General features: G+C 44.4%; 2 protein-coding genes across 2 annotated transcripts; one reads left to right on the top strand and one right to left on the bottom strand.

Moving 5' to 3' along the window:
- Positions 1-11,070: 11,070 nt before the first annotated feature.
- LOC110526466 (C-type lectin domain family 18 member A) lies at positions 11,071-35,379 on the bottom strand. The gene is made up of 12 exons (XM_036980851.2): positions 35,136-35,379; positions 34,209-34,300; positions 24,435-24,665; positions 24,075-24,172; positions 23,788-23,909; positions 20,179-20,286; positions 19,927-20,019; positions 18,282-18,388; positions 18,072-18,201; positions 17,833-17,929; positions 17,187-17,278; positions 11,071-11,604 (listed from the first exon to the last, which is right to left on the bottom strand). Exons 1-12 carry the CDS (start codon positions 35,260-35,262, stop codon positions 11,567-11,569), a joined length of 1,335 nt encoding a protein of 444 aa, XP_036836746.1. The 5' UTR covers positions 35,263-35,379; the 3' UTR covers positions 11,071-11,566.
- Positions 35,380-42,359: 6,980 nt separating this feature from the next.
- On the top strand, positions 42,360-55,433 carry LOC110526465 (fibulin-7). Its single transcript, XM_036980852.2, has 8 exons — positions 42,360-42,641; positions 45,909-46,068; positions 46,620-46,790; positions 47,551-47,676; positions 53,325-53,507; positions 53,626-53,763; positions 54,244-54,379; positions 54,466-55,433. Exons 1-8 carry the CDS (start codon positions 42,576-42,578, stop codon positions 54,827-54,829), a joined length of 1,344 nt encoding a protein of 447 aa, XP_036836747.1. The 5' UTR covers positions 42,360-42,575; the 3' UTR covers positions 54,830-55,433.
- Positions 55,434-60,948: the final 5,515 nt, after the last annotated feature.

Here is a 60,948-nt window from a genome sequence, read left to right as displayed (position 1 = left end):
ACATTCAAATAGCCATTTTGTCCAGTGTGTTTGTCTTTCTCAGACTGAATGGAATCTCCTTCACTGCCTCTAATCTGACCTAATCCCACCTCAATAATCCTGTTGGTCTTCATTGATTTGGGCTAAATAAACTGTGAAGTCACTGTGTGTGTGTGTGTGTGTTTGTATCTGTGTGCTTGCACGGGTGTATATTTGTGTCTTTTCCTACCACTCTATTCCCCTCACGTCGAGACACCCAGTTTAAAATGTGGTCTTTCCAGCACTGAGGGGAAATCTATATGGCACGACGCTAAATACAATAGAGACGACTAGCTCCACACAATAGAAAGCTGAACAAATGCCCCAGAAAAGAAAAGCTCTATCCTCATACCAATGGACCTTTTGATTAAGACTACAGTGTTTAGCTACTCTATCAACACATGGATACTCTGTGGTATGAGAGAGAGAGAGAGAGAGAGAGAGAAAATATGTTGTTCCTCCCTGCAGGGAGTAGAGTAAGAGAGCTGTGTAAAGTCATGCCACTCCTCCTGTCCAACCGCCTGCACAAACAAACAACAACAAACTCTGTCAGTCTTCTTTCACAATCAACTCATGAAGAGGATCAAAGACAAATAAATGTTTCAAAATATTTATCTGTCATCAGCTCCATTCTTGTCTGCTCCTCTCACTCACGGGTCAGAGTAGGTGGGTGGGTGGTATCCCTTTACACAGGGTTACACCCTTTCATCCTCTCTTTCCCTCCTCATCCTCACCCCTCTTCTTCCCTTTCTTCCCACTTCGACTAACGATACCCCCCCCCCCTCCCCCCGTCGCACTGCATCGCCCTTTGAAGTTAATGAGACAAACTATCAGCCGTACCCATTTTAATTAGAAAACGGACAGAATGATTACATTTTTAATTGAAGCTGTCATTTTCAATTAAGATATGAGGTCCTTGAGAATCCCTGTCATCTCTCCCTCCGTTATTTATTCATTTATTGGCACACTCCCTCACTTTTCTACTCCTCTGCCAGATCCCCTGCTCCCCTCTACCTCTCCTCTTCCCAGAGCTAAAGACCCGTCTCATCAGTTGACCAGGTGCACCTCTCCACTGTAGAGGACCATCCTCTCTCTCCTCTATGCCCTTTTCCACCCTTCCTCTCTCTCTCTCCAGTCCAACTCCTCTCTCCTCTATGCCCTTTTCCACCCTTCCTCTCTCTCTCTCCAGTCCAAACTCCTCCCTCCTCTTATCGCTTCTCTTTTCCCCTCCCATCTCATCTGTTTCTGCCTCACGCTCCACTCCATGTTTTTGCTTCCTCCCTCACTCCTCTATCTCACTCCTTCTTTCCTTGCTTCTCCCCGTCTCCTTGTTTCTCCACATCCCACTTTCACTCTACTCTCCTCGTCTATCCCTGTATTCCTCCCACTTTCCAACACTCCTCATCTCTTCATCCTCCCCTCTCCTCCCTCCCTCTCCAATAAATGTTTCTAATCAGAGGGCTGAAGAGATGCATTAGCCTCTCTGGCGTGTCTGAGATGAGCCCTGTCTCTCCCTGCCTCGCCATCTTTTCTTTCCACACACACACAAACAGCATTCCAAGTTAGACCACATTTAACAGAAGAATGCTTGCAACTGATTTTATTTTGATCTGATCGGAGGCTGACGATGATTTCGTATCCTCCTTGAGGCCATTAAGTGTTGAAAAATCAAATGCAAAGGAAGACTTTATTGGGATGAGGTAAACAGCAGATCAAATCCATTATCTTCACAGTAGAGGCTCATGGACATTCTGAAATGTTCTCAATGTCCATAAAGACACTGGGACTAAACGTTGGAAAAACAAAAAGTCATGATAGATGCTCATTAAAATAAATAGATTTTATACTTTGCTTAGGAGAATTATGAGTTGCAACGAGCCTAGTCTGTCTATCATGGCTTAATATCATCAGGTGGAACTAATGCATCTAAAGCAAACCAATCGACTCTATTTCCCATGTCCCACTCCAGTGCAAGTGAGCTGAACACGACCCTCTTATAAAGAGTGTGGTTAGAGGTCCCATCCAGGTTAGCTGTTGTAGATTCTGAGGACGGGGGACGCCATTTTGAGATGAAACCTGCAGCCGTGATGGAGAACATGTAAACAGAGGGAGAGTAAGTCAAATGGTTAATAACAAGACAAAGTGGTCACTGACTGAAAACGTACGGTTCCTCCTCCCTCCCCGTTATCATCCGACCTCTTCCTGTTCCTGCCCCCTCACCGTTATCATCCGACCTCTTCCTGTTCCTCCCCGTTATCATCCGACCTCTTCCTGTTCCTGCCCCCTCACCGTTATCATCCGACCTCTTCCTGTTCCTCCCCGTTATCATCCGACCTCTTCCTGTTCCTCCCCGTTATCATCCGACCTCTTCCTGTTCCTGCCCCCTCACTGTTATCATCCGACCTCTTCCTGTTCCTCCCCGTTATCATCCAACCTATTCCTGTTCCTCCCCCCTCCCCGTTATCATCCGACCTCTTCCTGTTCCTCCCCCCTCCCCGTTATCATCCGACCTCTTCCTGTTCCTCCTCCCTCCCCGTTATCATCCGACCTCTTCCTGTTCCTCCCCCCTCCCTGTTATCATCCGACCTCTTCCTGTTCCTCCCCCCTCCCCGTTATCATCCGACCTCTTCCTGTTCCTCCCCCCTCACCGTTATCATCCGACCTCTTCCTGTTCCTCCCCGTTATCATCCGACCTCTTCCTGTTCCTCCCCCCTCCCCGTTATCATCCGACCTCTTCCTGTTCCTCCCCCCTCCCCGTTATCATCCGACCTATTCCTGTTCCTCCCCCCTCCCCGTTATCATCCGACCTCTTCCTGTTCCTCCCCCCTCCCCGTTATCATCCGACCTCTTCCTGTTCCTCCTCCCCGTTATCATCCGACCTCTTCCTGTTCCTCCTCCCTCCCCGTTATCATCCGACCTCTTCCTGTTCCTCCTCCCTCACCGTTATCATCCGACCTCTTCCTGTTCCTCCCCCCTCCCCGTTATCATCCGACCTCTTCCTGTTCCTCCCCCCTCCCCGTTATCATCCGACCTATTCCTGTTCCTCCCCCCTCCCCGTTATCATCCGACCTCTTCCTGTTCCTCCCCCCTCCCCGTTATCATCCGACCTCTTCCTGTTCCTCCTCCCTCCCCGTTATCATCCGACCTCTTCCTGTTCCTCCCCCCTCCCCGTTATCATCCGACCTCTTCCTGTTCCTCCTCCATCCCCCGTTATCATCCGACCTCTTCCTGTTCCTCCTCCCTCCCCGTTATCATCCGACCTCTTCCTGTTCCTCCCCCCTCCCCGTTATCATCTGACCTCTTCCTGTTCCTCCCCCCTCACCGTTATCATCCGACCTATTCCTGTTCCTCCCCCCCTCCCCGTTATTATCCGACCTCTTCCTGTTCCTCCCCCCTCACCGTTATCATCCGACCTCTTCCTGTTCCTCCCCCCTCCCCGTTATCATCCGACCTCTTCCTGTTCCTCCCCCCTCACCGTTATCATCCGACCTCTTCCTGTTCCTCCCCGTTATCATCCGACCTCTTCCTGTTCCTCCCCCCTCCCCGTTATCATCCGACCTCTTCCTGTTCCTCCCCCCTCCCCGTTATCATCCGACCTATTCCTGTTCCTCCCCCCTCCCCGTTATCATCCGACCTCTTCCTGTTCCTCCTCCCTCCCCGTTATCATCCGACCTCTTCCTGTTCCTCCCCCCTCCCCGTTATCATCCGACCTCTTCCTGTTCCTCCTCCCTCCCCGTTATCATCCGACCTCTTCCTGTTCCTCCTCCCTCACCGTTATCATCCGACCTCTTCCTGTTCCTCCCCCCTCCCCGTTATCATCCGACCTCTTTCTGTTCCTCCCCCCTCCTATTGCCAGACATACACTAGCTGGAGTGGGCAGTTATTTTCTCTCCATCTGGTGGTGAGGAGGCTCTCAAGAGCAGCCAGGGCCATTCTGTCCTCACAGCACAATGCTGCTTTCTCATTAACTCTTATCAAAGTTCATCTGGCATCCAAATGCAATGTGCCGGGCGCTCGGTCTGCTATAAAGAGAGGAGTAGACAAAGACAGAGGGAAGAGAGAATAGAGAGAACATGTTCCCATAATGTAGATAAAGGGCTAAAAGATATTGGTTTAATGATGAGGGGAACTGTAGCGTATTCACAAGCTCCTGTTTTGAATAGATTCAGTTATTGGTTTGGGCTAAAATTAGTTACTGTTCCTATTAAGCAGTGGGCCCTGATAATTTTCTCTCCCCATAACCATATAATTGGCTTTGTGTGTATGGATTTGGAGGGCTGGGAAATAAATTAGAAATCATTAGTACCTTGGAGAGAAATAAAGATGCAACCTTATCAACCTATCCTATACAGTGGGGCAAAAAAGTATTTAGTCAGCCACCAATTGTGCAAGTTCTCCCACTTAAAAAGATGAGGCCTGTAATTTTCATCATAGGTACACTTCAACTATGACAGACAAAATTAGAAAAAAACAACAGATAATCACATTGTAGGATTTTTTTATGAATTTATTTGCAAATTATGGTGGAAAATAAGTATTTGGTCAATAACAAAAGTTTATCTCAATACTTTGTTATATACCCTTTGTTGGCAATGACAGAGGTCAAACGTTTTCTGTAATTCTTCACAAGGAGAACTTGCACAATTGGTGGCTGACTAAATACTTTTTTGCCCCACTGTAGAGTGTTTCTCTGAGCAGTGGCATGTTATTTACTCTTCAACTAGTTCTCCCAAACACATTGAGGTTATACAGAGGACAAGGGGTTCACATCTGGGTGACCGTCGGGGGCAACACTGGGGCGGCAGGTAGCCTTATGGTTAGAGCGTTGGACCAGTAACCGAAAGGTTGTTAGATCAAATCCCTGAGCTAACAAGGTAAAAATGTAATTCTGCCCCTGAACGGCATTTTAAATAAGAATTTGTTCTTAACTGACCTGCCTAGTTAAATAAACAGTCTCTGATGCTGGCCCTTAATTGGGCAATCAGGGCCATTGATTGGTTGGAGAATCCACTCACCTGCTGTCTCAGGTCTTAATCAGTTAGTAAAAGGTAGGGATGAAAACCAGAACACACTGCATCCCCCAATAACTGGAGGGACATAGGTTTATGCTAACTCTATAGGCCTTGTCTGCTAATGTCTATATCCCCTACCATCAACCTCCCCATAAGAGTCGTAATCAGACATCCCTCTCTCACCCCCTCGTTGCAGGTGGGCATTGGAGCCCTCATTACCATTGGAATGTAAAATGCTTTAATTGACTACTGATTGCAGCCTTCAGTAGCCCTGCTGCTTTGACATACTTATACACCCAGAGAGAGAGAGGGGGGAGAGAGAGAGGGGGGAGAGAGAGAGAGGAAAGAGAGAGAGAGGAAAGAGAGAGAGAGGAAAGAGAGAGAGAGGAAAGAGAGAGAGAGGAAAGAGAGAGAGAGGAAAGAGAGAGAGGGGAAAGAGAGAGAGAGGGGAAAGAGAGAGAGAGGGGAAGAGAGAGAGAGAGGGGAAAGAGAGAGAGAGGGGAAAGAGAGATAGAGAGAGAGGAGAGAGAGAGGAAAGAGAGAGGGGAAAGAGAGGAAAGAGAGAGGAGAAAGAGAGAGAAGAGAGAGAGGGGAAAGAGGAGAGAGAGGAAAGAGAGAGGGGAAAGAGAGGAGAGAGAGAGGAGAGAGAGAGAGGAAAGAGAGAGAGAGAGAGAGGGGAGAGAGGAAAGAGAGAGACGAGAGAGGAAAGAGAGAGAGAGAGAGGGGAGAGAGGAAAGAGAGAGACGAGAGAGGAGAAAGAGAGACGAGAGAGAGGAGAGAGAGGAGAGAGAGGAAAGAGAGAGAGGAAAGAGAGAGGGGAAAGAGAGAGGGGAAAGAGAGAGGAGAGAGACGAGAAAGAGAGAGGAGAGAGAGGAGAAAGAGAGAGAAAAGAGAGAGAGAGGAGAAAGAGAGAGAGAGAGGGAAGAGAGGGGAAAGAGAGAGGAGAGAGAAAGAGGGGAAAGAGAGAGGAGAGAGAAAGGGGAAAGAGAGAGGAGAGAGGAGAAAGAGAGAGAGAGGAAAGAAAGAGAGAGAGGAAAGAGAGAGAGAGAGGAAAGAGAGAGAGAGAGGAAAGAGAGAGAGAGAGGAAAGAGAGAGAGAGGAAAGAGAGAGGAAAGAGAGGATAGAGAGGAAAAAAGAGAGGAGAGAGAGATAGGAGAGAGGGGAAAGAGAGAGGAGAGCGAGAGAGATGAAAGAGAGAGAGAGGAAAGAGAGAGGGGGAAAGAGAGAGAGAGAGAGGAGAGAGAGGAGAGAGAGAGGGGAAAGAGAGGAGGGAGAGAGGGGAAAGAGAGAGGGGAGAGGAGAGGGAGAGGGGAAAGAGAGAGAGGGGAGAGAGAGAGAGGAGAGAGAGGGGAAAGAGAGGAGAGAGAGGAGAAAGAGAGAGGAGAGAGGGGAGAGAGAGAGGAAAGAGAGAGAGAGGAGAAAGAGAGAGAGAGAGGAGAAAGAGAGAGGAAAGAGAGAGAGGGGAAAGAGCGAGAGAGGAGAGAGAGGAAAGAGAGAGAGGAAAGAGAGAGGGGAAAGAGAGGAGAAAGAGAGAGGAGAAAGAGAGAGGAGAAAGAGAGATGAAAGAGAGAGAGAAAAGAGAGAGAGGAGAGAGAGAGGGGAAAGAGAGAGAGGGGAAAGAGAGAGAGAGGAGAGAGAGAGGGGAGAGAGGGGAAAGAGAGAGGAGAGAGAGGAGAGAGAAAGAGGGGAAAGAGAGAGGAGAGAGAAATAGGGGAAAGAGAGGAGAGAGAAAGGGGAAAGAGAGAGAGAAAGAGAGAGGAGAGAAAGAGAGAGGAGAGAAAGAGAGAGGAGAGAAAGAGAGAGGAGAGAAAAGAGAGAGAGAGGAAAGAGAGAGAGAGGAAAGAGAGAGAGAGGAAAGGGAGAGGATAGAGAGGAAAAAAGAGAGGAGAGAGATAGGAGAGAGGGGAAAGAGAGGAAAGAGAGAGGAGAGAGAGAGGAGAGCGAGAGAGATGAAAGAGAGAGAGAGGAGAGCGAGAGAGATGAAAGAGAGAGAGAGAGGAGAGAGAGAGGAGAGAGAGGGGAAAGAGAGAGGAGAGAGAGAGGGGAAAGAGAGAGGAGAGAGAGAGGAGAGAGAGGGGAAAGAGAGGAGAAAGAGAGGGGAGAGAGAGAGGAGAGAGAGAGGAGAGAGGAGAAAGAGAGAGGAAAGAGAGAGAGGAGAGAGAGGAAAGAGAGAGGGGAAAGAGAGAGAGGAGAGAGAGGAGAAGAGAGAGGAGAGAGAGAGAGAGAGAGGAGAAAGAGAGATGAAAGAGAGAGAAAAGAGAGAGAGGAGAGAGAGAGGGAAAGAGAGATAGGAAAGAGAGAGAGGAGAGAGGGGGGGGAGGGGGAAAGAGAGAGAGAGAAAAGAAAGAGAGAGAGAGAGAGAGGGGAGAGAGGGGAAAGAGAGAGGAGAGAGAAAGGAGAAAAGAGAGGAGAGAGGAGAAAGAGAGAGGAGAGAGAGAGAGAGGAAAGAGAGAGAGAAAAGAGAGAGAGAGGAAAGAGAGAGAGAAAAGAGAGAGAGAGGAAAGAGAGAGAGGAAAGAGAGAGAGAGGAAAGAGAGAGAGAGGAAAGAGAGGATAGAGAGATAGGAGAGAGGGGAAAGAGAGAGGAGAGAGAGAGGAGAGCGAGAGAGATGGAAACGGTGGGAGAGAGAGGAAAGAGAAAGGAGAGAGAGGAAAGAGAGAGATGGAAAAGGTGGGGGAGAGAGAGAGGAAAGAGAGAGAGGAGAGAGAGGAAAGAGAGAGAGAGAGAGATGGAAAAGGTGGAGAGAGAGAGATGGATGGAAAAGGTGGGAGAGAGAGAAAGGGATGGAAAAGGTGGGAGAGAGAGAGAGAAAGGGATGTTAAAGGTGGGAGAGAAAGAGAAAGAGAGGGATGGAAAAGGTAGGAGAGAGAGAGAGGGATAGAAAAGATGGGAGAGAGAAGCGAGATTGAGGAACAGAGCGAGTGAATATAATAGAAAAAGTAATAGAAGGACAGAGAGAGAAACACCTCCAGAATAAATGAGCCATAGCGGAGGAGAGGAGAGGAAGGGTTGGGTCTGAAGGGGAGCTCAGTTATCTGTGAGCTCTGAGTAATTGGCTCTATTGTTGTGGCTGATTATCAGCCGCTGGTTTAACCAGACTAATCTGGAGCTCTCCTCCCCGCTGAAAGGCCCACATATCTCCTCCACATGCCGCCAGCTACACTACCACTACGCTGCTATTCAGGTACTTTATTCTTCTTCTGTGAAAGAGAGCAGTGAACGGCGTCACCATTTTTACCCCTGGCTTCCTCCATGGTGATTCACACGGCACTTCGTTGTGTAGATAAATATCTGTAGGAATCAGAGGATTCCCATAAACACCACAGGAGCGTTTAATCATGACGAATGGTGTCTGTGGGAGGTGATCCATGCAGCTCAGACGAACCCTCGCCTCATTATGAAGTCCGCTAGAGTTATGCATGTGTGTATCTGAAAGAATTCAGTTGGGGGGTGTTGTGTGTGTGTGTGTGTGTGCTTGTGTTTGACAATGAGAAAGAAGTGCCTCAGTCTGTCCCTCTTAACATGTGTGTATGCTCGAGTGTGTGTGTAACCCTGTATATGTGTGTGTGTGTGTAAGAGCTGTGGGTTTTGGGGATGCTGCTCTTCCCCTGCTCCCTCTTTAATTGGCTCCTGGCCCATTGGCCTTGCTTGAATGGAGAGTCATTTAGAGACTTTCCCTCTCACACACAACAGTAATTGTCATCCTCCTTCCGCTCGCTGCCCCAGGAGAAATTGCATTCCTGTTTCCTTACAATGGTGGGTCGGTGGCGGACTAGGGCAGTAATATCACTGTTATTACCATGACAATGGGAGCTAATTCCACTGGCACTGCCTCCATTCTGAGGTGAGCTACGGCGCCAGCTTATCAGAGGGCACCATGAGACCAGCGGGCTGCAGGCCGGCCAGCCACGCTAACACTGGCTCTAGGATAGGGCTCTGTCTCTCACATGGAGCATGGGTGCACAGTCACACACACACACACACACACACAAAGGTACTCTCATACACACACACACGTATAGAACATGGGCAAACACACACTTTCTGTAACATGCATGATACACACATACAGTAGTATATCCAGTGCACGCTATGGCTGGGCGATCACATTCATTTGGTTCATTCAAATGTACGTTTTTGTGCGATATTCCAAATGCCTGTATTACATTTTCGTTTTAATGAACGTTTATGTCCTCATGTTGTCTTTTTGGTCTCGTCTCATTCACTCGTTCTGTGCCGTGTCAGAGAGGAAGAGGCAGAGCGAGAGGCTTCACTCTCTCCAGAATCTGTCCAAAATAAACTCTATGCGTTTCTACGGGCTTATTTTGGACCTAAGCTTGTCGCCGTCCTTCCCACCTTTGGGACAATGACTCCCATTGTTAGAGTGGAGACATCAGTATCTCATCATTATAACTCTGGCGGTGTGCACCTTCCAATTTACACACACACCAAGCCCCCCCCCCCCCCCCGGCCTCTCAAAACAACAAAGGTGACATTACTTCTTCAACACGCTATTTGAAGTTTGGTGGTCCAACAGAATCGGTCATATGGACACCGAAACACATTGAGATATTATTTTACTGTAATAGAGTAGAAGGTATTGATACTCTTTTTATGTCTCAACTTCTCTAAAACTGGAGTCTCAATGAACATTGATTCTGGAAATGTAATGCTCTGCACAGAATGACAGTGGACAGGCTGACGTGCTTTTCAAACAGTTGGAGACGGACAGAAGGATGTGTTCATAACAAATGAACGGTTTTGCCTTGTAAGCTAGCAAAAAACTTGAAATATAAAGATTAGTTTGAGACCTGTGTTCATTTTATATAACGCCTGCTACAATGTTAGTCATTATTAGTGAATGTACACTATGCACGGTTTTTAACAAAAACGTCTTTCTCATAGACAGACTTGAAAGCCAGATCAGTGATTATTGCAAAAAAAGCCAGTTAAACTATTTAGATAAAGTAATTATATATAGCCTAGTCAATTTCACAAGCCCTGAATTCATTCAATTATTGCTGACTGTTTGAAATGCAGTGTATTTGACCTTTAATTGTACAACAAAGCTTAGCTAGAAAAACCTTAAAATAATCTAGATACTGTATATCATGAATCGCCCATAAGTGAAAAGGCATTATCAGCCAGCCCTAGTGCACCCACACACTTTACATGCATACATGTCAATCAAGACTCAGTCGCAGCACACGCATTGTCATACAAACAGTTAGAAGCTCGAAAACCAGTTTCATCTGCATTATGGCAGGCATGTCTATCACATGAACACAGCATCTACATTTCTCACTGCATCTACAATCAATACCACGTTATCAGTTTGTTCAACGTAGAGCAGAACAACCCCGACTATGAACAACTGTAAGTCAAAATGCCTCCCTGTATTCTTTACTGTAAATTCATAGTGATTTGCTCAAGTCTGATTTCTGTGTGGTGAATATGGGTGATTGTACTTCCATTTTAAAAACAACTATTTCAGTAGTTTTGTCTTTTGTACCAATCAGCTGTTGAGTGGCAGCGTGGCAACGCAGTGGAGCTTGGCATTAACACCACTGATTAATGCAGGTATGGTAAACACACACACACACTGTTATTGCTCGTCTTCCTCCTCCACTGCCCACCTGTTAACCTGGTGACCTTCTCCCAGCTTTGTTCATTTGCATGATTCCACTGCAGCACTGCAGGTTGGTTTAATCCCTCTCTCTGCAGCCGACTCCTCCCCTCATCCTCCCACCCTCATCCCCCTCTCCCCTCCTAGTGCTGCCTGCCAGACAGCTGAACACACTGATCCCTGGTCCATAGGGATTGCTGGACACTGTCTGTGATGTCACCTCAGAGACGCTCCCAACGCACAGGAGTAAAACTGGCCTCTTCCCAAACTAGTGTAGAAAGACACACAGTGCCACGTTCACAAACTATTCCAAACAAACACTCACATACTAGAACACAAAAGCTTCACTAAAAACCATACACATTCACAGAGACCAATAGAATTACCCAGTCTGGAAAAATACCCCACAACACATTGTAGCAAACCGTTTTAATTCACTTACTGGATGATTGAGAAAGCAAAAATAGTGGTTGTCATGGTACTGTACATTCAGTGCATTGGGGAGAATTGTACAATCAAACTGACAATGAAGGGAGGCAGTTATGGCAAACATCACAAATGAATCATAATTTAGCTAAGTCTGAAAAAGAATATGCAATACAAAAAAACAGTACAGTACAAAACAGATTTGTGCTGCCATGGACCATCTACAGTTGAGCTCAAACTCTGTTGGTTTGGAAGTTCTCCCATTGTGTGCTTTTTTTCCTGCACTGGATAGACGGGCCCAGTCCTGACCAGCAACAGGGGATATGTGCAACAAGGGTTGGAGTGAAAAACACTGGATGAAATAAGACCAATAAGACCAGCTTCTGCTTGACACACTCCCAGACCGGGTCCAACGAACGGCCCAAACGACCCACCTCCCCAACCCCTCCAATGCTGTGCTCTCCACCCTCGAGTGCCGAGTTCATCACCGGCCAACTTCCCACAGGGCTATGTGCTCTGGACCTGTGGACGTACACACACACACACACACACACACACACACACACACACACACACACACACACACACACACACACACACACACACACACACACACACACACACACACACACACACAGAGGAGTAATAGAGACAGACAGAGTAGAGGGAATAAATGGTATGGAATATATCCCAAATCCCCAGTAATCGTAGCCTGGGCTCCATTCAGACGTGAGTGTGCAGAGAACATTAATATTCTACAACACAGCGGAGGAGGCTAATAATGGAGCACCTTTTCTCTATAGACACATACTGTACACACCCACACCACACATACTGTACACACCCACACCACACATACTGTACACACCCACACCACACATACTGTACACACCCACACACCACACATACTGTACACACCCACACCACACATACTGTACACACCCACACACCACACATACTGTACACACCCACACCACACATACTGTACACACCCACACCACACATACTGTACACACCCACACACCACACATACTGTACACACCCACACCACACATACTGTACACACCCACACCACACATACTGTACACACCCACACACCACACATACTGTACACACCCACACCACACATACTGTACACACCCACACCACACATACTGTACACACCCACACACCACACATACTGTACACACCCACACCACACATACTGTACACACCCACACACCACACATACTGTACACACCCACACCACACATACTGTACACACCCACACACCACACATACTGTACACACCCACACACCACACATACTGTACACACACCACACATACTGTACACACCCACACACCACACATACTGTACACACCCACACACCCCACATACTGTCCACACACCACACATACTGTACACACCCACACACCACATATACTGTACACACCCACACACCACACATACTGTACACACCCACACACCACACATACTGTACACACACCACACATACTGTACACACCCACACACCACACATACTGTACACACCCACACACCACACATACTGTCCACACACCACACATACTGTACACACCCACACACCACACATACTGTACACACCCACACACCACACATACTGTACACACCCACACACCACACATACTGTACACACACCACACATACTGTACACACCCACACACCACACATACTGTACACACACCACACATACTGTACACACACCACACATACTGTACACACCCACACACCACACATACTGTACACACACCACACATACTGTACACACCCACACACCACACATACTGTACACACACCACATACACTGTACACACCCACACACCACACATACTGTACACACCCACACACCACACATACTGTACACACACCACACATACTGTACACACCCACACACCACACATACTGTACACACCCACACCACACATACTGTACACACCCACACCACACATACTGTACACACCCACACACCACACATACTGTACACACCCACACCACACATACTGTACACACCCACACCACACATACTGTACACACCCACACACCACACATACTGTACACACCCACACCACACATACTGTACACACCCACACACCACACATACTGTACACACCCACACACCACACATACTGTACACACACCACACATACTGTACACACCCACACACCACACATACTGTACACACCCACACACCACACATACTGTCCACACACCACACATACTGTACACACCCACACACCACATATACTGTACACACCCACACACCACACATACTGTACACACCCACACACCACACATACTGTACACACCCACACACCACACATACTATACACACCCACACACCACACATACTGTCCACACACCACACATACTGTACACACCCACACACCACACATACTGTACACACCCACACACCACACATACTGTACACACCCACACACCACACATACTGTACACACACCACACATACTGTACACACCCACACACCACACATACTGTACACACCCACACACCACACATACTGTACACACACCACACATACTGTACACACCCACACACCACACATACTGTACACACACCACATATACTGTACACACCCACACACCACACATACTGTACACACCCACACACCACACATACTGTACACACACCACACATACTGTACACACACCACACATACTGTACACACACCCACACACCACACATACTGTACACACACCACATATACTGTACAAACCCAAACACCACACATACTGTACACACCCACACACCACACATACTGTACACACACCACACATGCTGTACACACCCACACACCACACATACTGTACACACACCACACATACTGTACACACCCACACACTCAACATACTGTACACACCCACACACCACACATACTGTACACACACCTCACATACTGTACACACCCACACACCACACATACTGTACACACACACCACACATACTGTACACACCCACACACCACACATACTGTACACACACCACATATACTGTACACACCCACACACTACACATACTGTACACACCCACACACCACACATACTGTACACACACCACACACCACACATAATGTACACACCCACACACCCACACATACTGTACACACCCACACACCACACATACTGTACACACACCACACATACTGTACACACCCACACACCACACATACTGTACACACACCACATATACTGTACACACCCAAACACCACACATACTGTACACACCCACACACCACACATACTGTACACACACCACACATACTGTACACACACCACACATACTGTACACACCCACACACCACACATACTGTACACACACCACATATACTGTACACACCCACACACCACACATACTGTACACACCCACACACCACACATACTGTACACACACCACACATACTGTACACACACCTCACATACTGTACACACCCACACACCACAAATACTGTACACACACACACCACACATACTGTACACACCCACACACCACACATACTGTACACACACCACATATACTGTACACACCCACACACTACACATACTGTACACACCCACACACCACACATACTGTACACACACCACACACCACACATAATGTACACACCCACACACCCACACATACTGTACACACCCACACACCACACATACTGTACACACCCACACATACTGTACACACCCACACACCACACATACTGTACACACCCCACACATTGTACACACCCACACACCACACATATTGTACACACACCACACATACTGTACACACACCACACATACAGTACACACCCACACACCACACATACTGTACACACACCCACACATACTGTACACACCCACACACCACACATACTGTACACACACCACACATACTGTACACACACACACACACACACACACACACACACACACACCACACATACTGTACACACACCACACATACTGTACACACACCACCCATACAGTACACACCCACACACCACACATACTGTACACACACCCACACATACTGTACACACCCACACACCACACATACTGTACACACACCACACATACTGTCCACACCCACACACCACACATACTGTACACACCCACACATACTTCTACACCCACACACCACACATACTGTACACACCCCACGTGTACACACACACACCACACATACTGTACACACCACACATACTGTGCACCCACACACCACACATACTGTACACACCCACGTGCACCCACACATACTGTACACAACCACACACCACACACTGTACACACCCACGTGCACCCACACACCACACATACTATACACACCCACGTGCACCCACACACCACACATACTGTACACACACCCACACCACACACACTGTACACACCCACACACATACAGTACATACCCACGTGCACACAAACACCATACATACACGAGTGCAAACAAGCGTGCACACACGCACACAAAACTATTTTCTAGTAATCTCTCATTGGGCCTTGTTTTCATTTTGGGCAATGAGGGCCCAAAATGGAACCCCCAACAGTCAAGGGGTAGGAGGGGAGAATACAAACAGATGTGGCTCTAGCCTAAAACACAATTCCCATGGTGCAGAACACTGGAACAGCCACACTCCTACCTCTCTAAAAAATATATATATACTGTGTATATATATATATATATATATATATACATATACACACACACACACACACAGTGTATCTGGGTAATTGTGTGGACCCCTCAGGCTCCCTGTGCTTTCCACTTATAATTTTATTGCCAATTAACAGAACACATCAATGCAGCTTCACAATTATACCTTCAGGGGGGTACAATAGAGAGAGAGAGAGAGAGAGAGAGAGAGAGAGTGTGTGTGTGTGTGTGGGGGGGAGGGGGGGGGGGGGAGCTATTAATCACAGTCAAATCCATTCATTTCACTCTTTGTTGCTCCAATGAATCTTTTGTTTTAGAGTGCTTGTGTAGAGGGGATTGAGCTAAACATGATCCCAGCTAGTCCAGCTGTGTTCTCATGTGTTCTGTTTTCACCATCCTTATCACTCCACTATGAGCTCTGGTCCCACCCACCCACCCATCCACCCACCCACCCACCCCTCTCCAATCCTCTTTACTGACCCCTCTCTACACAAAGGCTTCTCTCTCTATAAGAAGAGAGAACCGATGGTTTTCCATCAATCGGCACCAGGAGATTCAGAGCTTTAAAACGGTGAGCTGTTAAAAACGTCCAGCAACACTGACTGGATTAGTACAACCCTGGATGATCAATATGAGATTGCAGCGCTCGCCACCTGCCTAGAACACACACAATTAACCAAAACCAAACAAACAATACCACCCTCCAATTCTGAATCAATCACACGGGTGAATTAAAGAGGGGAGAAATGTGTGTGTTTGTTTGGACACTTGGTTCCATTGTAGGCCTGACGTATATCGATCTCTAGAAGGCTCTTTATGAGGAGCCCTGAGTGCCATTGATTCCAGCTGAGTGTATCATTAAAACGTGTGGGCCGTGTCACACAGCCTCTCCCTAATAAACACAGACGGTAAACACAGCACCCAGATCAAGAGTTAGGGTTGTGATGGGTTTATGTTTTCTCTGCTCGGGTTTTATACTGAACACTCACTCCAGTATCCCTCAGCCAGAGAGACCAGGTAAAGATTTAGGCTCCTGATGTCTTTCCCTTGCATGCTGATCTAAGGTCAGTTTTGAGTTTTCTGCTGTGATGGTAAGGGTAGGATTTGGGGATGGTAAGCTGATCCAGATCTGTGTTGTATAGGTAACGTCTAACTATAGTGTTTGAACTTCTCTCTGTCTGTCAGGATTTTTTACGAGCTGCTGTCAGTCTCTCTCTTAATCTGTTGTCATGGTGATGTCAATGTCCAACAGGTGTTTTAAACCACCTGCAGGTTTAGAGAGTTTTAAGATATATCAGTGAATGCTACATCTAATGGTAATGAGTCTGGATGCAGTGAGGACAGATTCCCTTGATTAGAATATCTCAGCATCTCTGTGTGTTTCTCTCTACCTCTCTCTCCCTCCCTCTCTTTTCACTTCTCTTTGTGTTCTCTCACCGTACTGGCAGATGTATCGGTTGCGTGTTTTACAGCGCTGGTCGTTCCAGTTGAAGGCGCTGGAAGCCTGCAGCTCCACACAGTTCCCAAAGCTGCAGGGAGAGAGACACAAGGGAGAGGAGAGAGGGAGGAACAGTGAGATGGAGAGAGGGGACACAGAGACATCTGGTGGTCAGACAGAAAATAACAGTTCTGCTTTCAAACACAGTAGCCTTAATGTCCAGGTATCCACAAAGCATCTCAGATAAGGTGTGCTGATCTAGGATCTGTCCATATAATCACATTCAGTTTGATCTAAAAGGAAAAACTGATCCTAAATCAGCACTCCTACTCTGAGATGCTTTGTGGGTATGGGCCCGGGCTTCTCTCCTCCTGACACAGAGGGTGAGGTGATAATGTTAGGCTACGTGAGACTATACCTGTGTTCCACACAATATAGAATAACCATGATGGTATCAATATGTTCATTCCAGTAAAAAATATAGTGGAGTCGCATTTGCAGTGCCTCATTCCACCTGCTTACTGTAGATTCTGACTACAATAATATTATTTTATGATTATCCATTCAACAAGGTGACGTGATAATACAAAGTTATAATTGTTGTTACTATTATCATTAAGTTGTCAAAAGTTATGACTCTCTCACCCCTGGTTGTCAGGCTGTCCAAAGGCGAAGCTGTTGTATGTGGGGATTTCTCCTGAGTCCCAGCGGAAAGAGTCCTTTAGAGGTTTATATGTCAGGCCTGGACACAATACACACAACCTTACAGGGCGCTTATCCTTATCTCACCTTTAGATATCTGAATGCTGCTCACACAAACTCCCAAAGTCAGTCTGTCAAAGCTATTTGGCTGTACGTATAGAAGGACAGTAACAGTGACATACCGATCCAGAAGTTGCGTGTCTCAAAGTCAGGGTCTGTGACCTCGTTGCTGGTCTCCAGCTGGCTGAGGTAAAATGCGAGGATGTCCTGAACTTTCTGGTTGTGGATCTGGGCCAGAATCCCCCCTCGCTCCTGGGGTCCAAACACATACCACAATATGAGTTACACACACTCACACACTCACACTCTCTCACTCTTTCACTCTCTCTAACCTGACAGCGGGTCTTGGCTCCATAGTAGGTGTCGACCTCTGGAGACACCATGAAGCACTCTCCATCTATCCTCACGTCACAGCTGTGGAAGGGAAACTGCTGCTTCTCTACAGAAACATAAGCAACACACATTAGGCCTCAGTAAAGGAGACACCAGGCACTCACCATCCATCTTGGCTCAAACTCAATGTACAGACCGCAGTCCATTGTGGTCACAATAAACACTATGACCTTTTATCATTTTGACTTGCTCAACTCCTACGTCCTCTCTCCTCCGTCCTCACTCGCCTCCTTTTGAAAACATCAAAGTTAATCGAGGAGAGTCGGCAAGCAGAGGGAAGGTGGATGAAAATGCAATTGCTTGAAATGAGACGGTCTTTCTCCACTTGTGCGTCAATAGGCAAATGACGTTTACAGAGGTGGATCCCATAATAAATGTGTAAAGTGATCAAAACAAATGAAGTTAGTTGTGGAAGATATTTTATAGATAAAACAATAAGTAGCATATTGTTTTTAAAAGTGTGCATGTTCTCAGTCTCTGACAAAACAAGTCTGATTCAAAGGGAGGGGGTGTGACAGACTTCAAAACTCTTCCGCGGTAGGATACACAAGTATCGTCGATGAAAGGTGGCTATCGAGGAGGGGAGGACACTCTTCCTACTGACGAATTGACACACTGCTCGACCACTCCATCACTTATCGGTTTCCAGGTCAAGGAGGAGAGAGGATGGAGGAGAGAGGACGAAGAAGAGAGGATGGAGGACAATCTTTTGCCCAAACAAGAAAAACCCCTGAGATGCATATGGCTTGATAACACAGTAAACATTGGAATCCATACTGGCTCAAACTAGCAGATACAACTTTAATCTAATCAGGCTGAAGCTTAATAGAAAAATGGTGCATTGGCTTAGATACAATGATGACAGGAGTCTGGTTCATTCTGGTTAAAAGTAATGGTGAGACAGTGCCACATTAGCTACATAAACTTCTTCCCAGCAGGGTTGGGGTCAATTACTTTTAAATTCAAACAGTAAAGAATTGGAATTTCAATGTAACTCATGGATTGACTGGAATTTAAATGGAATTGACCACAACCCTGATTCCCACACACATACACACTCACCTGCACACTCAGCACCCCCATAAACAACATCACACTCAGCACCCCCATAAACAACATCACACTCAGCACCCCCATTAACAACATCACACTCAGCACCCCCATAACCAACATCACACTCAGCACCCACATAACCAATATCACACTCAGCACCCCCATTAACAACATCACACTCAGCACCCCCATAACCAACATCACACTCAGCACCCACATAACCAATATCACACTCAGCACCCCCATAACCAACATCACACTCAGCACCCCCATAACCAACATCACACTCAGCACCCCCATAAACAACATCACACTCAGCACCCCCATAACCAACATCACACTCAGCACCCCCATAAACAACATCACACTTAGCACCCCCATAACCAACATCACACTCACCTGCACACTCAGCACCCCCATAACCAACATCACACTCAGCACCCCCATAACCAACATCACACTCAGCACCCCCATAACCAACATCACACTCACCTGCACACTCAGCACCCCCATAACCAACATCACACTCACCTGCACACTCAGCACCCCCATAACCAACATCACACTTGCAGGAGCACTCCTCTTCCTTGTAGCGGCCGTGCACACACTTCACACTGCAGCGCACTGAAACACACACACAGTCACATACAGTATATCGACCATGATGCACCTACAGAGATACCTGAACACATACACTGCAGAGCATGGCTAGTCAGACACACAGAGATAATAATAACTGTAGTAGACTGTCAGACTGGTAAACACGAGCACATAGACTGGTACCCTGACAGAATCGTCCGGTGAACCTAGGTCCACAATGACACTGGCAGGAGGAGATGTTCAGACGACCATGCTGCCCACAGCTCATACGACATGGGTTCCTGGGGGTCTCTGGAACACAGATACATTTTCTAAATACCTTTGCTTAAAATCTTCATTTTTCCATGAATACATTTAGCCTCCAGTTGGTGCTTGTTATCTGACAAGGCCATAATTGCATGGTAAGTGGTTAAGTGTTGGCTATACTGTTAAACCGGATTCGGTGAAAACCCCTTCACATGACAATACTTTAAGTGAGGCAAAAAATACACTTAACGTCTTTGGCTCAAAATAGATAATGAGCTGTCATCTTCAATAGAGGTGATACGTCGCTTTTAGTGCACTAAAGAGATTCTAAGAAAAAAATCTGTAGAGAACAGAGTTGGTTGAAATAGATACTACTTTGAGTAAGGAACAGCTAATATGATTAAAATGCTAACATTTTTCCCTAATTTAAAGATATAAATTAGTCTATGACATAGGTTCACAAAATAAACAGCATAGTGGGTCAATTTCAGCAACAACTAACACGGAGCTTAAAAACTAAGGTGTCATTGTACGCTGATGATTCATGTTTTCTTTTAAAACTACAATTGGAGTCTCTCCACGGCCTCAGAGGATCTAGATACTTTTGCTATCCTCTCTGGATTAAAACCAAATGATGTATTACGTATTGGATCACTAAAAAATTCACATTTTACATTACCATGTAGTTTACCAATGAAATGGTCTGACGGAGATGTGGACATACTCGGTATACAAATCCCAAAAGAAAGAAATGATCTCACTCCAATAATTTTTATAGAAAGTTAGCAAAAATAGATAAGATCTTGCTACCATGGAAAGGAAAATACCTGTCTATTTGTGGAAAAATCTAAAATCATTAACTCCTTAGTTATATCACTGTTTACCTATTTTGCTTATGGTTTTGCCTACACCTAGTGACCTGCTTTTTAAATTATATGAACAAAAAGTATTCTATTTTATTTTGAACGGCAAGCCAGATAAAATTAAGAGGGCCAATTTATATAACGAATATGAATTTGGTGGGCAGAAATGATTAAATATTAAAGCATTAGACCTCTCACTAAAGGTATCAGTCATACAAAAGTTATACTTCAATCCAAACTGGTTCTCTAGTCAATTGGTACGAATGTCTCATCCTATATTCAGGAAGGGCCTTTTCCCTTTATTCAGATCACACCTGCTCACTTTCAGTTGTTTGAAAAGGAAATCATCTCCAGAATATCTTTATTTTTTAAACAAGCCTTAGAAAGTTGGTTGCAATTTCAGTTTAATCCACCTGAAAGGACGGAACAAATAGTACAACAAATATTGTGGTTGAATTCAAATATACTAATTGATTAAAAAACTGTATTTATCGAAAAAAAAAATTAAAAAGGTATAATTTTAGTGAATGATATAAATAGGACTGGTGGAGTTATGTCACAAATACAGCTAACACAGACATATGGAAATGTCTGCTCTACCCAAAATTACAACCAATTAATTGCAGCATTACCACAAAAATGGAAGAGGCAAGTAGAAGGGGAAACAAGTAAGGAACTTGTATGTCGGCCATGTATTAAAGAACATAAATGGTTAAAGAAAAGTGTGATAAATAAAAACATACCAATTTCATTTAAGGACCAAAAAACTGACAGCTGTGCCATATAAATTGCAAAATAGTTGGGAAGAGATTTTCATGTACCCATTCCATGGCATATGGTTTATGAATTGATACGCAAAACAACACCGGATTCAAAACTTCGAATTTTTCAATATAAATTACTATATCAAATTCTTGCAACTAATAGAATGTTATATATATGGGGGATACAATCTTCTCAGCTCTGCAGATTCTGCTGTGAGGAGGCAGAGTCATTAGATCATTTCTTTTGGTATTGTCCATAAGTAGCTGGTTTTTGGTCACAGGTCCAGGAATGGCTGAAGAATTGCAACATTTGCCTAGAACTAACACTACAGATAGCAATAATGGGTGATTTGAAAAGCCATAGTCAATCAATCAATAATATAATAATTATTTTGCAAAAAACTTTTTTTTTAAATTTACAATCTGTAGAATCTACGAATCTATGAGAATAGGAAGGTTCAATTATTTTGTGAAGCATCACAGCACAGTTGAAAAATATATGGCAAATATAAATCCGAAATGGATGATGTTGAGAGATAGATGGGAGGGGTTGAGTGGAGCTGAAGGGTGGGACTAATAACAAGACAAACAATGTAAAGCATACGGGATCTGTAAAATGTATATAGGTTCGGAACTTCTGTGAAATAGCATAGTTACAAATAGAAATCAAACTGGATGGACATCAGAAATAGAGGAAGGACTAAGAACAAACAAGAGAGAACTATTGTAAAGTAGACTGTGTCTGTAAAATGTGTATAAGATGTATAAATTGAAGGTAAAAGCAGAAGTGTTTATTAGTTTACTTCAATTGGGGGATCGGCGGAAGGGTTTGCGGGGAATAACAATAAAGGTATATTCTTTAAAAAAGTATGTATGTCTATATAGGTATGTGTATGTATATATGTGTATATGTATGCATGCGTGTATGGATATATATATTTACCAAAATAATATGGGGGATTGGAAATGATGCAGACAATTACATTGGAAGCAACATTCTTTCCGCAATGTTAAGCTGATCCTCCCTCAAAAAAAGAAAAAAAAAAAGAACACAGAACCCAAACAGGCTGCGCGTGTGCGCCATCGCGCATACATTTATTTTATCCCCCTACACCAAACGCGACCACGACATGCAGGTTAAAATATAAAAACAAACTCTGAACCAATGACATTAATTTGGGGACAGGTCGAAAAGCATTAAACATGTATGGCTATTTAGCTAGTTAGCTTGCACTTGCTAGCTAATTTGTCCTATTTAGCTAGCTTGCTGTTGCTAGCTAATTTGTCCTGGGATATAAACATTGAGTTGTTATTTGACCTGAAATGCACAAGGTCCTCTACTCTGACAATTAATCCACACATAAATCGGCCAACCGAATCGTTTCTAGTCATCTCTCCTCCCTCCAGGCTTTTTCATCTTTGAACTTATATGGTGATTGGCATCCACACTTTCATAGTATTACCACGACAACCAGCAAAACAGTTTGTCTTTCAATCACTCACGTGGGTATAACCAATGAGGAGATAGCACGTGGGTATCTGCTTCTATAAACCAATGAGGAAATGGGAGAGGCAGGACTTGCAGTGCGATCTGCGTCAGAAATAGAAAGGAGTTCCATTTTAGCCCTTGGCAACGCAGACGCTCGTTGGTGCGCGCGAGCAGTGTGGGTGCAATAATTGAATAACATGGATTTCAAAACGTATTTTGCAACGCTCGCGCACGCGATGTGTCCGGTCTGGTCAGCATGTAAGAGCGTTGAAGTGCGAGGCTAAACTTCACCACTGTAACAGTGTGAAGCAAACCCATGCACATGCGCAGATACTCTCACTCATCGCAATATCTGCGGTGCTGCTCGTGGCAACATAATATCACTGAGTCTACCTTTAATGAATGAGAGTGTTCTCTATAGGGGTCTCACCACACAGTCCTCCCACATGGTCCCACAGTCTGAAGCAGCCTGACATGGAAGAGGTGCAGAGAGAACAGGAGAAACCAGCCACATAGGGCACCACCAACCTCCCATTCACCTCCCAGTTACCCCTGCAGAGAGACATATCACACACACATGTATATGTGTACACACACACACACACACACACACACACACACACACACACTCACACACACACACACACACACACACAAAGGCTGAGTACTAAAACAGGAGGAGAAGTCTGACATCAGGTATATAAGTAGTGTTCTTACCCAGGGGAGTATGCACAGACAAACAGTTCCCAGAGAGCATCACCCCTCAGACACAACTGTCTGGCACAGCCCACATTACTGGAGGTGGCCCACACCAACTACAGCAGAGAGAGAGAGAGAGAGAGAGAGAGAGAGAGAGAGAGAGAGACAGACGGACAGACAGACACACAGACAGAGTTGGAGAGAAACAGAGTGGGAAAGGGAGTATATTGGCGACACAATGTATTGGCATGTGGGCAACACAAACTCAATCCCGCCAATTACTCAAATTGAATTGAGAGTTGAATTAAGACTTCTTGTTTTGACAAAGTTACTTAGGGTTGCTGCACAGTTGGCAGATCCAGTACTGTTAACCATTACCTGTGTGTAGTGTTGGCAGGTAGCATTCTCTCTGCATTGCCCACTCAGGTACATGTAATCCCGCCCTTCCTCGAACCATGAGTCAATGACCTCAGCAAATGAGCTGGTAACATGAGCTGAATGATGGGTGTTCCAGCCAATGTGGCGGAGCGGTTGGTCCTGAGGAGCGGGATTTGTGTGGCAGGACTTTGCCCTCTCCTGGGCAAGTTTGAACAGCTTCTCACTCCAGTCCTACAGATATGGGGAAGAGGGGGAGACAACACACACACATGTTTAAACAAATACAATGGGGAACTACCTTCCCATGACTGAGGGTGACAGACCAATTTCCTCTCTTTGTGACCTAAAGGGCTCTTTTTCAGGGACACATTTTGCTTTTGGGACACACCCATGCCAGGCTCTCCATTTAACCCCCTACTGTTAATGTTCACTGACAAGGTTTCTTCTGAAGACTTAGTCGCAGGGCTTTGAAAATCAATAGCCTAAAATGGATACGGTATTTAGGCAGGGACAGATGGGGAGATCGATACAATTATAGACTGTGTGGGAGTATGGGAGAGAAAGAAATAAAGAAAGTTGGTTGTATGAGCACAGACCATGGCACAGTGACTCTGCTGCTCTGCCAGCTGACCATTAGGTCACTGAGTACACTATCTCATCCTCATAGGCCTTAAATAGATCAACAACAGCAAGTGTGCTATCCATCGCTAAAGGCCAGCACAGGCCATGTGATGGTACCTGATCTTAAACAAGACAGTCCTAAATAAACTACAGCGAACATGCTGGGAGGCTGAAAGGTGATCTCTGCTTTCAAAGCTGGTGCACTTAGGGGAGGATTCCGGCTAAGCAAGGTGGCCTACGAGCCCTGTATTTGTATTTATTATGGATCCCCATTAGTGCTACTCTTCCTGGGGTCCACCACAATTAAGGCAGTTATACAATTTTAAAGACATTGCAATACATTCACAGCACACTGTGTGCCCTCAGGCCCCTACTCCACCACTACCACACATATACAATACAAAATCCATGTGTACATGTGTGTGTATAGTGAGTATGTTTTCGTGTGTGTGTATGCATGCGACTGTGCCTATGTTAGTGTTTCTTCACAGGTGTTTCACAAAGTGTATTTTTATCTGTTTTTTAAATCTAATATTACTGCTTGCATCAGTTCCTTGATATGGAATAGAGTTCCATGTAGTCATGGCTCTATGTAATACTATGCGCCTCCCATAGTCTGTTCTGGACTTGGGGGCTGTGAAGACCTGTATTTAACATGAGATCCTCTCTAAGCTTTACAGGAATGTGGTTCTGAATATAAAACAGCAACACCTCCACCATTGGCATTTCTGTCTTTTCTGTAAATGTTATAACCTTGTATTGCTACCACTGTATCATCAAAGGTATTATCTAAGTGATTTTCAGCGATAGTCTGAATATGAATGTCATATTATTGATTTCATGAACCTTGTTTCTTAAGCTACATATGTTAATGTGGGCTATTTGGAGCACTTTTCTGGGATGCTTACTTGTTTTCATTGCTTTACTGGAAAATGTTGCAGAAGTAGATATGCTCATGTTATGTTAGTGCAGGGTGAGCTGCACACAGTGGACTTCCTACTAGAGCACAACGCCTCAGTGCTAACAGTATGAATCTCATCATAGGTACATGATTACTGCATAGTACATTAGCTGTAGGATCAGCAAAGTCAGTTAGAGGGCCATAAATTAGGTTAGTTACATTGTCTACCAATTCCCCTGGTATAATGTACATTTGCTGAAGCATTATGACAACTCAGTGTCACAATGGTAGGGAATAACTGAGCTGGGCTTGGGATATTGATAAGTCATTGTCTCAACGCAGCCGTATAATGCTGTGAAAGGATCCAGGAATCAAAATTATTTCGGGGGATCCCATCCTCCTTATAAAACATGTTTTGTTTCCAAAAGGTATCGAAATTGTCAACAAACGTTACACCTATTGAGCTCCAGAGACACTGGTGGACTGGGATGTAGGGGGAGAGAGATGTAAGGGGAGTTGGAGAAGGGGTCATGGAGTGTAAGGGTAAATGGGTAGTGGGGAGTAGGGGACCACAGGCGGGACAGTCTGGACGGGTTAGCATCCTTTAATAATGCCCTGGTCTGGTGAGAGGTGTGTGTCTCTAAAGTGGAGGGATCAAATGAAACCCAACATCACACACCTATTAACATTCTCTCCTCTCCTGGCACAGAGCCTGCTACAACATAGACAGACTCACAGGGTTATGCTTAAAGACACAGTACAGTCAGAGACATGATGGGCCTGTCAGTATCAAGTACTGAGTAGGGATATCCACCCACTAAAGAGACACAAGGCACAGAGGCAGATGAAGAACTGAGTGTTTAAACAGTGTCCCAGTAGACACATTTATAAGCATACAGTGCATTCGGAAAGTACTCAGATCCCCTTCACTTTTTACACATTTTGTTACTTTACAGCCTAATTCTAAAATGGATTATATTGTTTTTCCCCCTCATCAATCTACACACAATACCCCATAATGACAAAGCAAAAACAGGCTTTTAGAAATGTTTGCAAATTTGTAAAAAAAAATGTACGTGAGGATATATTGGTGTGTTCTTGGGGACCTTCAATGCTGCAGAAAATGATTTGTACCCTTCCCCAGATCTGTGCCTCGACACAATCCTGTCTCCGAGCTCTACGGACAATTCCTTCGACTTCAGGGCTTGGTTTTTTGACATGCACTGTAAACTGTGGGACCTTATGTAGACAGGTGTGTGCCTTTCCAAATCATGTCCAATCAATTGAATTTACCACAGGTGAACTCCAATCATGTTGTAGAAACATCTCAAAGATGATCAATGGAAACAGGATGCACCTGAGCTCAATTACGGGTCTCATAGCAAAGAATCTGAATAGTTATATAAATAAGGTATTTCTGTTTTTTATTTGCAATACATTTGCAAAAATCAAAAAAAAAACAGTTTTCGCTTTGTCCTTATTGGGTATTGTATGTAGATTGATGAGAATTTTAAAAATATTTAATACATTTTAGAATAAGGCTGTAGCGTAACTAAATGTGGAAAAAGTCTGAATATTTTCTGAATGCACTGTATAAGCAGCATATAAACCGTGTGGATTCTTCTGTTTAGCTGATGAGGAACTGATAAGGCAGCCTCTGTCTCTGTTAGGACAGGGAGACGGACAGTGGCTGTCACTCATTTACTAAGCTGTTTGACCCGTCTCATCTTGTGCGCGTCGAGTGGTAGCAGAATGTCTCCGCTCAGTGTGAACTGCCCCGCCAACCGCAGCCAGTTACCGTGGAGACGGCTGTCAGCACTCAGGACCTGAGCGTGAAAGGGGGGTGTTTCCACATATGCCGTTTCACGGCTGGCCCCCCAAGAAGGAGTCCTGTTTCAGAGATGGGGAGAGGGGACAGAGGGGGAGGAAAGGGGGAGGGAGAGAGGGTATCCTGGCACACATCAGTGGGATGTCATGCAAAGCTATCCGACTCCCACACGCTCTTCAGAGAGATCTAACATTTTGCCAGGCCATCAACATCCAACCATCTCTCCATTTCACTGACCCCATCTCTTCTCCTTCACCATTACTACAGCCCCCACCAGTCGCATCATTCCACACCTTCTCAACGTTGCTCCTCAGAGATTCTGCCAGCCTTCCATCACCTTGAGAGGGCCCCAACACAAACAGACTCTCCAGGCCACTCCTGTCCTACTGATAGCCACAGCTCACAGCCTGCCTGTGTGTACTCAGCAGAGCTCACAGCTGGTGTTTTCACCTGAATGTGTGTTGTAAAAAACACCCCCTTTAGAGAGGAGCCAGAATGAGATTTCAGTGTAATTTCCTCCACAGTGGCTTGAATGGGTCCACTGACAGGTGAAAAGAGGGGAGTTTTCATCTTGTCACCTTTTAAGTTAATCTTCCTCTGGCACATTAGTGTTAATATTTAAGGGCCTTCTAAAAGAGAACACTGACCCGTTTGTCAATTATTCAACCTTGCAGTGAAGTAAGAGATCCTCAACACTCAGAAACACTAACTGGAGACATGTGTTTCAATTTATTAAGGAAAATACCTACTAAAACTCAGATGGTCTTATGACTGACACATGAAAACATTGGAGAGAATACAACAGGCCCAGTGTATGGGAGTATTCATGCCATACTATAAAGAGCTTGGAAAGGATGATGTTGCTTCCTGTAGGACTAACTTCATCATTAGCACTACTTCCTCATCATAGGACATTTGTTGTTTGATGAATGGAGGCATGTCCAGATGTCAGGGGCGTGACAGCTAATTAAGAGTCTGTGCTAAGCCCCTTTGAGCACATTGTTCCCCCTGATGTCCTCTGGTCAAAATCATCAGCGCACGCTTTGATGGCGCCAGAGGGGAGCAAGGTCACCGGGCAAGTCCCCTTCTTGAATGTTCCATTTAAGTAAGTACAGGAGTGAAGCAAAGACCAGACATAAGAGTATGTTGAGTCTTACTCTGTTATGGTCTGTAAAGTCAACAACTTATAGCTGAGGAATTGATGTTGGCAAGGAGTGCAGTCCATAAAATAAGCCAAGACAGCACAGAGCTTTTAATAGCAAAGTGACAATCAGCAGGAACACTGTTTCCCAGGCAATATTTTCATGCCCACTCAAAACTGTCTTTTAGCCGTGGGAGTCCTCAGCTAAGTGGAGACATTAAGTGGGTTGAACTTTGACCTAAAGTACTGTAAATGACTTAGCTACAGATGCACACATAGCCTATACACTTTCTCTCACACATTCCCAGCATGCAAAACTTGAAATGACGTCATTACAACGACAATGAGTTTCTGCAACGAGTAGACGTAAAACAAACTTCCTCCCTCTCCTGTCTTACACCAAGAGAAAATACTTCATTTCCATTTCTGTATTTGAAGCAATTTACCTCCTATTGTCAGACAGGCTTCCCCAGCCCTCAGTGAACCTCCAGAGGTTATGGACTGAGTACAGAGAGAGAAGTGCCTCTTTTTGTGAAACTGTGTGAAGCGCTGCTCTTTTATCTCCTGAAGAGAAGAAGAAGAGTGAGGCTGCTGCAGGGCCACACTATAATATCTTTACCAACACAATGAGACAGCACTTACCCACGCCTGCTGCCCTGCCCGGGTGGAAATTCCTCAAAGAGAATCACAAACGCAGCTAAAGCCCTGAGCCTTTTAAGCGTTTATCAGTAAAGCTCCTTAATATGCTTCTTCAGCTCGCCCGGGATTCCTCCATCGGCCTTCGCAAGCAAATGACCTGTAATACCACAGTCCTGAATGCAGCATGATAATATCCTCATCCTCTTTTTCTCATTAAGTGTTATCAGCTATGTGCAGTTTGCAGATGCTTAGCAGCAGTCTAGGAACTCTGCTCTATCTGTATACATGGGCTTTGAGAAAGCAATCTATGATAAGTGACGGTTTTGGACGAAACAGCCATTAGGCCTCTAGGACATACTATCCAACCCCACTGTTTTGTGTTTCATTATCCACTGATTGTCCTCTGTCGTCGTCTGTCCTTATGCAATGTAAGCTTGAGATAAGGGAGATAAGACTGGCACAGTAAAAGTGTCACGCCCTGATCTGTTTCACCTATCCTTGTGCTTGTCTCCACCCGCCTCCAGGTGTCGCCCTTCTTCCCAATTATCCCTGTGTATTTATTCCTGTGTTCTCTGTCTGTTTGTTGCCAGTTCATCTTGTTCATTGAAGGTTACCAGCATTTGTCCTGTCAGCTCCTATCGTTTCCCAGCCTCTTTCCTCGTCCTCCTGGTTTTTGACCATTGCCTATCCTGACCCTGTACCCGCCCCCCTGAGTCTGCCTGCCCTCCTGTACCTTTGCTCCACCTCTGGATTACTGAACTCTGCCTGTCCCTGACCCTGAGTCCGCCTGCCGTCCTGTACCTTTGCCTTACCCTGGATTTTCAACCCATGCCTGTCTTTGCCTGTCTTTGCCTGCCCCTGTGCCACAATAAACATTATTACTTCAACAGACTGCATCTGGGTCTTACCTTGATCCCTGATAAATAGATGGCATCAGATATGGAGAAAATGCCCAGTGGTTCTCATTGACTCAACAAACAGGGGGATTATCATTGGAGGCTTGTCACACATTAGTGTTGTTTCAGGCTGCACAGTGCCTACCCACACTATTCACTCAGTCCTTGGGTAACATGCTTGTTTTGTCTCACTTTATCTGAGTGTTTAAGTGGAAATCATGAGATTATCCCTGAGACCGTTAGTCTGCATTACCTAATCAGTGATGAAAACTACAACTTCTTCAATTTAGTTCAATTAAGTTCAGTTAAGATTCATATACAGAGCCTTCAGAAAGTACAATGCCTTGCGAAAGTATTCGGCCCCCTTGAACTTTGCGACGTTTTGCCATATTTCAGGCTTCAAACAAAGATATAAAACTGTATTTTTTTGTGAAGAATCAACAACAAGTGGGACACAATCATGAAGTGGAACGACATTTATTGGATATTTCAAACTTTTTTAACAAATCAAAAACTGAAAAATTGGGCGTGCAAAATTATTCAGCCCCCTTAAGTTAATACTTTGTAGCGCCACCTTTTGCTGCGATTACAGCTGTAAGTCGCTTGGGGTATGTCTCTATCAGTTTTTGCATTTGCATTTGCTTGGCCATTCTAACACCTGGATATGTTTATTTTTGAACCATTCCATTGTAGATTTTGCTTTATGTTTTGGATCATTGTCTTGTTGGAAGACAAATCTCCGTCCCAGTCTCAGGTCTTTTGCAGACTCCATCAGGTTCTCTTCCAGAATGGTCCTGTATTTGGCTCCATCCATCTTCCCATCAATTTTAACCATCTTCCCTGTCCCTGCTGAATAAAAGCAGGCCCAAATCATGATGCTGCCACCACCATGTTTGACAGTGGGGATGGTGTGTTCAGCTGTGTTGCTTTTACGCCAAACATAACGTTTTGCATTGTTGCCAAAAAGTTCAATTTTGGTTTCATCTGACCAGAGCACCTTCTTCCACGTGTTTGGTGTGTCTCCCAGGTGGCTTGTGGCAAACTTTAAACGACACTTTTTATGGATATCTTTAAGAAATGGCTTTCTTCTTGCCACTCTTCCATAAAGGCCAGATTTGTGCAATATACGACTGATTGTTGTCCTATGGACAGAGTCTCCCACCTCAGCTGTAGATCTCTGCAGTTCATCCAGAGTGATCATGGGCCTCTTGGCTGCATCTCTGAACAGTCTTCTCCTTGTATAAGTTGAAAGTTTAGAGGGACGGCCAGGTCTTGGTAGATTTGCAGTGGTCTGATACTCCTTCCATTTCAATATTATCGCTTGCACAGTGCTCCTTGGGATGTTTAAAGCGTGGGAAATATTTTTGTATCCAAATCCGGCTTTAAACTTCTTCACAACAGTATCTCGGACCTGCCTGGTGTGTTCCTTGTTCTTCATGATGCTCTCTGCGCTTTTAACGGACCTCTGAGACTATCACAGTGCAGGTGCATTTATATGGAGACTTGATTACACACAGGTGGATTGTATTTATCATCATTAGTCATTTAGGTCAACATTGGATCATTCAGAGATCCTCACTGAACTTCTGGAGAGAGTTTGCTGCACTGAAAGTAAAGGGGCTGAATAATTTTGCACACCCAATTTTTCAGTTTTTGATTTGTTAAAAAAGTTTGAAATATCCAATAAATGTTGTTCCACTTCATGATTGTGTCACACTTGTTGTTGGATCTTCACAAAAAAATACAGTTTTATATCTTTATGTTTGAAGCCTGAAATGTGGCAAAAGGTCGCAAAGTTCAAGGGGGCCGAATACTTTCGCAAGGCACTGTATTCACACTCCTTGACTTTTTCCACATCTTGTTGTGTTGCAGCCTGAATTTAAAATGGATTCAATTGAGATTGTTTTGACACTGGCCTTCATTTAAAAAATATTAATTAAAAATGAAAATCTGAAATGTTTTCAGTCAATAAGTATTCAACCCCTTTGTTATGGCAAGCCTAAATAAGGTACGGAGTAAAAATGTGCTTAACAAGTCACATAATAAGTTGCATGGACTCACACTGTGTGCAATAATAGTGTTTAACATGATTTTTGAATGACTACCTCATCTCTGTACCCCACACTTACAATTATCTGTAAGGTCCCTCAGTCGAGCAGTGAATTTCAAACACAGATTCAACAACAAAGATCAGGGAGGTTTACCAATGCCTCGCAAAGAAGGGCACCTATTGGTAGACAGGTACAAATAAAAAAAGAAGACATTGAATTTCCCATTGAGCATGGTGAAGTTATTAATTACACTTTGGATGGTCTATCAATACACCCAGTCACTACAAAGATACAGGCGTCCTTCCTTACTCAGATGCCGGAGAGGAAGGAAACCGTGAGTGAGTTACAGTTTTAACTTAAATCTACTTGAAAATATATGGCCTGAAAATGGCTGTCCAGCTATAATTCACAACCAATTTGACAGAACTTGAATTATGAAAAGAATAATGGGAAAATGTTGCACAATCCAGGTGTGGAGAGCTCTTAGAGACTTACCCAGAAAGACTCTCTGCTGTAATCGCTGCCAAAGGTGCTTCTACAAAGTATTGACTCAGGGGTGTGAATACGTATGTCAATTAAATATGTCTGTATTTCATTTTCAATACATTCGCAAACATTTCTAAAAACATGTTTTCACTTTGCCATTATGGGATATTGTGTGTAGATGGGTGAGAGGGAGAAAAAAATGTAATCCATTTTGAATTCAGGCTGTAACACAACACAATGTAGAATAAGTCAAGGGGTCTGAATACTTGCTGAGGCACTGTATACGCTGTAATTTTCACATGACTAGTCAGTCTGCGGGCAAACAATGATTCTAAAAGTGAGGAAACCCTAAATCTAACTGAGCCACCAGGGAGGCGCTGCCATTGACTTCATCTACACACACTGATATAACATCTATCCTGCCTGTTAGTTTGAGTAGAGACCGAGAGACACAGTATGTAATCCTCCTGGTCCCTAACAGATATGTCTATCTCAGAGCCCCAGGGACAGATCCCAGATCCACCCCACACAGTGTTTATGGCCTTCAGCATTAACACCCTGCCAGACAGCACCATACAGAACAGCTGTGATGTCAGTGCCCCCGTGACTGGAACATGCACTGTCTACATTTACACACGGATCCCCACTGTCTCTCACTGTTGGGAATATCAACGTTTCAACAGAAGATACCCTGTGAGAAATCTCTGGTGTCGCTGCCTTTGTTAAGTTGTTAGAGATGGGGAAATGGGGATACCCTCAGAGAGGGAGGAACTGTGACTACTTATGAGGATACGATTTCAACTGATCTGTACAGTACCTTTGGATATAATATATAGCTTTGTTATAAATCATGGATCAAACGGAGGGCCTTTTCCAAGGGCTCGGTTAACCAAGAGATAGACTCTGTGACAAACTGTAATTGGGAGCATGGGAAAGAGCACAGGGGAGGGTTTCTGGCAGGGCTCTATTTCAGGTGACCTTGGTGTCCAGCAGGCAGCAGCAGCCATGTAACTCAGTGATGTGTTTCAAAGGGGCCAGCCTGCATGGCAACACGGCAGTCGGCATAGTTACATTTGCTTACAGCTCCGGGTAGAAGTTGCCATCATAGAGCTAGGACCAGCCTATCCTCCCCAATCAGACAAATAGACAAACTGACACACACACACACACACACACAATAAATATAATGAAAGGCAGGCAAGGCAACTAACCATTTTCTGCATGTTAGCGGCCATGGGGGTGACCCAGCTGCGCAGCCTATTGTGCTGTGTAACAATCAGAAAATGCTCCTTCAACCCAAGCCCTGGAATAAAGAAAAGCACACAATTATTTAGGACCGGTCACCATGGCAATGGAATGCAAGTGTCTGCAAGGGGGGCAAGGGGGTTGGCTGAAAGGTCTGATATAGTAACACTCCACAACATTGGGACAGTGTATATCCACAGCCTGTACATGCCATAGGCTAAACAAATTTGTATGGCCTATCATTTGGAGAACTGAAATGTGTATGGCCTATCATTTGGAGAACTGAAATGTGTATGGCCTATCATTGGATAACTAATATCTCTATTCAATATATAGGCCTTGTAGCCTTACTGAGGAGGTTTTTCACAAATAGGATTCTGACAGAAATATAACAAAATCTTACAGTTTTCACAATCCTATAGCATTCTTTATTTTATTGGGAAAGAAGAAAAATCGCATAGGTTATATTGATTAAACATAGCATAGCATAATTGACTAATGAATGTTATCGGCTGTTTAGCCTAAATGCTAATCACATTTGAGCAATTTACAAGTTAAGATGGAATGTAGGAAACAGATGACAACTTACAAGTTGTATCTGCTTAAAATGAGTTAGTTAGTCCAGTATGGCTCAGTTGATAGAGCATGGCGCAAGGGTTGTGGGTTCGATTCCCACGGGGTCCCAGTGTGAATATGCACTCATTACGATAAGTCGCACTGGATGAGAGGGTCTGCTAAAATGTTAGCAGACCCTCTCAGGGTCTTTGCAAGAGAAGTTAATAAAAACAATCACACTTTTCTTCACATATACTGTATCGCGTGCATCGGCCACCCAGATGTTTTCCTCTGACCAGCGCTAAGCCGAACACAGAACAGGCGATGCGCACTCTTACCGCTCTCAGATGAATCAGCGCGGCCCGGTTTCTCCGTGATTATCCTATTCGCTTGGGTGCTGTTCAGGGTCTGGAGGGTCACCATGAAAAACAGAAGCAGACACGAGGGACCAGTTAGAGACCCCATTGCTACTGAGGTAAATCGTGCCAAGTACTCTAAACTCCTCGTGGACAAGTGGCTCCCTCTTTTCCCCTCCTCTTCTCTCCCTCTCTTTCACTCCCACTCTCTCTCTCCCCTTCCCACAAGTTGTCAACATTTTGCAACTGTTCTTATCCACTCAGACGCACACAGTTGGCCGCTACTCAAACTTTAGTTGAATGAATGATACACGATCAGCGATAAACCCACACGGACAACCAAACTTCTAAAAGCTTGGCTGACCTTTTAACCATATAAATCAAATCAGTATCAAGTCGTGCAGTGGTGACCCGGTGGGGTTGTTTAGTCTGTTTAGCTAAAAAAAAAATATACATACAGTACCAGTCAAAAGTTTTGACACACCTACTCGTTCAATGGTTTTTCTTTATTTTAGTATTTTCTATATTGTAGAATAACAGTGAGGACATCTAAACTATTAAATTACACATATGGAATCATGTAGTAAGCAAAAACGTTTTCAACAAATAAAAATATATTTATATTTTGGATTCTTCAAAGTAGCCACCCTTTGCCTTGATGACAGCTTTGCACTCTTGACATTCTCTCAATCAGCTTCACCTGGAATGCTTTTCCAACAGTCTTGAAGGATTTTCCACATATGCTGAGCACTTGTTGGCTGCTTTTCCTTCACTCTGCGGTCCAACTCATCCCAAACCATCTCAATTAGGTTGAGGTCGGGTGATTGTGGAGGCCAGGTTATCTGATGCAGCACTCCATCACTCTCCATCTTGGTCAAATAGCCCTTACACAGCCTGGAGGTGTATTGAGTCATTGTCCTGTTGAAAAACAAATGATAGTCCCACTAAGCGTAAACCAGATGGGTTTATCGCTGCAGAATGCTGTGGAACCATGCTGGTTAAGTGTGCCTGTTACGGTGCGTGAATGAGGACCCAAAAGCGAATTAACGTAAACAGAGCTTTTTAATAACAAAACAAAACGTAGGCTCAGATGGACCGGCAGGTTCCGACAGGACAAGGTTGCAGCAAACATGACGATAGTCTGGTTCAGGCATGAACAACACAAACGAGAATCCGACAAAGACAGGAGCAGAAACAGAGAGAGATATAGAGGACTAATCAGAGGGAAAAAGGGAACAGGTGGGAAAAGGGGTGACGAGGTAGTTAGGAGGAGACAAGGCACAGCTGGGGAAAAGAGGGGGAGAAAAGGTAACCTAACAACGACCAGCAGAGGGAGACAGGGTGAAGGGAAAGGACAGAAACAAGACACAACATGACAGTACATGACAGTGCCTTGAATTCTAAATGAATTACAGACAGTGTCACCAGCAAAGCACCCCCACACCATCACACCTCCTCCTCCATGCTTCACGGTGCGAACAACACATGTGGAGATCATCCGTTCACCTACTCTGCGTTTCACAAAGACTCGTCGGTTGGAACCAAAAATCTCAAATTTGGACTCATCAGACCAAAAGGACAGATTTCCACCGGTCTAATGTCCATTGCTTGTTTTTCTTGGCCCAAGCAAGTCTCTTCTTATTATTGGTGTCCTTTAGTAGTGATTTCTTTGCAGCAATTCGATTATGAAGGCCTGATTCACAGTCTCCTCTGAATAGTTGATGATGAGATGTGTCTGTTACTTGAACTCTGTGAAGCATTTATTTGGGCATTAGGAAGGAAAGAAATTCCACAAATTCACTTTTAACAAGGCACAGCTGTTAATTGAAATGCATTCCAGGTACTACCTCATGAAGCAGGTTGAGAGAATGGCCTCACTCAATAAAGCTAAAAAGAGAACATGTTGTATGTGGCCTTATTAACATTTTTTTTTTACATTGTTTGCAAATTGATATTTGATATGTAAAAAATACATATATAGTACCAGTCAAAAGTTTGGACACACCTACTCATTCAACGGTTCTTTATTTTTTACTATTTTCTATATTGAGAGAATGCCAAGAGTGTCTTCACATATTGAGAGAATGCCAAGAGTGTCTTCCCAAAGTACGTTCATCTCTAGGAGACAGAACGCGTCCTTCCTGAGCGGTATGACGGCTGTGTGGTCCCATGGTGTTTATACTTGCGTACTATTGTTTGCACAGATGAACGTGGTACCTTCAGGCATTTGGAAATTTATCCCAAGGATGTACCAGACTTGTAGAGGTCTACAATTTTTGTTTCTGAGGTCTTGTCTGATTTCTTTTGATTTTCCATTGATGTCAAGCAAAGAGATACTGAGTTTGAAGGTAGATCTTGAAATACATCCACAGGTACACCTTCAATTGACTCAAATTATGTCAATTAGCCTATCAGACGCTTCTAAAGCCATGACATCATTTTCTGGAATTTTCCAAGCTGTTTAAAGGCACAGTCAACTTAGTGTATGTGAACCTCTGACCAACTGGAATTGTGATACAGTAAATTATAAGTGAAATAATCTGTCTGTAAACAATTGTTGGAAAAATTACTTGTGTCATGCACAAAGTAGATGTCCTAACCGACTAGCCAAAACTATAGTTTGTTAACAAGAAATTTGTGGAGTGGTTGAAAAATGAGTTTTAATGACACCAATCTACGTGTGTGTAAACTTCCGACTTCAACTGTATATATATATATATACTGTATGTCATGACGTGGCCCTCTTTGGGTATAGCATGCCTTCCCCCTCTCTTTCTCGCCTACACCCAGGCTGCTGTTATCTCAGGTCGTAAATCCCTGGAGGAGACTCTCTTCCTCATGGCCAGACAGTATAGAGAGAGAGAAGGTTTCACAGGAGAACAAAGGAACCTCTTCTCCAGCATAGAACTTGAGAACTGAACAATGTACATGTTTTGGAGAAGGTGTACACGGTCGGGGAAGAATCCAGCTACGACCGGTCCATTTCGTTTAATGTTTGTGAAACTCATGAGAGACACTCATGAGAGACAATACAGCCACACAGTTATGAAGCTTGCATCTAATTGTTGTATAAAATTAATGAGTAAAGATTAAACTATTTGTGAACTTATGTAATGTTAATTTAAACTGTTTAAGGGAACCCAATTCCCTTTAAAGTTAACTAAGTCATTGGCCCGCCCCATGAGCACAGACATTGATCTGGCGTCATGGGACAGCCATTTTCTGCTCTTCCGAATATACCCCCACCTGGAGAATCATCTGCAGACCAAGCTTACCTCAATTACGAGAGGGCTACGGTTTGAGTATATTGCTGAATTCTTAACCATACCACATGATTAAACTCTGAGACTATCGATACCGACAGAATAAGAACAAATCTTTGATACTAATTACTAGTCTGCAGCTAGGAATTCTGTACCATTGAACGCGAAGACCGACAACCGCCAAAACATCTATCTACAAGAACATTTCTGAAATGGGACTCTGAAGTATACATTCTAGCCACAAGAGACGATCAGGCGAACTCTCCAACAGAAAGACGGACGATTCCAACAGATATTAGGACGACACACTCAGCGTAAATATATATTGATTGCAATTATTCCCGAATGAGTGACCGTTCATGTGCAAAGGATTAGCATTTAAATTAATATAATTATCAAGTGTATAGTGACTCATTTGCGTAATTCCCGTCTTTCTCAGTCGACCCCCACTTCCCTTTTGTCCACCAAGCCGCGATACCAGTTTATCCCACTAGGGAAACTCCGCTATCATTTCCTTGTAACCATATCTACTGTTGGTTTATTTATGCATTTCTGTGATTATTTAGTTAGTAAATAAATTATTTAAGACAATTGATGTATGGATAATTCATAGAGAAGACTGGGTTCGTGCAGATAACCAACAATTTACGACTTTTTGAATGAGACTAACGTGAGGTAAAGAATAATTCATTAATTAGAAGACTAATTGATCAGATATTAAAATATCTGAAAGTTATATTAGGAAAAGTATAACTTTGTGCCCCGACTTTCTAGTTAATTACATTTACATGATTAAGTTAGTCACATAATAATAATTACAGAGAATTTATTTGATAAAAATAAGTCTTCGGTTTAATGATGCCAAAGACACGACATATATACAGTATAGTAGCTAAACAGAGCCCCATCTGCCCTGAATGACAGGTCACCACTGTAAAACACATAGGATGTGTGTATATATGGAAAAATAGACCTTAAAAAATGTCCAACAATCGATTTGGTCGAAAGGGCAGACGACTTTTGATCGACCAATTGTCTGGACCAGCCCTAAGGCCAATGTATACCCTATGTAAAACAATCAAGAAAACATACATTAAAAGCCAAAGGTGACTGTCAGTAGACCTATCTGAGTGATCCCAGGTGTGGTGTAGGGCAAGCTATATACAACAGTAGGTTACATCCGTGTTAGCACAAGTCAATTACTGTAGCCTAAACTCTTTATTAACAACATATACCGACCGTACTTGAGAGATAGACAAGAAGCCCAAACAGAGCAGAGATCAGTGTCACTGTCACGATCATCGTAAGAACATTCGGACCAAAGCGCAGCGTGATATGGGTTCCACATATTTATTGATGTGAAACGCACAAAACAATAAAAAGCAAAAGATACGTGAAGCTATGGAGTGCTCACAGGCAACTACACATAAACAAGATCCCATAACAAAACAGTGGGGAAATGGCTGCCTAAATTTGATCCCCAATCAGAGACAACGCTAAACAGCTGCCTCTGATTGGGAACCATACCAGGCCAACATAGAAATAAAACAACCTAAATTACCCACCCTAGTCACACCCCGACCTAACCAAAATAGACAATAAAAAGGCTCTCTGTGGTCAGGGTGTGACAGTCACTGATCCATGAGAATAACATCTACAACTTCTACACTCACAATGAAAATGTTTCACTGAAGGCAACAGACATAACAAATATCTGACATGTGGCTTTTTTTTAATTAAGGTTTTCCAAAGAACATATGTGTGTGTGCATTTGATGAGACTGGGCTACAAATGACTGGCATTACAGTCCTAACTATGGCATTCATTTGGAGAAATCTGCACCGCTTGTCCTATTTCCTCAGGATAGGTAACTACAGTGATTGCAGAGTGTAGCGCTGAAAGAAATAGCTCAGTCCGCCTTTATGCAATAGTGGGTAACACTGTGAGAGAGACCAAATAATCAGAGGTGTTCCTATGCCATCTCTTTATGGCCAATCTCTGCAAACACAAAGTACAACTATAGAATGAGATAAGTTTCAATAATCAGGGATGCTCACACACCATGACGAGCAATCTCACCCATCTTTCAGGAATCCTTTGTTACGTTGTGGTCTACTACAGCAGTAGATCCCCACAAAGTCAGCAAGACAATATAATCACCACAGTGAAACTCTGAAACGTCTGCTGAACAGAAGAGTTCTGATACCCAATCATTCTCCATCATCACATCGAAACCCAACATTTCCAACTACACCCCGCCGCACAACACACAAACACATCAAATGTCTTGACCATTAGTAGCAAATAATATGCGCACATGTAATCAAAAATGAAATTTCACAATAAATCCCTCCAAACTTGTGTATTCTTAAGAATCTGATTTAATTTGAGGGTTCGTACTGTATGTGTGTGTTCCCCACAGAAACTGAAGGACAGGGGGTAGGGGGTGTGTATCGGGGAACCAGTTTCAACAGAACCTCAACTAACTGTGCTGTTCTGCTTCTCATTACAGAAGCATCTCACAGGACTGAGAGCCATCTCGTGTTTCAGTATTATATTCTCAAAGATATAAAAGAACAGACACCAACCAGTCACAAACCACTCACTGGTCATGGGCTATTGATTCTACATGCAGCTCTCTTCCCATTATCCTCCCATAGTGACATCACCTACTAGGATTAGGGAAGGTACTGTAGTAGCGCCGAGTCACCTCAGTGAGTAGGACAGAGATTCAGACATGGGAGTGATGCTTATACCCCATCCTGGGCCTAGTGAAGGGCTTTCAGTAGGATGGTTTACTGTACATGGGTGAGTAGGTGGGCGGGTGGTAGTGGGGAAGTTACTGTTGTGTGACTGTTGTCTTCAGTGCTGTCCTGGGGGATTTGAGACCATCATGTCAATGAGTCGTGAAAGAGACATATTTTACCCAAGAGGGCGGGTGTGGAGGTCCCTGTGATGAGTGATGCAGAACCACAAGCCCTGGAATAGAATGGAATGCAGAAGGGATACATGTGTATCATAATGGACAGTGGGATAGAACTATAGCTGAGCAAGCAGAAAAGAAAGGAGCAGTAAAGTAGAGGCCAGTAAATGCAGTACTGTTCAGTGCAGTCACCGTGGGTCTATACTACGTGGGTGGGTGGTTGGATCAGTTACAGGTGGAATCAGATCTAACTCACTGACAGGTCTGTGCTGAAACAGGACTCTTGATGCTTCAGCAGTTGGTGATTTACTATCTGGAGCTGATTATGGCATGAGAATGTTTTTATGGTATGAGAACGTTCACCGGGCAGGGGGTACGACAGAATAACTAACCTCAGCTATACTTCCATGGTAGTGGTGGTGTTAGGTGTGTTCTGCTGGGGAGATGAGAACAGGACCGTTGTATTAGATGATGGCAAGGTGATGGACACTTACTCCCTGCAGAGGGCACACCTTCCCCACTTTCTATGCTCATTCAACAGTACACTTTTACTCTCAGGATGTCTGCCACTCAAGATAACAAAAAAACACATTGGAACACAGACTCATTGTCCATTAGGCTACTGTAATTACCTGGTAATAAGCACAAGGCTGAGTTAATTCAACAAAATGTGTGCTGCTCAAGTAGGTTATATGTATTCCTGTGTTACATAGTTATTTCCCTAATGAAAGATGGGTTTACATTTCCTCGTAAATCATGAGAAGATGCAACCTGTATGAGTTGTGTCTCACAATACCCTGCTTGTCACCTTCCCACAGTGCCAACTGCCCAGTGGAGCTTGCCTCAATCCATCCAAGCTTCCTGATGAATGTGTTTTTCTCTTCAGTTTACAAATTCCACATCTGAGAGGCTTTCATGAGGGAGGAAATGTGCCATGTGCCTTCCAAAAAAAGGAAAAGAGTTACACATGCCTACGCAATGGTTATTTTGTCAAATGTGGTCAACAGGTCTTCTAGTCCCATAACCTGATTGGTTCTCGACGAGTAAACCCTACATTCCATAAAGTTTTGCTTTGGCATCTTGTCTGACATGTGAATGAATTAATAGCGTTTCTCACAAATACCACTGAGGTGCTTATAAGCGCATTTTACACACTGGAAATTCACTGTACCCAGAAGATACCCAACCCAGCGCGCTTCGGGACTGAGTGTAAGCGCAGTACAGGATTAACTGAAAATGATTTGGATGCACGCTGTCATTGTGTTCCTGTGTCTTTGTCCAATCCTCGCTGCATTTGGGCAGGTGAGTGTTTCCTGCGGTTGTCAGTGTCATGAGGGCACCTTGGCCACTATTAAGAGACAACAAATGGTGTTTCTTGGATTTATTTTGCACAACTGGTTGGTCCAATCAAAAATGTAGCTGATTTAAAAGCACATATCACACTACATATCACAGAGTAAAACGTCAAATCTATGTAAATTGCTGAATTTGATATGATCATGGGTTACCATTATAATCTCTATGAGTGTGTTACGATTTAATGTAGTCTATTGTGGTTTCTGACATGCTTTAGGTAGTCCATTAATGTAATAAACTCAGAAAACATTTCCAGACCAATTAATTATCACATATGGCCTCGGGACATAGTTAAAATTCTTGCCATTATCTGTAATGACCTGAAAAGACTGTGGGTAAATATCACACAGATTTACAACTGAGAAAATAGACCTGAGAGAAAGGTTGTCTGAATGCCCTTTTCATGGACAGGCTTTAATTCAACATCTAACACTGAGGGATGCAGCATTGATGTCTGGGTGTTGTTGAAGGTCAAAACGCATCAAGCTGAAGTGTCAATCTCTTGTCAAATGCAAGAGCCTGCAAGTCCAGCTATAAGGTCATTATCCATGCATCATGACATGGACAGACACCCATTGATAGAACTGGTGTTTGGTCGACCTCAATTCCCAGGCAAGCTGCACAAACGATTACTAAGGCCCCTTGCATGCATGTCCAGACACCGAGAGGCCCATCACCATGAATAGACCCAACACCTCTGACGTGTTTCAGCACAAAACTGCTAAACCTCTCTACCTTGTCCAAGGACAAGGGTCTATATTACAGCAGGTTGGTGTGTGTGTGTGTGTGTGTGTGTGTGTGTGTGTGTGTGTGTGTGTGTGTGTGTGTGTGTGTGTGTGTGTGTGTGTGTGTGTGTGTGTGTGTGCGCTATGCTGTACTCTTTCTGTTGTTCAGTTAGAAATTCATGTGGAATGTCAAATTTGGACTCAATTTAGTTTTTGTCCACATTTAGTTAAGATCATGATGTACTGTGTGGTAATGAGCTGTGTGTATGAGGAGTCTGTTCAGGTCTCGTTAGTGATATTTGGCTTGTTCTTGTCATGGCACAACTCACACTGCAGAACTGAAGCCATGCAGTGATTACATAATTGAACAAGGTCAGCCAGAGTATTATTAGCTACAGGACACTTTTCCTTTTATGCAAAACCTTTCTGCATCACATAATTCACTTAGAACAATCTAGAATCCTTGGATTAGATCACCATGCTACTTTGGCCTTCATCATTGCACTGCACACCTCTCGATTCAAAGAGCAGCTCAGAACTTACTGAAGGAGGCTATAGATATGTTACCTAGGCACACCAAGATAATGTCACAGACACATGAAATGCAAATGCATGAAATGTTTTGCAGCGGAGGCAGAAAGAGGACATTATCGCTGGGGCACACAAACAGCAGCCTTTCCCTCCCTCTCTCCCTCCCTCCCGCCGTCCTGACTGATTTCGCTCCAGCAGCCCAGCTCCCTGCTCCAGTTTCAATCAGCCAGGTGTTTTCACAGGATGACCAAATATTTACTTTTCTTACATAACTTCTGCCAGATGAAAACACTAATTGGCTCTCTGAAAACATTCATGAGAGGACAGAGAGGAGGAGGGAGAGAGTTGAAAGAGAGAGTGAGAGTTTAGGAAAAATATACTACTAACACTCCCTGATTTTCTCAGCCAATGGGAGGAGAGGCTGTGCCTCATACACAGGTGATGTTTACCCTCTGGGTGAATGTTTACCCTCCACACCATCTGACCCCAAACAGCCTCCCTACCCTTTATCAAAACCACCAGTACACCCACCCCTGCATCAAAACCTACAGTACGTACACCCACCCCTTCATCAAACAATGAACGCTATGAGCAAGCAACATTTTTTATGCCTCCAAGGAGATCATTCCACTGACTGTCAGAACTTTCAGAGACTTATGGGCTAAAGAGATTGAAGAGCAGAGATAGGCTGGGATATGAGAGAAGGCAGACTGGGAGGGGCTTTCGTGTGATGGGAATCTGTTATGAGAATGAGTCCAGATAGGATTGGAGCCACTCTTTCGCTCATGGAGTGTGTCTTTAGTGTTTCACAGCAACCCCCTTAGACCGTACAGGAGGCCTACAGGACTTCCCTCTAGCACCATCAAGTAACACCACCAGGGGCATAAGCATGCAACCTCCAAAACATAAAACTACTACCACTAGAGAACAACTCACTTTGCACAAAGGCAAAAGCCTACCAGCCTACCAACACTACAGCCACCTCTGACTTCAAGCTCCCCAGCTGGTGGTAGGGGTTGTTGAGATGCCCATGCGTGCTCAGAACTCTTGGTTCACTTGTACAGTAGGTCAGACAATCAGGGAGATGATGTCGCCGGCTCAATTAATTCATTCACCACATCGACTAGGCTGCCTACTGTGTACAGTGAGATTAAAAACATGACCATCTGAGTGCTGATGTAGTGTTGAAGCAGGCATGTCTACTCTGATGTCTCTTCTCTGGTCTCCCTAGAAACCCAGACCAGTGACCATATGCCTTTTTAGTTACTTTTAGGTACTGTACACTACATTCTTTAAATTTCAGTGCTATCTTAGGAAAACCCCTAAAATACTTTCTAATTGCAGTAACAAACCACTTCATGTGTTCACCAGATGCTAGAGTATCATTCATAACTCAAGCCAATGTACAGTAGCTGCTGTACTTCTGTCCTGTTATTCCAACATTAACTTGTTGGTGAGGTCATTTCTCTGTTCTTTCCAGTGATTAAGTTGTGAGGACATTTGCTTTTGCAGTGAATGTGGTTTGTATAACTGAGTGATGTCAAATTCTAGGAAGCTAATGTAAGAATGAGTTCTGCCTCCATCTTCTGACCAAGTCACCTGTGTCTCACGGTCCCTGACTTGAGTTTAAATTAGGCAGTCATCTATCAACTGTAACTGCACTTCATTAGGCAATGAATGTGCTCTGTGTAGCCTATGTTAGCATAGGAAAAATAAACTTGCATGTTCCTCAACCCATGTTTGTAACGTGCCCCTTCGCTAAAATGCAATTAAGATCTTCCTGTATTACGGATTTTTAAAATACAGTAACTCTGCAAAAGAATTGCCTTTTTGGGGATGACTCTCTTGTCAAGTTTTTCCCTGTATAACACTTTTGAACTCTTCCACTGTCCCTGACTTCCCCTGTTTCTATTGGACAAAAAAGTATTCACCTGCTTACCATGCCCTGTCCCTATAGGACTGTCCCAGCAGGCAGGACATGCAGAGCTCCCTAAAGCAGGTCCAGAAGCTGCTGTCGACCCACGAGGCTGCATACCTTCAGAGCCTCCGCACCCTGAGGAAGAAACTCAACTTGCTACAGAACACAGCCACTAAACAGACTGGCAAAGCAAACAATGGTAAGTCTGCACACAGCCCAAACATCGGTTGAAGAAGCAACATGTAGCCTACAATTTTAGCCATAGGCTTAAATTCGATTTCTTCACGTTTTTTTAAGTACACTGAAATGCCTAAAATGGTTTTTAGTAGGCCTGCTGCTTTTTATTTTATAATCTATCTATTTTATAATTTATAATTTATTTATAAAAAACACCAGTTGCAAGAATGTGAAGAAGTTTTATATTACTAATGTTTTTGCTATTGTTGTCAACCTCATGAACGAGAACCAATCGTGATTCAGTAAGTTGTGTAGGCCTACACACAGCACCAGCCAGACCGACTTGTCCTGGTAAAAATGCTAATTAGCTGTAAAAATGCAGTGTCATGCTGCGTTCTAAAAATGTTAACTCTGGTGGATTGTTATTCCTTTGCTACTACTGGTTTGTCATTTCACATTTGGTGGTTAGCGGTAGGTAGAAAGGTTAATTAAATTGAGCTCCTATGGACCTATGGCTGGAGAGTTAAGTCATGGCTTATGTCCCCCTACCAACCGCCCCCCACCGCTTTACAGATACCTGTCTAAAGCTGGACACGCCTGCCAACAGCAGGAAGTTGGGAAAGGCGCAGACCCCAGGTCACGAGGTTCACTTTCTGTGTGATGCGGGTTATGAGTTGGTGGGAGCAGAGAGCAGGATGTGTCAGGAGAGCCTCACCTGGAGCGGCCAGCAGCCCACCTGCCGCAGTGAGTGACCCTACCATCTGTTACAGATTACTCTACCCCTAACCTTAACGTTAACCATTAGGGAGACACACATCCAACGTGAAATCACTATCTTTTGTCACTACTATCTACTTCTTCTCTTTCTCTGGCGTCTCTTCCCCCCCACCCTTTTCTCTTCTCTTCTCCTTTCCTCTTCTCTGTCCCATCACTCATCTCTTTATCTGCTCTTCCATCTCTCTCAAGTCCTTGTCAGCATCCTCTTTGTGTCCCCCTCTCTTTTCTTTATCTCTCTTTCCCCCATTTTAAACTTCATGCATATTACTAACATTTATCTAGATAAGATGGCTTGCATCCATATGAGTTTCATTATCAAATTTCCTTTTTATGTATTTTCATGGCCATCCAGAATGGGTTATTGAATCCAGTGACTGTGACACATAGTTATAGCAGCCCTCTGTCTTGACAACTTGCTAACATTTAGATAATGCTTCAAAGACGTTCTGTGAGACTAAAAGTCAGGCCATCCCTTTCGCTCCGGTCATGTCGAGTACTCACACGCATGCACATTCACGCTCACGCACGCAAGAGTGTGCGCACACACACACACACACACACACACACACACACAGAGAAGGAGCTTTTCTCTTTTAGTTCATGCATCAGAGCTATAAGGTTCCACCTGTGCTTGTCAGTGAGTTAGCTAGCCAACATTTACATCAGGGCTAATATTACTTCATTCTCCTCTCTTGACTAATCCCTTACTCCTCCTGTCTTTCCTCAGACATAAATGAGTGTGCCTCGTCTCCCTGTCTGAACGGGGGGACATGTGTGGACGAGATGAACCAGTTCTCCTGCACGTGTACCAAAGGCTGGGCCGGAGCCACCTGCCAGAGCCCTGTGCCAACATGTAGGTAGAGATGCTTAAGCATTAAGGCCCAAAGGGGTGTGGTATATTGGCCAATATAAGGGCTGTCCTTATGCACAACGCAAAGTGCCTGGACTCAGCCCTTAGCCGTGGTATATTGGCCACGGTTAATATATATAACAAAACCCTTGAGGTGCCTTATTGATATTATAAACTGGAACCAGGACTTACAGTCCTATATATCTCTATGCAATGGCTAACTGGTAAAAACAACACACAAGGGCCAGACACTGAGGGAGACCCAGGTCCACTCCCTCTCGCTGGTTCTGGCTGGCTGGGCTATCATACACACTCAGGGCTCCAGGCAGAGCCAGCGAATCAATACGGCCCAGTTAGGTTTTGTTCCTCTCTGTCTATTTGTTTTCATTTCTCCCCCCTGTGTACAGTACACTGCTGTAAGTGAGAACCACACACAGACTAATGGGGATTTAGATGGACTTTGACCATGAGTAACACTGCTTGCACTGTGTGGGAGGCTTCTATAAGTCTATCATCCCACTCACACACAGCCCACTGATAGAGGGCTGCATGGTGCAATGGATGTGAACACTGAGGTCAGGAAATGTTGGGAAACTACAGTGTTGCATGAATGTTTAATATTAAAACGTTTAATGTAGCCTAACTTAAGTTGCAAGTAAGTCGAGACGACCGCCCGTCTGGTCGCCAGACAACATTTTGAGTATCTCATCTCTGTGTCCAATACATTTGTGCTCAGTCTTGACTCAGTCTTGGATAGTGACAACTGGTCATTTCTTCTGGAGACCAGCCGAGACCAGCGCAGTAAAAAACTCCTAATTATCAGCTTCCATTCAGTCAGCACATAAAACTGCTTTGCCTTGCCAAATATATACACTCCTTTCTTGAAACATTAATACCTGCGCTCTTTATATCTAGTATAGACATGTTTGACCAGTGGCGAACCTATTGGACCTAGGCCTTCAGTGGCGAACCTATTGGACCTAGGCCTTCAGTGTGTGACAGGTTCTTGACGCTGAAAGGACAGCAATCGTCATACCAGCAGACTCATTTAGGACTGCACTTTTTTTTTAAACAAAGGGCCAGAGGCGTAGTGGAGGCTATATGCAGGTATACACCGTATACCTACTGTTTTTATGGGCATTGTGTATACTCACTTCTTAATCCCCAGTGATGCGTATCAAAGTAGTGTAGTGGAGATATACGGCTTATCAATTATGTATAACAATAAAGAAGCCATGCATACAGTAGCCTACACAATCGCAAAGTACGTGACATACAGCTCTGGAAAAATTTGAGATCACTGCAAAATTATGAGTTTCTCTGGTTTGACTATTTATAGGTGTGTGATGGGGTAAAATGATCAGTTTCTCTGGTTTGACTATTTATAGGTGTGTGATGGGGTAAAATGATCAGTTTCTCTGGTTTGACTATTTATAGGTGTGTGATGGGGTAAAATGATCAGTTTCTCTGGTTTGACTATTTATAGGTGTGTGATGGGGTAAAATGATCAGTTTCTCTGGTTTGACTATTTATAGGTGTGTGATGGGGTAAAATGATCAGTTTCTCTGGTTTTACTATTTATAGGTGTGTGATGGGGTAAAATGATCAGTTTCTCTGGTTTGACTATTTATAGGTGTGTGATGGGGTAAAATGATCAGTTTCTCTGGTTTGACTATTTATAGGTGTGTGATGGGGTAAAATGATCAGTTTCTCTGGTTTGACTATTTATAGGTGTGTGGTGGGGTAAAATTATCAGTTTCTCTGGTTTGACTATTTATAGGTGTGTGATGGGGTAAAATGATCAGTTTCTCTGGTTTTACTATTTATACGTATGTGTTTGGGTAAAATTATCATTTTAGTTTTTTTCTCTAAACTACTGTCAACAAATAAAAATATTGTATTTTAGAGCATTTATTTGCAGAAAATGACAACTGGTCAAAATAACAAAAAAGATGCAGACCTTGAATAATGCAAAGAAAATAAGTTCATATTCATTTTTAAACACAATACTAATGTTTTAACTTCGAAAGAGTTCAGAAATCAATATTTGGTGGAATAACCCTGATTTTCAGTCACCCAAACACATAACTATAAATAGTAAAACCAGAGAAACGGATCATTTTGTCTCTTCATTTTTTTCCAGAGCTGTATATTTACATGTGCGCAGCACACACAGCCTAGTTTCAACGGAATGTCGACTGCAGCCAGCAAGAATGCACAGCTCTCAACTGTTTTGTTGGCAAAGAGCAGCTCAAAGAAAAATGATATTGGTAGCCTGTACGGTAGGTTGCAAATACTTTTCAATGTATGATATCTACCAGTAAATGCTAACTAAGGCAACAATGAGTATGCAAATAAGGTCAGTAGGCTATTGTGATGAGCATTCAGTCATCATACCCTGTTTGCATCAGTGGTGGGCCTGGGTGGACACCCAATCAAGTTTGAGCAAAAACAGAAAAATAATACATGATTATGACAAAAATATATATTAGTTATATTGTCAGACCTCCAAAAGGGTCTCCTGATGTGCTTTAAGCACTGTTGTGGACTTAGAACGTCACATTTTAGTTGTTTTTCTATTTAAAAAAGGTGTGATTTAGAGATTGCAAATCTAAAAAACATAAGATTTTTCCTTCGCTTGGCAGGCCATTTGAGATTTGTTTTGCTAAATATGAGGATACCTACTTCTCCAGGCTCCACTACACCACGGCATAGGGCCAATGGAAAGACAGCAGTCACACACAGCATGGTGTTAAAGAATAAGCAGTCCAATCACTCTGACATAGTAAGCCAGTGGGTTCCAATCATAAGAATACTACGGCACCCGGTAACAACCATTAGGCTAAGCATTTCTTCATCGAAATGTACAACTATTACTTTTCATTGCACAAAATATTTCACGTTTAGCACATAAAGTAACCGGTGACCTAAAGTTTAAATGCAACAACGTTTCACACATGTTATTTTCAAAGAGATGGTTAACAACAGCAAGGGAGCTGAAATAAAATAAACAGTTCCACTCAAAAGATGAGGATAAATGTTAACTTATTCAAGAAGTTATTCTTGAAAAGGGAGAAGCTAACAAATTAGCAACATCCTCTTCTATAACACCTTCTGCAGCCGCTAAAAACTAGCCTACAACAAAAGATAGTTAGCTACATCATAGGAAAACTACTGCTTGCTATTGCGCAGTGACCTGTCAGCCTTTCAGAAAGCAGAGGTTTCCAGATTTGTTTTGTAAAAAACGGTCCACCCATTACAAGTCAAAATGTGATTGGTTGATTCCACTGTCACTCCAAAATGTTGCCCTGATTCAGTTGAATGGCAGATGCCTTCTATCTATCTATTTATTTTAATTTCACCTTTATTTAACCAGGTAGGCTAGTTGAGAACATGTTCTCATTTACAACTGCGACCTGGCCAAAATAAAGCAAAGCAGTTCGACCCATACATCAACACAGAGTTACACATGGTATAAACAAACATACAGTCAATAATACAGTGAAAAAAATTATATATACATTGTGTGCAAATGAGGTAAGATAAGGGAGGTAAGGCAATAAATAGGCCATGGTGTCGAAGTAATTACAATATAGCAATTAAACACTGGAGTGATAGATGTGCAGAAGATGAATGTGCAATTAGAGATACTGGGGTGCAAAGGAGCAAGATAAATAAATAAATAAATAAATACAGTATGGGGATGGGCTATTTACGGATGGGCTGTGTACAGGTGCAGTGATCTGTGAGCTGCTCTGACAGCTGGTGCTTAAAGTTAGTGAGGGAGATATGAGTCTCCAGCTTCAGTGATTTTTGCAGTTTGTTCCAGTCATTGGCAGCAGAGAACTGGAAGGAAAGGCGGCCAAAGGAGGAATTGGCTTTGGGGGTGACCAATGAGATATACCTACTGGAGCGTGTGCTACGGCTGGGTGCGGCTATGGTGACCAGAGAGCTGAGGTGGGGCTTTACCTAGCAATGACTTGTAGATGACCTGGAGCCAGTGGGTTTGGTGACGAGTAGGAAGCGAGGGCCAGCCAACAAGAGCATACAGGTCGCAGTGGTGGGTAGCATATGGGGCTTTGGTGACAAAACGGATGGCACTGTGATAGACTGCATCCAATTTGTTGAGTAGAGTGTTGGAGGCTATCTAGCTTCTGATGGCCTAGCCATTGGCTGACTTAGCTAGCTAGATTTATCTCCCCAGAGACCAGCAAAGAAAAATCCTGATTGGATATTTTTTTCTCTCCAGTGTTCATTTCCTTTCCAACGAAAACTGAAGTGATTAAATAAGAACTTAATTGAAAATCTTAATATAATTAATTATAGTTATTTTATAAATCCTTAGCCCTTCTCTGAAGGCGTAGAAGGCCCTCATTATTTCACACTGTGTTTGGGTTATTCACAAATTGTAGAGTGGCTCTATTATCACTCAGCCTGCATTTTTTTACCATTCTGAATGTATGTTCTTCTGAAATATGAACACAGAAATACTGGACATTTTGAACTGCTATAATTGTGGCAATTTGACAAAATTACAATCATGGTCTTGAATTGGACTCCCATTTTTCTGGTCTCGGTCTCGTACCCCTTGTCCCTCTCCGGTCTTGGTCTTGACTCGTACCCCTTGTCCCCCTCCGGTCTTGGTCTTGACTCGGTCTCGTACCCCTTGTCCCCCTCTGGACTCGGTCTGGAATCGGTCTGGACTCGGTCTCGTACCCCTTGTCCCCCTCTGGTCTCGGTCTGGACTCGGTCTGGACTCGGTCTCGTACCCCTTGTCCCCCTCCGGTCTTGGTCTTGACTCGGTCTCGTACCCCTTGTCCCCCTCTGGTCTCGGTCTGGACTCGGTCTTGACTCGGTCTCGTACTCCTTGTCCCCCTCCGGTCTTGGTCTTGACTCGGTCTCGTACCCCTTGTCCCCCTCTGGTCTTGGTCTTGACTCGGTCTCGTACCCCTTGTCCCCCTCTGGTCTCGGTCTGGACTCGGTCTCGTACCCCTTGTCCCCCTCCAGTCTTGGTCTTGACTCGGTCTCGTACCCCTTGTCCCCCGCTGGTCTCGGTCTGGACTCGGTCTCGTACCCCTTGTCCCCCTCTGGTCTCGGTCTTGACTTGGTCTCGTACCCCTTGTCCCCCTCTGGTCTCGGTTTGGACTCGGTCTCGTACCCCTTGTCCCCCTCCGGTCTTGGTCTTGACTCGGTCTCGTACCCCTTGTCCCCCTCCGGTCTCAGGCTTGACTCGGTCTCGTACCCCTTGTCCCCCTCCGGTCTTGGTCTTGACTCGGTCTCGTACCCCTTGTCCCCCTCTGGTCTCGGTCTGGACTCGGTCTCGTACCCCTTGTCCCCCTCTGGTCTCGGTCTGGTCTCGGTCTGGACTCCTTGGTCATGAATTGGTCTCGCTTTAGGTGGTCTCAAACACAACACTGTTCCAAACACTGTGGTTACCCTGGGAACAAATAGTTAATTTGTAACTCTTTGTTCACATGGTAACCATAGTGTTTTATAAAGAAATAAGCTGCACTGATTTGAAGATGGAGATGTTTAGATGGCCATGCCCTCAGACTGGAGTCAGAAACCTCCATATCAATGAGAATCATCCTTATTTTCACTCTTCTCCTCATTCCTCTCCTTCTTTTTCTCCCTCTTTCTTTTTTCTCCAGTCTTTGTCACCATGACGAACACCTCGTCTGCCACCTCCTCTGCGGCTGCTGCCATCTCTCCCCCGGCTGTGACTGTTGGTCCGTTTGTCCGTCCGTCTCGCTGTACGCAGGTCCAGGGCACCACCCACTGCACCTGTGACCCCGGATACACCATCTCTGGGCGTGACAGCACCACTTGCACAGGTACACCACAATCAGCTACCATGGCTATGGTAACATAAAAATACACACTGTCTGACCACATAATGTTATATACTGTAACTGACATCAATGGCAATTGATGTGTGTGTGTGTGTTTCAGACATTGATGAGTGTGAGTTGTTCCACATGGGTCAGGCTGGCCGGCTGTGTTTACATGCCTGTGTTAACACTCCTGGAGGCTACCGCTGTACCTGTCCTGCTGGATACAATGTCACCCGCGACGGACGCAACTGCAAAGGTGAAAGGAGACCACCCACACACACACACACACACACACACTGTACCAAAGTCTCAAATGCTGAACACACACACACACACACACACACACTGTACCAAAGTCTCAAATGCTGAACACACACACACACACACACACACCATCATATCCTCTGCCTCAAAACATGCCAGTTATACCAGATGAATACTAAACATTTGAATAGTCTACCACAAAGAGAAAGAAGATAACTTGGCTGAATGATAATGAATGTTTCCTATTATTTCCTATCCGTTGTATCTGTAATTCCATGCAATTCTGTTATCTACTGGCTGAATAATTAAACAAACCCTACATCTGGTCTGAATAAATGTTTGTTTTTGTAGGCAACTACAATAACTCAGTTATTTCTCTGTCTCGCTCTCTCTATTTTCTCTCTGTCTTTTTTTATCTGTCCCTCCCTCACTTTTACACACATTATTCTCCCTCTCTCTCCATGGCCTGTAGACATAGATGAGTGTGCCACCAGACTGAATAACTGCACCCGGGACCAGATGTGTATAAACACCTACGGAGGGTTCCAGTGTGTACGTGTGGACTGCCCCCGCATACGAAACTCCACCTACAGCAAAACCTCACCCCTGTGAGTACCTTCTCTTATAGTTATCACTCTCTTGCAATAATACACCTCTCAATGCCTATATAATCTTCTCTTTCCCTGTTCCCCAGGCGTTGCGAGCGTAACCCCTGCTCTGTGGACAACAAGGTGTGCTCTCAGGCCCCTAACTCCATCTCCCACCACTACCTGTCTGTCGTATCCAACCTGTCAGCACCACGCACCATGTTCCGTGTGTCGGCCCTCCGCCTCATGGGCGACACGCTGCGTTTCTCCCTGCTGGGCCGCGGGCAGGCCCGACGCCACTTCACGGTGCAGCGGTCAGACCGACAGACAGGCCAGCTGGTGCTGGGGAGCCCGGTGCAAGGCCCTGCTACACTGGAGGCAGAGGTGGAGATGACCGAGCTGGAGAAAGGGGTCCAGCTGGGGCGGTACATCACCAAGATCACCATGTTCATCTCCCAGTATGAGTTCTAGAGAGGGAGAGAGAAAGGTAGGGATTTAGAGGGTGGAATGAGGAGAGGGAGGAGGGAGTACTGTGGTAAGAGTTTTGGAGTGTGGCAGTGGATAGGGCTGGGAGGCTGGGAGGGGTGAGGCACTAAGTCCTAAGGAACAAAGAAGGACCTAAAGGAGAGGGAAGTTTAGTCGAGACATACAGGTATGGCAGGAACGGATGCATTTGGTAGAGTTGTATCAATTATAATGACAGAAAGGGAATGGTTCAGGTAAGGTTTAGGGGGGTGAGAAATTAGGGAGGGTCAGAGACATGAAAAGGAGAAAATGGCCACTTGTGGTGGAGATTGAATGTTTCCTCACTGAAGCTGAGAGAGTGAGAGAGAGCTGGGTATGTAAATATGAGCTGAAGTCCTTAACTGGTTAATTGCTTTACATCCAACATATGACAAAGTGACAATCAATATCTGTAAGATGAGAAGACATGACGCTACACATTGACAGTCCTATATTTCCTGGTCTTGTGTTCAACTTGTTTTGATATATTTATTTTGAAGGTGTTGTAAACCCCTGTTTGTGAACTGCTTTTTATTTATCTGAGAAAGCATTATTAAACATTTAATCAAAACACTACTGTATGATTTCTAGGGTTTACTATATACTTATGTCTCTGCACAGGACTGTATAAGGGGCTTGCCTTGAACTGTGACCTGTAGATGATCTGTCCGTCATAGAGGCTGAAACAGGAGTATGATGTACAGTATGAGTAGTGCAGGTCTGGGGAAGACATCAAGCATGGCAGTACAGAGCTACACTGTCCAGCAGACAGACAGCCAAAGTCACTCTGCTCAAAGAGCTACTAGAGCCTTACAGTATATGCATGAGCTAAACCAGCAAACACAGTGTATATGGTTACTTAATGAGATATGACAAATTTAAATGCTCTTTTACACAATGCTTAGGGGTACATGCGTGCGTGCGTGCGTGTGTGCGTGCGTGTGTGTGTGTGCGTGCGTGCGTGCGAGGAGATGTACTGTAGATTCGGCTGGTGTTGTTGTGGCGTGGGTTGTAGAGGATGCTGATGAAATGTTTCCCCCCTGTCTCAGGCTGCCCACAAACCTTCCCCACTCTCTGCACTCTATCATCTGGACGGACATGAAAACCCTAGTTAACACCACACCACACCACACATAGGGCCAATGCCATGGCCACACACGAACAAGATCCATGTGAGGAGTGGTGTGAGAACGCATACACACAAATTCTTACACAATAAATGACCAGTAGTGTATAAGATATCCCACATCACAGCTCCCTCAACATAGAGCACCCTGCAATGACCACAGCACAGTGAGTGTACTTTATATAGGCACTGATGTAAGTGTAGAGTGTGAGGGGTTAACCAGCCCGGTGCAGCCACGCAGAGCCAGGCAGTGTGTATCAAGGCACAAGGCGAGCCCCAGATGCAGACACAGGAGGCAGATGGTTGTAGTCTTATAATGTTTATTAATCCAAAAAGGGGTAGGCAAGAGAATGGTCGTATACAGGGAAAAGGTCAAAGCAGTTTGGAGTCCAATAGGTACCGAAGGGCAGATTCAAGGTCAGGACAGGCAGGATGATCAGGCAGGCGGGAAAGTAGTCCAGAGTCAGGCAGGGGTCAAAACCGGGAAGACAAGCAAAAGAGAATAGAAAAGGAGTATGGGGAAAAACACACTGGTTGACTTGACTAAACATTCAAGACGAACTGGCAATGAGAGACAGGAAACACAGGGATAAATACACTGGAAAAGAAGCCACACCTGGAGGGGGTGGAGACAATCACAGGGACAGATTAAACAGATCAGGACGTGACAGTGTGCCTCAGACAAACAGGCACTAACACACTGAACCCAGCCCCACCTCGGAGTCAACATATTGGGCTGAGAGAGAGACGAGGAGGGACTCCCCTGACCTGGCTGAGACCCACTAGGGGACCACAGGGGGGGTGAGGATCCCAAAATGAGATTGCACACAGAGGGACAGGGGGAAATGATAAAGAGAGATAGAGGAAGAGAGAATGATGGCTGAATAGAGTGGTATCAATAGCAGGCAATTCACAGCGAGACTCTATTTCTGCTCTGAAAGAGACCCCTCACTGTTCTTCACTCTGTCTGTATCTCTCTCCCTTTCTGTCTTGATGAAAGGAAGGGACAGAAAGAGAAAGGAAAAAAGGAGACGTATAGTTGAATGGCATCCTGTCCCAATGTTGTCGTTCCCCGGGGGAGGAACAAAGCTGATGTGGTGATGAGTCAGTCCCTATATCCTCTCTGACCCCCTCCACACCTCTCCTCTCCTCCCCCCCTCCTAACCCGCTTGTCTCTGCCCACCCAGGACTACCTGTATCTCACCCACACCTCCTCCTCTCCTGAATACAAACCCTACTCCCTGACCCCACTCTTGTCCTCTTTTCAATCAGTCTCAGACCCCACACAGACACATTAAAGGTCCAATGTAACTGTTTTTTTTATATCAATATCAAATCATTTCTGGGTAACACTTAAGAACATTACTGTAATAGATTTCCATTATAATGGGCAAAAATTCTAAACTATTTCTCAAGCAAGAATTTAATTGGTCTATTAACCAATTTACTGCACGGTGATGTCACCATGGAAAGCCCAAACTCCCGCCCATACAAAACCTGCTAATTATAAGGTCCTGTGTGGAAGATTGTATTTTAATTCAGCAACTATCAGGAGATAACACTGATACATTTTTTCACACTTTTACAGTGTTAGTTTCATCAGTTGCACTAGGCCTTTAAAACACAAGCATATAGTATACAAACATGCATGAACACCCACACACACTCACACACACAAACAAACACACACACACCCTGGGTCTGAGTTGAAAACAGAGTTGGAAACAGTAGCCAGGGTTCCAGTAGTCTTTATCTATTGGTAACCTTAGACAACCATTCCATTCCAACAACATCAAAGGGATGTACACACACACACACACACAGTACAGCCAATAGGGTGCTCTGATGATTTCATCTATCACGGCCTGTCTGTGGGTGCCCATGTGTCAGGTCTAGAGTGTCTCAGCTTCCCTCCATCTCTCTTTGCCTATCCCTCTCTCTCTCCTCTCTCTTTCCCTACATCTTCCATCTTTCTCTCTCTCTCTCCCTCTCTGTCTGATGTGGTGGATGAGTCACCCTCTGAGCAGATAAACCTCTGAGTGCCAGCGGTGCCAACTCTCTGAAATCAATATCCTCATTCCAGCCCGGCCTCCCCACACAATAAGAGCTTATACTCCTATAGGCCTTTACCTAGTTCTCTTTGAAGCCCCTCTCAGTCAGATATCAGGATTGTATGTGAAAGGGGACACTCCGTCCCTGTCGTAGGTTTAAGGGGAGGAAGGAGAGTTGGGGCCCAGACCCTTGTATGTTGACTGGGCCCAGGCAAACTGAGACATGGCCTAGATCTAGAGCCAGAGTTTGGCTGGCACAGGCCCAACCTGGGTGGGCGCACTGGGCAGGTGAGGGGGGTTGGTATGCATGGCAGCAGTGCCCAGCTGTTACAATGGGAGGTCTGTGAGAAGTACGGCCGGGACCAACAAAGCCCTGACTGTGCCCACGTCAGTCCCCCAGTCCTTGAGCCAAGAACAGGTATCATATGCAGCCAAGTACGGCAAACAGGATGTGGGCGTGTAAGGAAGGTGGGTGTGGAGTGGGGGAAGGGGAGGAACTGTTCCATAAGATGTCTGATCTGACCTCTAACTGTCCTTTACTCCTCTCCCCGGGACACTCTCTCTGACTGTCTGATCTGACCTCTAACTGTCCTTTACTCCTCTCCCAGGGACACTCTCTCTGACTGTCTGATCTGACCTCTAAGTGCCCTTTACTCCTCTCCCCGGGACACTCTCTCTGACTGTCTGATCTGACCTCTAACTGCCCTTTTACTCCTCTCCCCGGGATACTCTCTCTGACTGTCTGATCTGACCTCTAACTGCCCTTTACTCCTCTCCCCGGGACACTCTCTCTGACTGTCTGATCTGACCTCTAACTGCCCTTTACTCCTCTCCCCGGGACACTCTCTCTCTCCCCCTCCTTGCTGGTGACTGTTATCAGCACCTCACCATCCTTCCAAGCTTACACTCCACTCCCAATCCCACACGACCGAAGCCTGAGTGTGTAGGAGCACCTTAGACCGGCTTCTCAAACTCTCCTTGAACTGTGTGACCTGGCCCTGACTGATAGTTGCTACGGGTCACGTTGTTAGGGGCCAGGCACCTGGCAGCACTTCAGACTGTGCAGGCCACTATCTCCTCACTTCTCTGAGTGGACTTGTGGATTGGAGTGCAGAAAACCACATCCTTCCCATAACTATTCAAATCAAAATCAAACTTTATTTGTCACATGCGCCGAATACAACAAGTATAGACCTTACCGTGAAATGCTTACTTACAAGCCCTTAACCAACAGTGCAGTTCAAGAAGAGTTAAGAAAATGTTTACCAAATAAACTAAAGTAAAAAAGAATAAAAAGTAACACAATAACATAATGATAACAAGGCTATATACTGGAGTGACTGGAGTCTCTGTCATACATGTAGGTAGGGGTGAAGTGACTATCCATAGATAATAAACAGAGAGTAGCAGTGTACAAAACAAATGGAGTGGGGGGGTCAATGTAATAGTCTGGTGGCCATTTGATTAATTGTTCAGCAGTCTTATGGCTTGGGCATAGAAGCTGTTAAGGAGCCTTTTGGTCCTAGACTTGGCGCTCCAGTACCGCCGTGCGGTAGCAGAGAAAACAGTCTATGACTTGGGTGACTGGAGTCTCTGTCACCCAGTCTATGACTTGGGTGACTGGAGTCCTTTGACATCGCCTATTATATAGGTCAAGATGCTCTTGATGGTGCTTCTAGCCTCAAGCCATAAAACTCCTGAACATCTAATAAAATGGCTACCCAGACTATTTACATTGCCCTCCCCCTCTTCATGCTGCTGCTACTCTCTGTTTATTATCTATGCAGAGTCACTTTAATAACTCTACCTACATGTACATATTACCTCAATTACCTCGACTAACCGGCACATTGACTCTGTACTGGTACCCCCTGTATATAGCCTCGCTATTGTTATTTTACTGCTGCTCTTTAATTATTTGTTACTTTTATTTCTTATTTTTTTCAGTATTTTTCTTTAAAAAGCAATGTTGTTTAAGGGCTTGTAAGTAAGCATTTCACTGTAAGGTCTACACTGGTTGTATTCGGTGCATGTGACAAATACAATCCGATTATATTTGATTTGAAGATAGGTTTACCAGTCAGTCACATGGAGCTGCACTGCTCCCTAGTGTCAATAACAAGGCACTTTACCAGCCTGAGGGGGTTTATGCATGGGTTTAAGTGGAGGCATCATCTTAATGGAACAGCACGATACATCCCCCCCCCCCCCCCCCCCTTTAATTGATGTCAAAATATTAATTACTGGGTGTGTAAGATTGGTCAACAATAGTGTTATACCACTAGGTGGCAGCACCAGCGAACATTGATTCATTATTATGGTGAAAGGTGGCCTGAGCTGCTACTGCTTCTCCACAGTTCCTAAAATGAAGTTAAAACTGTTTCCCTTGCTGTAAATTCAATATCAATTTTAAAAGGACTCACATCTCACAATCATGGCATCAAATTAATCAATAAAGTACTCGTAACACTAAAGTCTCTCCTGTTATTGATCCTAAATGTTGATATCAGGTTAGTCAATGGTTTCAGAGAAGTTGATGATGTTTCCTGTAACTGCAGCATGAGAGACTCAGGTGTTTTCCCATCTATTAGCTGTTGTTCATCAGCAAATGGAGCCTGCAGTATGTTTCCTCTTCTAGTTTGTTATTCTTCCTCATCCCTCTCGTACTACCTCCATCACTTATTAGACAGTCAAGCTCACAAACAGGTGGTCGTTCATATCTTTCTACCTTTACTGTGTGGGAGAGAGCATGTCTGTGTGATTACTGTGGCTCAGTGACAGAAATAACACAAGCTTTCCCAATTACAGCTCCAGAGTTAGGCCACCTGTTTCTTCCTCAACATCATGCTCAGGGTAACTGTACTTGCAGGTATGATGGCTTTAAATACAGACATGACACTGTGCAAATA

The sequence above is a fragment of the Oncorhynchus mykiss genome, chromosome 6 (assembly GCF_057628025.1).
Source record: "Oncorhynchus mykiss isolate SJ-2025 chromosome 6, ASM5762802v1, whole genome shotgun sequence".
Classification (NCBI taxonomy): Eukaryota; Metazoa; Chordata; class Actinopteri; order Salmoniformes; family Salmonidae; genus Oncorhynchus; species Oncorhynchus mykiss.
The sequence above is the reverse complement of the archived record's forward strand: the minus strand, read 5'-3'. Positions and strand labels throughout refer to the sequence as shown.

Coding starts and splice junctions, on each gene's coding strand:
- LOC110526466 (XM_036980851.2), bottom strand. CDS start 35,262: ATGGGGTCTCTAACTGGTCCCTCGTGTCTGCTTCTGTTTTTCATGGTG. Junction 34,301..35,135: donor CGCTGATTCATCTGAGAGCG/GTAAGAGTGCGC, acceptor TCTTTATTCCAG/GGCTTGGGTTGAAGGAGCAT. Junction 17,279..17,832: donor GGACAGCCTGACAACCAGGG/GTGAGAGAGTCA, acceptor CTCTCCCTGCAG/CTTTGGGAACTGTGTGGAGC.
- LOC110526465 (XM_036980852.2), top strand. CDS start 42,576: ATGATTTGGATGCACGCTGTCATTGTGTTCCTGTGTCTTTGTCCAATC. Junction 46,069..46,619: donor GACTGGCAAAGCAAACAATG/GTAAGTCTGCAC, acceptor ACCGCTTTACAG/ATACCTGTCTAAAGCTGGAC. Junction 47,677..53,324: donor CCAGAGCCCTGTGCCAACAT/GTAGGTAGAGAT, acceptor TTTTTTCTCCAG/TCTTTGTCACCATGACGAAC.